Source organism: Ammospiza nelsoni, chromosome 9, assembly GCF_027579445.1.
Source record: "Ammospiza nelsoni isolate bAmmNel1 chromosome 9, bAmmNel1.pri, whole genome shotgun sequence".
Classification (NCBI taxonomy): Eukaryota; Metazoa; Chordata; class Aves; order Passeriformes; family Passerellidae; genus Ammospiza; species Ammospiza nelsoni.
The window spans coordinates 3,423,305-3,495,393 of NC_080641.1; the positions used below are offsets into that span (position 1 = coordinate 3,423,305).

General features: G+C 48.8%; 1 pseudogene; it reads left to right on the forward strand.

Moving 5' to 3' along the window:
• The first annotated feature begins 33,505 nt into the window (after positions 1-33,505).
• LOC132076972 (olfactory receptor 14J1-like) lies at positions 33,506-37,412 on the forward strand (annotated as a pseudogene).
• Positions 37,413-72,089: the final 34,677 nt, after the last annotated feature.

A 72,089-nucleotide genomic window follows, 5' to 3' on the forward strand; every position in this document is an offset into this window, starting at 1 on the left:
CCTGAGGCATCAGCGCTGCCCCAGCAGTGCCCATGGCCTGTCCCTGCTGCAGCCCCGGCACTGCCACCCCCAGGGCTGTGCCCGGCCCCGAGAGCACTCAGGCCCTGCAGCAACACCAGTGCAGCGGGGCAGGGCTATGGCAGCAGCACTGGCAACACCAAGTGCTGCTGCTGCTGGGCACAGCTGCTGTGCCAGCACTGATCTGCCCCCAGCTCTGCACACAGACATTGCTGCTGCAGCTCCAGAGAGGGCAACAAAAGGGCATCTCTGCAGAAAACTCGGCTGGGAGATCCTTTAATTCCTTTAAAGCTACTGAGAGTGCAGCCCCTTATTGACAGTCTTTGAGAACAAGGATGGTGATAGACACAAAATGAGAAAGGGCAGAAGCAATGACATTTTTTGGTTGACAATATTAAAATTCTAAAAAAAAATAAAATGACCTCCAAAATGAAACCAACACGAAGGATCAAAGATGATTTTATTTGAAGTGATTTGCAGAAATTTGCCAACAGTTTAATGCTTCTGAAACCATGCAGTCATCAGTCTCCACACTGCAGCCTTCAGCTCCTGGTTCCTCAGGCTGTAGATGAGGGGGTTGTCGTGGGTTGACAGCCTTTATCCCAATATCGTGTGTTGTGTCTGGCAGCTGTGCCTTTTCTCTCTTCCCCCCCCCCCGGCCGTCTTGCTGCGGCGGGGCGGGGAAGAGAGGGGGGAGTGTTTGACCAGGCCTTTTTGCTGTTGGCTTTTGCTGCTTGGCTTGGCTAGCCGCTTTGCTTGCTTGCTTTCTGCTTTTTGCGCTGTTTTTTTTCCTTTTCTTTTGCTCCCTCTTTCTTACCCTCCCCTGAAGATACTGGACTGGCTCCGGACCTGACCTGAGACGTCCAGGACACCTGGAGCTTGCAACAGAAGCTTGACGCCCTCACAACACAGTCTGTTTTCTTTCTTTTCTTGTGTTGGGGAGTGTTCTTTTGTTACTTGTAAATAAATAGGTTTTGTTTTCCACTTTGCTCCTCCGAGAAATTCCTTCCCGAACCCGGTATTGGGGGAGGGATGGTTGGAGGTTTGTTTTGTTTTGGGGGGCTCCCCTTTGGAGATTTCCCCTAATTTGTCCTAAACCAGGACAGTATATTTTTGGTGCATTGGCCGGGAAACGAGGCCAAAAAAACAAACAGTGGAAAAAAAACCCCATAACAATAATATTTTTGTTTTGGTTATTTTGTGGGCATATTGGTGATTCATAATGTCATTTGGAGGGGAAGTTTGCCGGTATTTCTGGTCTCTAGGGGTTTTTGAAGTTTTGCTACCCTTATGGTCCCTGGGGTTATTTCCTTACTCAAAAATAGCTCTGGTGTTGTCCCTAATAAGTAGCTTTTGTAAGCGGGGGGCACTAACCAGAATAGTCATTGTGCTGGTCTTATGTGGGATGATGTGTCGGTCAGGAATGTATGGACTGTTGTTATGGCTGTGTACTCAGTTTGTTTGGGGAGAAGAAGGGGAAGGGGTTTTTCAGCCTGTGTCTTCCTTCTTCTCCTCCAAACTGTTGACGTCTCTATTAGAAAATACTGAATTTCCCCTGAGTTTGAAAGAAACCATCTTTCTGGCATTTAATTTATTAGGCCTTTTCTATACTGTCTGGAGTGTGTATAAAATGAAAGCTGAAATTTCTAGAGGGGTTAGAGACACTCCTGACTCAGGAGTAAAACAAAGCAGGAAAAATCTTGACTGGAGTGGGAAATGGGAGGATATGGGCCAGACTTTAAAGGGATTTTCTGATCCTATAGACTGGGACTTTCCATCTGATCAAATTCAGAATCCAGTCGAGGTGGCAAAGTATTTGAGGGAGAATTGCCATGGTAATACTAAGGAAGAGAGGATTACTGCAGTGAGCTGGGCCTTGGCGTTTGTTTACCGTACTCTGCTAGATACTGTGGAGCAGCAGATAGCAGAAAGGGAACAGGGAGATAAGTTAGTTACTACCCCAGTTACCCAGGCTGCAGCTAACATCCCAGGCTCCAGGCTAGCAGCTGCATCAGACAGTAGGCCCCAAACCATGGCTGTTGCAGCTAATACAAGAGGTGGAAAGTGTAAAGGCAAGACCGATCGAAAGGTAGAGGATGATGAGGATGATGATGCAGGAGAAGGACCCTCACCAAAATCAGAGGCCACATCAAGAGGCACAGAATCTGGAGCTAATATTGACTCCTTTTCTCTGAAGGACCTCAGAGGCCTAAGAAAGGATTACAGACGACAACCTGACGAATCTATAATTAGTTGGTTAGTCCGCCTTTGGGATGCTGCAGGGGAGGTTACGATTTTGGATGGTACTGAAGCGAGGCATTTGGGATCCCTGTCACATGATTCTGTCATCGATCAAGGTATGATGAGGGGGGCTAACCCTCACAGCCTCTGGGAACGGGTCCTAAGAAGCGTAGCAGAACGATACCTGTGTACGGATGATCTCTATATGCAGCAGACACGGTGGAAGACCATAGAACAGGGGATCCAACGCCTGAGAGAGATGGCGGTGGCAGAGCTCATTTTCTCAGATGATACAACTAGAAATCCGGACCTGGTACCATGCACACCTGTAATGTGGAGGAAACTTGTGCGACTTGGGCCACCTGAATATGCTTCTGCCCTAGCAATAATGAAGCGGGATGATACATATGAGACTGTGCTCGATATGGCAAAGAAGCTTCGAGCGTATGCAGATGCTGTGCATGGCCCAACTCATGCCAGAATTGCAGCAGTGGAAACCCAACTGCAGAAACTAGAGGATAAAATTGAGGAGAATCAAAAGAAACTCCGGGAAGAGATTAAGGAGGACCTTATTCAAATCTCAGCTGTACAAATTAGAGGTCCTGGTGTCCAACGCTGGCGCTCCTTTGATGGGGAGAGAAGGTACACCCCACGGACTGAGTTATGGGCTTTTCTGCGTGAGTCTGGAGAAGACATGAGGAGATGGGATGGAAAACTCACCGCTGCTTTGGCACAACGGGTGCGTGATTTGAAGAAAAGAAAAAGTATCACCAAAAGGATAGCAGCTCCGATCGCTCGTAGCCGAGATGTTAAGTATAATGATGACGATGACATGTCCGATCCCCTTGAAGGAACTTCTAAGGCATATGCCCAAGGAAAGAAGGACAATCTGGCTTAGAGGGGCCCTGCCTCCAGCCAGGAAGAGGCACGGGAGAACCGGGTTTTTTGGAAGGTGTGGATCAGATGGCCTGGCACATCAGAGCCACAAGACTATGAAGCGTTGGTTGACACTGGATCACAGTGTACCTTAATGCCATCGGAACACGTGGGGACAGAACCTGTTTCCATTGCTGGAGTGACGGGAGGATCACAACAGTTGACTTTGTTGGAAGCTGAGGTGAGCTTGACTGGGAAGGAATGGCAGGAACACCCGATTGTGACTGGTCCAGAGGCTCCGTGTATTTTGGGCATAGACTTCCTCCGGAATGGCTATTACAAAGATCCTAAGGGATTCAGGTGGGCTTTTGGAATAGCTGCAGTGGAGATAGAGGGTATTAAACAATTGAACACCTTGTCTGGACTATCAGAGAACCCATCTGCAGTAGGACTCTTGAAGGTAGAGGAGCAGCGAGTGCCAATTGCCACCTCAACAGTGCACCGCAGGCAGTACCGGACGAATCGAGATGCCGTGATCCCCATCCACAAAATGATCCGAGAGCTGGAGAGCCAAGGGGTGGTCAGTAAAACCCACTCACCCTTTAACAGCCCTATCTGGCCTGTGCGAAAATCTGACGGAGAATGGAGACTGACTGTGGACTATCGTGCCTTGAATGAAGTGACTCCACCACTGAGTGCGGCTGTACCGGACATACTGGAAGTGCAGTATGAGCTGGAGTCCAAGGCAGCAAAGTGGTACGCGACCATCGATATTGCTAACGCGTTTTTCTCCATCCCTCTGGCAGCAGAATGCAGGCCTCAGTTTGCTTTTATGTGGAGGGGAGTGCAGTATACCTGGAACCGACTGCCCCAGGGGTGGAAACACAGTCCTACCATCTGTCATGGACTGATCCAGGCTGCACTAGAAGAGGGTGAGGCTCCAGAACATTTACAATATATTGATGATATCATTGTTTGGGGGAGCACGGCAATAGAAGTGTTCGAGAAAGGAGAGAAGATAATTCATATTCTCTTGGAAGCTGGATTTGCCATTAAGAAGAGCAAAGTCAAGGGACCTGCCCGAGAAATTCAGTTCTTGGGGGTGAAGTGGCAAGATGGACGGCGTCAGATTCCTGTGGATGTTATTAATAAAATCACTGCCATGTCCCCACCAACTGATAAAAAGGAAACACAAGCTTTCTTAGGTGCTATAGGTTTCTGGAGGATGCACATCCCTGAGTATAGTCAGATTGTGAGACCCCTTTATCTGGTTACCCGCAAGAAGAACGACTTCCATTGGGGCCCTGAGCAGCAGCAAGCTTTTGTCCAAATCAAGCAGGAGATCGCTCATGCTGTAGCCCTTGGTCCAGTCAGGACGGGACCAGATGTGAAGAACGTGCTCCACTCTGCAGCCGGGAGCCATGGTCTGTCCTGGAGCCTTTGGCAGAAGGTACCTGGCGAGACCCGAGGCCGACCATTGGGATTTTGGAGTCGGAGCTACAGGGGGTCTGAAGATAACTATACTCCAACAGAAAAGGAAATCTTGGCCACCTATGAAGGAGTCCAAGCTGCCTCGGAGGTGATTGGTACAGAGGCACAACTCTTTCTGGCACCCCGACTACCGGTGTTGGGATGGATGTTCAAAGGAAAGGTTCCCTCTACCCACCATGCCACCAATGCTACTTGGAGTAAGTGGATTGCCCTCATTACGCAGCGCGCTCGAATTGGGAAGTTAAATCGCCCTGGGATCCTGGAGATAATTACAAATTGGCCTGAAGGTGAAAGCTTTAGTGTCGCGGATGAGGAACAAGAGCCAGTGACCCGGGTTGAGGAAGCTCCGCCATACAATCAGTTACCAGTAGAAGAAACATATTATGCTCTATTCACTGATGGTTCTTGTCGCGTCATAGGGATGAAACGGAGGTGGAAAGCAGCTGTGTGGAGTCCCACTCGACGGGTTGCAGAGGCTACTGAAGGAGAGGGTGAATCCAGTCAATTTGCTGAAATCAAAGCTATTCAACTGGCCCTAGGTATTGCAGAGAGAGAGAGGTGGCCAAGGCTCTATTTGTATACCGATTCCTGGATGGTAGCCAATGCTCTATGGGGATGGCTGAAGAGATGGAAAGAGGAGAACTGGCAGCGAAGAGGAAAACCAATTTGGGCTGCGGAAGAGTGGAAAGATATTGCTACTCGGGTAGAGAAGTTACCTGTGAAGATTCGCCATGTAGATGCCCATGTCCCCAGAAGTAGAGCTAATGAAGAGCAGCAAAACAACCAGCAAGTCCATCAGGCTGCAAAGATAGGGGAGTTGAAGATAGATCTCGACTGGGAGCATAAGGGAGAGTTATTCTTAGCACGATGGGCCCATGATGCCTCAGGCCAAAAGGGTAGAGATGCCACCTATAAGTGGGCACGAGACCGAGGGGTGGATCTAACCATGGACAGTATCTCTCAGGTTATTCGTGACTGTGAGACGTGTGCTGCCATCAAGCAGGCCAAGCGGGTGAAGCCCCTCTGGTATGGGGGGCGGTGGTCTAAGTACAAATATGGGGAGGCCTGGCAGATTGATTACATCACACTGCCTCAAACCCGCCAGGGCAAGCGCTATGTACTAACCATGGTAGAAGCCACCACGGGATGGTTGGAAACCTACCCTGTGTCTCATGCTACAGCCCGTAACACTATCTTGGGCCTTGAAAAGCAGGTCCTTTGGAGGCACGGTACTCCCGAGAGAATTGAGTCGGATAATGGGACTCATTTTAAAAACAATCTTATTAATACTTGGGCTAGGGAACATGGCATCGAGTGGATATACCATATCCCCTATCATGCACCAGCTGCAGGGAAAGTGGAAAGGTATAATGGATTGTTAAAAACCACCTTAACAGCATTGGGTGGGGGGTCTTTAAAAAACTGGGAGCATCATTTGGCAAAGGCTACCTGGTTAGTTAACACTCGAGGTTCCACCAACCGAGCAGGTCCTGCTCAGTGTGAGCTCCTTAATATAGTAGATGGGGATAAAGCCCCAGTGGCCCACATCAGAGGTTTGTTGGGAAAGACAGTATGGATCAACTCTGCCTCGAGTACAGACAAACCCATCCGTGGGATTGTCTTTGCTCAAGGACCAGGTTATACATGGTGGATAATGCAGAAAGATGGAACAACACGGTGTGTGCCTCAGGGAGACCTGATTGTGGGATGAGACTCATATATGAATGTCATTGTTTGTTGAATGTGAGACAGAAGGAAACTGTAAGTGTCAAAGGTCTGAGCAAGTAAGACGAGAGGAATGCGTAAGTGTCAAAGGTGTGAGTAAGTGAAATGAAAGTTTTTATTGTATATTCACGATATGGGATAAGGGGTGGAGTGTCGTGGGTTGACAGCCTTTATCCCAATATCGTGTGTTGTGTCTGGCAGCTGTGCCTTTTCTCTCTTCCCCCCCCCTGGCCGTCTTGCTGCGGCAGGGCGGGGAAGAGAGGGGGGAGTGTTTGACCAGGCCTTTTTGCTGTTGGCTTTTGCTGCTTGGCTTGGCTAGCCGCTTTGCTTGCTTGCTTTCTGCTTTTTGCGCTGTTTTTTTTTCCTTTTCTTTTGCTCCCTCTTTCTTACCCTCCCCTGAAGATACTGGACTGGCTCCGGACCTGACCTGAGACGTCCAGGACACCTGGAGCTTGCAACAGAAGCTTGACGCCCTCACAACACAGTCTGTTTTCTTTCTTTTCTTGTGTTGGGGAGTGTTCTTTTGTTACTTGTAAATAAATAGGTTTTGTTTTCCACTTTGCTCCTCCGAGACATTCCTTCCCGAACCCGGTATTGGGGGAGGGATGGTTGGAGGTTTGTTTTGTTTTGGGGGGCTCCCTTTTGGAGATTTCCCCTAATTTGTCCTAAACCAGGACAGGGCGTTCAGGGCTGGAGGCACCACCGAGTACAGAACTGACAGGGCCAGATGCAGCAATGGGGAGGACAGGGAGGGGGGCTTCAAGTACAAAGAAGTACCAGTGCTGATGAACACAGTGACCATGGCCAGGTGAGGGAGGCAGGTGGAAAAGGCTTTGTGCCGTCCCTGCTCAGAGGGGATCCTCAGCACGGCCCTGAAGATCTGCACATAGGAGAAAACAATGAACACAAAACCACCAAATGCTAAAAAGGCACTAATAACAATGAGCCCATATTCCCTGAGGAAGGATTGGGAGCTGGAGAGTTTGAGGATCTGAGGGATTTCACAGAAGAACTGGCCAAGGGCATTGCCATGGCACAGGGGCAGGGAAAATGTATTGGCTGTGAGCAGAAGAGCAGTGAAAAAGCCACTGGCCCAGGCAGCTGCTGCCATGTGGGCACAAGCTCTGCTGCCCAGGAGGGTCCCATAGTGCAGGGGTTTGCAGATGGACACGTAGCGGTCGTAGCACATGATGGTCAGCAGATAAAACTCTGCTCCAATGAAGAACATAAAGAAAAAGAGCTGAGCAGTACACGCTGTGTAGGAGATGTCCCTGGTGTCCCAGAGGGAATTATGCATGGCTTTGGGGACAGTGGTGCAGATGGAGCCCAGGTCAGTGAGGGCCAGGTTGAGCAGGAAGAAGAACATGGGTGTGTGCAGGTGGTGGCCGCAGGCTACGGCGCTGATGATGAGGCCGTTGCCCAGGAGGGCAGCCAGGGAGATGCCCAGCAAGAGGCAGAAGTGCAGGAGCTGCAGCTGCCGCGTATCTGCCAATGCTAGCAGGAGGAAGTGCCTGATGGAGCTGCTGTTGGACATTTTCTGTGTCTTGGCATGGGGATCTGTAAGAAAAGTAACCATGGAATAGTTGGGTTTGGAGAGGACTTTAAATATCCCAGCACAGTGTGGGGGAACTTTTCCCCCACTGCCTGCTCAGGGCGCTGCTGCCTGGAGCTGTCCCTGCCAGCAGTTGCTTCCCTGTGCCCAGGGCTGGGACCTGCCAGTGCTGCCAAAGCCCAGCCCAGCCCTGGGGGCTCAGCTCTGCCCTGCAGACCCCTCCCAGGTCAGGCACTGCCCAGGGGCAGCTCTGGCTCTGCAGGCTCTGATGGCAACGTCAGAGCAACGCTGAGGAGGCTGGAGAAGTGATATTGACACTGCCTGTGAGGGGTCCTGTGCTGATTTCTGTCACTGCTTGCTTTATTCAGAGCTGAGATCAAATTATTTATTTTTTCTAAAAATGAACCAAGAGATGAATATCTACATGCAATTTTCCATCCCAGCAACCCAAAGCAGTAGATTAATAAATTTTTCCCTTTTATGCAGCCCCTGCCTTGCTGTGCTCCCTGTATAGTCTACTTGGAAATGTTCTGCAGTTAAATGCTGGGATGGGAGCAGTCCTGAACAATGCAGCAACCTCCACACACAAGGAGAACACTTCCAAGCCTTACCAGCTGTCTCCTCCCACCCAGATCTTGTCCCCCAGTGCTTGGAGCAGCTGCCAGGCCTGGCTGAGAGCTGTCCCTGGCAGGCAGCAGAGTCCCTGCCCCAGCACAGCAGCCTGGGCTGCAGGACCCTGCTCTGCACAACAGCTCTGGGCACCCTGGCTGCTCTGCACAAAAGGCAATCAGAGAATGGACTCACAGAGTCTGCAGGCATTGGGATGTTCCAGCTTTAGGAGATGGCTCCAGGAGCTGCAGCTGCATTGTCCTGCAGCCAGAGGTTCCTGTGCCAAGGGCTGGCAGTGATTCTGCCCCAGGAACCTCTCGGCACCTTCCCAGCCCTGAAAAATTGAAGCTCTCTGTGCCTCTGTGCTGTGCCTGGGGTGGCTGCAGGCAGTGACCCAGCCCTGCTGAGCTGGAGAAAAGCTGCTCATCGAGAGAAATGTGCTTTTGAAGCTATTCTTGGTTAAGAGGAGCTGCCTCTGGGCCAGGAGCCCAGCCCAGCTCATCAGCACAGATACATTACCAGGACTTTAATGAGCCTCTGGGGCTTTGTGCTCAGGCCCTAAACATCAGTCCCTGAGAGGGAGCTGAAGAAACCTCTCCAGAACTCCAAGTCAGAATCCAACTCCAAAGTTTCATGGACTTTTAATGGGTCCCAGTGAGGAACACGACTGAGAAAGTGTCCCCAGGCCCCAGGCAGAGCAGAGAACTGGAGGCAGTGATGACAGGTGGGGACAAAGAGAAGCCAAGTCTTTGTGTCCTGGGAGCACAGCAGGGTCTGTGCCACCAAGGGCTGTGAGGAGACAGCTTGTCCTGAGGCCCTGGGGTCTCCTAGCACAGCCCCAGCCAGGCTGGGCACTGTCAGCCCCTTGTCCTGCCCTCAGCATCCCCCTCTAGCCCACATCCCAGTGGCCTCAAGGATCTGCTGGAAGGAGTCCCTGGGGAGCCTTGCTCAGCAATTGCTCTGGGGGCTCCTTAATGCTCTCTGCAGGGACTGCAGGTTTTTCAAAGGACTTCGGGTTTTGCTTTTGTCTTGCTGTCTCTGAGAGATTTGTGCAATCATGGCCTCCAATTATGTGCTGTAATTAGTCCCTGGAGAGGCTTTATGAGTAACAACACTCAGTGGGGCTCATTAATGCTTCAAGGTACTTCAGTTTTTTTAAGGTACTTGGTGTTTCCCTTTTGATACAGACTCTGTGAGAGGTTTGTGCAATCGTGGTCCCAATTATGGGACCGCTGGACTGCTTTAGCGAGTCCCTTGAGAGCTTTGTACTGACACTAAGAGGGGCTCATTAATACTTTGAATTGCTCAAGATTTTCAAGGTACTTTGGATGTTCCTTTCCACTCTCAATCTCTTAGATATTTTTTGTGCCATCCTGGCCTCCAGTTCTCTCCTCCATGGAGCCCACGAGGAGCTTGTGTTGGGGATGGACCTCAGTGAGACCCATTCATGCTTTGAGACACTTTTCCTTTGACTTTGACTCCTGGAAAGGTTTATGCTATCTCCCCCGGATCCTGAACTTCCAGGGCTCAGCTCCAAATGAACCACAGGGCTCATTAGGATCAAGCAAATCCTGGCTAACCATGGCTCTGCCTTGATTTCCCTCTGGTCTGGTGCAGTTCATTAGGAATATTTCCTTTTACAGTTATGAAGAAATATGTCAATGTGCTTCTAAGAAATATGTATTCCTTTCTTAAAGGGTGGTCTTTATTGCTGTTCTTATTATACAAGAGGTGGTTGCAGCATTCTGTGATTGATATTGATCCAGGGTCTCTCCTAAGGAGGTCTGGCCAGGTCAGAGAAGTTTTACCTTGATAGCTGACCCAGTGTGGACAACACTGCCTCACATTCCCCAACCCCACGTGAGAAACGATTTTCACTTTCTAGAATTTAAATGCTTTATTAAGACCTTATCAAAATACAACAGAAGACTGAATAAAGAAATGAATACAGCACCAGGAGCAAAGGGTTCAGTCACCATGTACTTATCTCTAAAATGGATATTCTGTCTTTTATACCATCAGCCCCTCCCGAAGTCTTGTCAATCAACTTATTCTTTGCTGTCCAGTGGTGGAGATCACTGTCTTACACCTTAATAGGAGGTCAGGTGCTGCCATAGTAACAAGCCCACCCTCCCAAATGCCCCGACTACTGAGGCCATCCTGTGATAACAATGCAAGGAGGAGGGGAAGGATAACTATACATCTACAGAACTTCTCTGAACATATATTCAATATTTGCCCCTTAATTGTGAGAGTCAACTGTAGGATTACTCATCTGTAACACTCCCCCCTTTTCTTTTTCTAGAAGTAATTTTGCTCAAACAAGTAAAAATTTTCTCTTTCTCTTGAATGACTCATACCAGCATCTGTTGATGTGGGCAAGGACAGTGGGAACAGCAGAAAAAGAATCTCAGGTTTTTCTTAGACACACTTATTTGGAATGGACAAAAGGGCATCCCAGAGGTCCAGTATTGCTTTGACTCCCATCTACCATGCCTATGTCGCTGCTACCCATAGTTAGTGTATTTTTGGGGTGAGCACAGAGGCCAACTCGGTCCTACCCTCCAGTCCCTGTTGAATTAAAAGACAATTGAGGAATTATAGAGGTCTGGTATGGCCTTTTGTCCCACCTTACCATGCCTATGGGGTTGCTAGAAACAGCAGGGCTATGGAGCCTTCTTGGTAGCAAACAAAGGGACCAAGTGGTCTTTCCCTCCTTCCTTTGTCTTATTTTCCTAAAGAAGCTGTCCCATTACCTTTTACAGTCCCTTGTGTATTTCCCCTCAACAGATGCTGGTAATTCTCACCCATGAAAACAGGAAAACAGTTCTCGAGCTGGTTTGTGGGAGCTTGACGCTACTTTTTGGGTGTCTTGGTGTTTTTTTCTCATTGTCTTTCAGTCTCTGCTTGAGAGTCAATCTTGTTTCACCCAGCCTGGATGTTACAATCCACTCTTTGGGTTCTTGTACTGGGCCTTTGAATCTGTTGCCATGAGTCCATCCCCGCTCTGCAGTTTGCACGGCCGATTCGGTGGTGAGCAGTACCTGAAAGGGACCTTCCCACTGAGGAGTTAGAGGCTGATGTCTCCATGACTTAATCATCACCCAATCCCCAGGATTAATATTATGGATTCTGAGATCCAGGGTGGTAGTTTGAGGAATTGCCCCTTTATGTCTTAGCCCATCTAAGGTTTGTGCTATAGATATTACTTATTTCTGGCATTGGCTTCCCCTTCCTAATAGGCAGCAACCTTCTAGGGTGAGGTCAGGAAGGGCAACCCAAACATCATTTCATAGGGTGACACCCCCAGATCTGACTGGTGTTGGGTTCTAATTCTTAATAAGGCCAAAGGGAGATATTTTATCCATGACATTTGGGTTTTAATCATTAGCTTAATTTGAGCTCTTTTAAAAGTTTGATTCATTCTCTCAACCTGAAAGAACTCTGTGGATACCATGGAGTGTGTAATTCCCATTTTACTCCCAGGGCCTGAACAATTTTCTGCAATATCTTCAATGTGAAATGAGTTCCCCCCTCTGAATCAATCTTATTTACCATCTCATATCAGGGGAATGATTGATTCTAGAAGTGTTTTACTCCCAACACTGGCATTGGCTTTCACAGTGGGTACCACCTCTCCCTAATGAGTCAAGTGATCTACTATCACTGGCACAAACTTCTACTGTTGTACCTGGGGAAGCTCAGTAAAGTCTATTTGGATGTTTTTAAAGGGCCTTAAGGGTAGTTCTCACCCTCCTCTGGGTGTTTTCCTCACGATTTTCTTATTCACTTGTTGACATATCATACGCTGTTCAATTACTTGCTTAGGTATTCTGAAAATTCCTATGCATCCCAAATCACTTAGAAATTGATCACTTAGCACTTGTGTACCCCAATGTGTTGTTCCATGTATGCCTTCTAACATTTTCCTGGCAAGGGGTTTATTCAAACTTTGCCTCCCATCTGCTAATCTCTACTACCCTTTGTTATCTTTCTTGGCTCCTATTTTGAGTTGTTCTTCCTCTTCTGTCCCACTGAATATCAGGAATTTTTGCATTTCTCTCATGTGTGCTAATGCTGTTATTAGTTTTTCTGTCTCTGACTCAGTTGCATTTTTACCTTCTACATTGGCTAAATTAATCCCTCATGCCTCCTGTGTTGCCCCTTTTTATGTCCTTTAAAATATACCACTGCTACTTCGTCTGGTAGTTGTAAGGTTTCTAACTCTTCTAAAACAAATCTTTCGTGAATCAGTCCCTTTGCCTTTGAATTTAATAGCCTCCTCTCTTCCCAAATGTTTTCAAAGATATGCACTATTCCAAAAGTGTATTTTGAGTCCTGTATATATTGTTCCCTTTTTCCATGCTAATATTTCCAGAGCTCTTTTTAGGGCACACAACTCACACCTTGGGCTGACCAGTTGGAAGGTAACTTTCTCTTTTCTATGGCCTCTAACCCTTCATGCAAGATAGCATACCCCAATACCCTGTGCCCCTTTATTACCCATGAAGATCCATCGATGTACAATCACTTTCCACCTTGGAGTAGTAATCTGTTAGGTCCTCTCTTACTTTTGTTTGATAGTTTATAACCTCTAGGCAATTATGTATTAATTCCTCATCTGGTTCTCCATGCAAGAACTTGGCAGGGTTGAGTTGGTTACTCACAATTAGCTCTAAATCATTATCTATTAAGATCACTTCATAATTTAACATACAGGGATCTTTGAGCCATTTCTCAGCCTTTTGGCTTAGGATATTTCTAACTGACTGTGGGGTATATATTTTCAATTTTCCCCTAAACGTTAATGTCTTGGTTTGTAAAGACAGTGTCTGCTAAGTCAGGAGCCTCCCTTGAAATGGAAAATGTAAATTCCCTCCCTCTGAATTATTATAATTTTGAAATTAAGAGGCTCTCAGGAAAGAAAAATGAATGGTGGCTGCCATGTTCCTGCAGTGACAGATGTGATTCTGTTGGAGCAGGGATTCTCTAGAAGGGTGGAGTTTTCCTCTGAAGACCCAGTGTTGGTATAGATGGGTCTGGTCTTCCTTTGGAAATCCAGTGTGGAAAAGGCTGCTCCTCTGGGAGTCCAGTGAAAAGGCTGTACTGGTGTCCCAAAATCTCAGATTATATCCAGGATGGAATGCTTGGCTCCTCCCTCTGGGTGGAGCATCTCACAATGGGATAATGTGATTTTGATCAGTCATGCAGTGACACTCAATAGCCCACTAACAGCAGATGTCTCCCAAGAGGGAGGATTGGTTTGTGGAAGAGATAAAGAAAACTGCCCAATTAACAGAAGATAACTTCCACACCTCTAACAGATGGGAATAGAACACACACATTGCCTTTCAATCCAGGACATTATCCACCCCTTATTCTATTTCCATCTACATCACAATAAAACCTTACACACAGTTCTCACTTATGACTACGTTTCCCTGTGGTACAAAAGAGCTTTCTCCATCTTTCTGCATTACCCGCCAAGTGTAACCAGGTCCTTGAGCAATAACAATCCCATGGATGGGTTTGTCTTTGCCTGAGGTGGGAGTAATCCAAACAGTCTTTCCTAAAATACCTTTCACATGAACTACAGGGAGTTTATCTTCATCCACTGTATGCAAGGGCTCGGACTGGGCAGGACCAGCTCGACTGATAGGCCCTTGGGTGATGACCATCCAGGTGGCTTTTGCTAAGTTCATTTCCCAATTTCTAAAACTTCCCCCACCAACTGTCTTCAGGGTCATCTTAAGTAATCTGTTCCACCATTCAACTATCCTGGCAGCTGATGCATGGTAAGGGATATGATAAATCCATTCAATACCATGTTCTCTGGACCAGATGTTTCTAAGGCTGTTCTTGAAATGAGTCCCGTTGTCTGACTCAGTTCTCTCAGGGGTGCCATGTCTCCACAGGATTTGCTTTTCTAGGCCCAGGATGGTGTTCCAGGCAGTGGCATGAGGCACAGGGTAGGTTCCCAACCATCCTGTGGCTGCTTCCGCTATGGTCAGTATGTAGTGCTTGCCTTGGTGGGTTCAGGGAAGCGTGATGTAGTCAATTTGCCAGGCTTTTCCATACCTGTACTTTAACCATCGCACACCGTACCACAGAGGCTTCATTCACTTGGCCTGTTTGATTGCAGCACATGTCTTGCAGTCATGGATGACCTGTGAGATGCTATCCATAGTAAGGTCCACTCCTCAGTCAGGGGCCTATCGGTATGTTGCCTCTCTCTCCTGATGACCAGAGGCATCATGGGCCCAACGAGCTAGGAATGATTCTCCCTTGTCCTGCCAGTCTAGATCCACCTGTGATACTTTCACCTTGGCAGCTCGGTCCACCTGCTCATTGTTGTGATGCTCTTCATTAGCCCAACTCTTGGGTATGTGCACAACCACATGTCGAATCTTTACAGTCAGCCTCTCTATTCTGGTGGCAATGTCTTGCCAAGTCTCGGCGGCCCAGATGGGTTTCCCTCTGTGCTGCCAGTTGGTCTTTTTCCAGCGATTCAGCCATCCCCACAGAGCATTAGCTACAATCCATGAGTCGGTGTAGAGATAGAGCCTCGGCCACCTATTTTGTTTGGCGGTATCCAAAGCCAGCTGGACAGCTTTAAGCTCTGCAACATGACTCGATCCTCCTTGTCCCCTACTAGCTTGTGATACTCGTCATGTGGGGCTCCACACTGCAGCTTTCCATTTATGGTCAGTGCTAACAATTTGGCAGGAACCATCAGTGAAGGGGGCATATAGTCTGTCAGGCTCAAGTAGCTCATTATATGATGGAGGTTCCTTGGCACGTGCCACTTGCTCCTCTACTTCTTCAGAAGATATTTCAAAAGATTCCACTTCAGGCCAGTTTGGTATAATTTCCAGAATCCCAGGGTGATCTGGATTTCCAGTATGGGCGTTCTGGGTGATGAGGGCAATCCATTTGCTCCATCTGGCGTTGCTGGCGTGATGTGGGGAAGGAACCTTTCCTTTAAACATCCACCCCAGCACTGGTGGGTGCCAAGGGGCCAGAAGCAGCTGTGTTTTGTGCCAATTACTTCTGAGGCAGCTTGAACTCCTTCATAGGCAGCCAAGAATTCCTTCTCTGTGGGAGTGTTGTTTGCTTCAGAGCCTCTGTAGCTGCGGCTCCAAAATCCCAGTGGTTGACCCCAAGTCTCACCTGGCACCTTCCACCAAAGGCTCCAGGACAAGCCATGGTTCCTGGCTGCAGAGTAGAGCACATTCTTCACCTCTGGTCCCATCCTGACTGGGCCAAGGGCTACTGCATGAGCAATCTCCTGATCTGGGCAAAGGCTTGTTGCTGCTCAGGGCCCCAGTGGAAATCGTTCTTCTTGCAGGTGAGCAGGTAAAGCTCACAATCTGACTGTACTCAGGAATGTGCATTCTCCAAAAGCCTATGGCACCTAGGAAAGCTTGCGTTTCCTTCTTGCTAGTTGGTGGAGACATTGTGGTGATTTTGTTGATTACCTCTGTCAGGATCTGACAACGTTCATCTTGCCACTTGACTCTTAGAAACTGAATTTCTTGAGCTGGTCCCTTAACCTTGCTTCACTTAATGGCAAAACCAGCTTTCAGCAGAATCTGGATAATCTTCTCTCCCTTTTCAAAGATTCCCCTGCTGTGCTCCTTCATACAATGATGTCATCAATATACTGTTGATGTTTGAGAGGCTTGCCTTTTTCCAGTGCAGTCTGGATCAGTCCTTGGCAGATGGTGGGGTTGTGCTTCCACCCCCAGGGCAGTCAGTTTCAGGTGGACTGCATTCCCCTCCGGGTGAAGGAAAACTGAGGCATTCTGCTGCCAAAGGAACGGAGAAGAAGGTATTGGCAATATTGATGGTCATGTACCACTTTGCTGCCTTGGACTCTAGCTCGTACTGAAGCTCCAACATGTCTTGCATGGTAGCACTCAGTGGTGGTGTGACCTCATTCAGGCGACAGTAATCTACTGTCAGTCTCCATTCTCAACTGGACTTACGCACTGGCCGTATAGGGCTGTTGAAAGGTGAATGAGCCTCGCTGACCACCCCTTGGCTCTCCAGTTTACAAATCATCTCATGCATGAGAATCACAGAGTCTCTGTTGGTACAATATTGCCGACAGTGTACTGTTGCTGTTCGTACCTGTTGTTCTTCAACTCTACAGCAGAGGGGTCGTCTGAGAGATCAGGCAAAGTACTCAGTTTTCTGATGTCTTCTGTCTCTACCGCAGCTATCCTGAAAGCCCAACAATGTCCTTTTGGATCTTTGAAATAAGCATTTCTGAGACAGTCTATGCCAAGGATGCATGGGGCCTCTGGGCCAGTCACAATGGGGTGTTTCTGCCACCCATTACCAGTTAAAATCACTTTGGCCTCCAATACAGTCAGCTGCTGGGATCCTTCTGTTACCCCAGAAATAGAAATGGATTCTACTCCTATGTACCTTGATGGCATCAGGGTACATTGGGCACCAGAGTCAACAAAAGCCATATATTTTTGTGGGTCAGATGTGCCAGGCCATCAAATCCACACAGTCCAATAGATTCGATTGTCCCTTTCCTCTACCTGGCTAGAGGCAGGGCCCCTCTACTCCTGGTCGTGGCACACTTTTCTCTCTTCCTGTCAATAGGTTCTTGAGGTTCCTTCAAGAGGATCAGTCATATCGCCATTCACAGATTGTCTGGAATTCTGTGTGCGAGAGACTGGAGCAGCATTGACTCTAGATGAGCTTCTTGTGTTAGGTGTTCACCTTGAAAAGGTGAACTCTTTTCAGTTCATGTACCCAGGCTGCTAAGGAGGAGGTGGGTTTTCCATTCCACTTCCTCATGTCTTCTCCATGTTCCTGAAGAAAAAACCAGAGGTTACCTCATGGAGTGTATCCTCTCTCCTTGGCTGAGGGATGCTGGCTTCTAATGGCAGAGACTGTGGTTGGTTCTGTCCAGATGTAGTAGACTTCTTCCTTAAGTTCCTTTTTTAGTTTCTGATGGCCCTCTTCAACCAAGCTCTGGACTCGCTCAGCCTGCCTTGTTTCCACAGGCGAGACATGGGTACGAAATGGGGTGGTGACAGTGTCCTCGTAAATTCTTAGCTTATTGGCCAAGACACCCACCCTATCCTTGCCTTCCCACCATTGTAGTGGTGCTAGGTAATGGGAGTACATCTCTGGTCCAAGCCATGTAAATCTCAATCACATTTGCCATGTGCACTGTACACAATCTGGGCTTTTAGGAAATCTCTCATCTTCTGAGAAAATTATCTCCAGCACAACCATTTCCCTCAGGCATCAGACACCTTGTTCCATTGTGCTCTGTCGACGGAAGGAGACCCAGACATCAATTTGATCATCACAGGCCCAATTTTATTGATCAGTACGGCGGGTTAAATACAGTTCATAATGAGCTTCATACATATTGCAAAAGTTGAGCTCAGGATTGGTCAGTTACATATCAGCAGCTACGCCTACTTCTGCATTCCTATGGTTCTACTTTTGATACTTTTCACATATTCTCAGGATATATTCAGGACTAATCTCTACTCCCTTTCCTCATGTTGCAGCAAGGTCACTGCTGACCTTTCCTTTTAGCTTGCTGACTTCTGACTTTTCTCCTTCAGCTTAACCAGCGGCATTATTTCAGCGTGGCCTTTCTCAGCTAACCAATTATTAATAATACTCTCCACATTTCCCCCGTTTTCTTCTTGCGCAAGGAGATTAGTTTGCCATGTTTTTGCTATTGTACGGCTGACCATGTTTTGAATACAGTTAAAGATACAAGGCAAAATAAGCAAAAACAGTAAGATTACACCCAGCAGGCCTATAGCATAGATCACAAGGTTCCTCAGCCACGGTCCAAGTCCTAAGCCTTTAAGCCATTCGTCAATTCCTAAACCGTCTTCTTCCTTAAGTTTGTGAAGTCCCTGTTGCAATTCTTTTATCTTAGTGTGAATGGACACCGAATGATCAGACAGATTCATGCAACACATTCCCTCAAACTCTTCACATCCATGCCCTTGTGCTAAGAGCAAAAAATCTACAGCAGCTCTATTCTGCAAAACAGCATGGTTAACACTTGCACATCTGCAGTTAACATGTCTAGAATTTGTGATGTCTTGTTCAGCTCATCCCTTGCCCAGCATCCTAATTGTTTTGCTAAATTCATGGCTTTATTGGCAGATCCTCCTGGCAAGATAGTTGAAACCACCACTTGTTTGAATGTGCCCCAAAACCGTGGATCTCCTATCTGGCTGCAGTCTAAGTCATGTATGCTACGTTTTTTCCTGTTTGGATTTTGACTCAGCTGCATTAGCAAGGACACATTAGGGTGAAACAGTGACAATTTTCCCAAAAAACAGGGTCCACCCTGTGGTCTAGCTGGTATACCATTCCACGCCCGTCTCCACAAATCAAAAATATTCCTGTGGGTAATTTCATTGGTGCTGTGATATTTGTGCTGTTACATTGACTGTAATGCTGTGGAGAGAATTCACTCACATTCAGGGATGAATCTAGGGTGGCCCATGTTTCTTTAGGTTGGTTTAAATTCTGAGCACCTAAAAATTTGAAGCTAAACCATCCACCAGCTGTAGTGTTAGACATGCTGGCATTTGTACTTCCAAAAAGATCCAATTCCTCAGGAGGAGAATGCAAAGAGGTGTTAAGTGATTGGATTAGTAAGCATTGACGATAGCCATCACTCTGACCTGCAGTATACCCTTGTTGTACTGGCAATGTGATGTTTGACATGTTAGACATACATAAGGTTTGATTGTTTATCAAACTGCAAAATTCTCCAGGAGACCACACCGGAAGTCCCATCAGGCATGTTCGAAATGGGTTAGTGACTCCTCCAAGACTAAGACAAAGTGATGATTGGTTAGTTTGATTAGCAAGTGTCACCCATAAATTTTCCCTTGGTTGACTAAAGTGTGTTATTCCTACTGCTTCACTTGCTACAGCATTGAGCAGTATAACAAGAACAAACCTCATTTTTCTTTCTGCTTGCTTTGCTTCTCCCTTTCTTCCTTCTGCTTGTTTTGTTTTTCCTTTCTTCGCTGTCTTTTCCCTGGTTTGCTAGATTGTCTATTGTAAGGCTGAGTCAATTTTTGAATATACTGATCTAATTCTAAATCAGCATCCTTGCTCACAGGTATAGCATGAGGTAAGTTTGAAGGCAAATCAGCTTTACAGCGAGCTGCTATGATGCGTGAGACTTTAGTAATTTCAAATATTCTAAGGTTTTCCTGCAACTTTCACCTAAGATATGCTATAACCACTTGTTCTGCACTCTCAAAAAGCTGTAATCCTGTCCGTCCTGGCAGGCCAGTACTTTGTCCAAGAGCTCTAACCCAGAAATAATTTCGAATCCACCTTCCAGAACAAGGGTTACACCATAAATAATCTACTGACCTCTGTGAATACCAATAAACCTGATTACAATCTGCACAATGCAAAGCTACCCATGCATAGCATTTATCATTATCCCTTTTGCAAACATAACAAGGAAGTGAATATAAGTAAGGACTAGTATAAAATTGTGGTTCTTCAATCCAAAGCAACCAATTCAATGGTGGTGATCGCAAAGCCTCTTCAGCCTTTTTACTATACAAGGCTAACAGCTCAAGGTCTTTCTTTAATACAAGGCGTATCTTATTTTGTAATCGTAGTTCTTGTTCGTTATCCTCCTCAACAACTATATCCTCCTGAGGGTCCCACAACTGTAAAATTGTTCTAATCATAGAAAATTAATTAGCAACCACTGATACCCTTATTCAAATGAGATTGTTCCCTTTTTGCCTTCTTTTTCTTATCTGTCTTTAATCTTGCTGTTCCTGATTTCACTGGTCCTGCCACTTGCAAATTCAATTTTTGCAACTTGTCAATGCAGCAATCTAATGCTCTATCAGATCCCCTTTGAAGGGTCCTACAATTGAATGCTGTGTTAAAGGCACTAATTTCCTACACCTTATAGAAACTATACGTGATTTACTTTGAACCTTAATTCTATTTACAATACATTGTACTTCCCATCGATAATAAGCAAGAATTTTCTGTTCAGGAGACTCATAAAGATTTAAAGCTATATATGCGTTTTGCCCTGTTTGTCTCCTTAATTCATCTTGCCAACTTTTACCCCACGTGTGCTCGTGTTCACAAGTATGACACCACAAATCCCACAATAATGATTGTTCTATCCAAAAAGTTCTTTCACAAGCCCTACAACGTAGAGCTATCCAGGCAGCACAATGTGGATTGTGACAGTCAAGACAATGTAGTTTTGCTGGATTCGTTAAGCGAAAAGTGGATAATGAGTCAATAAAACCAATCAGCTCCTGGGCTGTCCGATAGTGACGTGTCAGTGCTCTGTCCACCGCTTCCGAGTACCCCTTCAATTGTAACAGTAGTGGTTGTAGGACTAGAAGCAGTTTCTTCCCCAGTCGCTCCCTGTCCTCCTCCATGAGGCGATCCACCAGAGGCCGCATCAAAAACAGGTTTAGTCCACTTAGCAGGCACCCACAAAGGCCCTGTAGGTGAGGAAACACAAAGATACCCCCGACCCCAATATAATACTTTTGCAGGTTTTTCCCATAATCCTGTACTCGGGTTCTTATACTTAACCCAGACCTGTTTCCTTAGTATTTTCCTGACCTGACCTCGGATGATGTTTCATTGCAGGGGGGGTATCATCTTCCCCAAAAATGCATAAATGGTTAATCACATACAAAACCTTAGCCAAACATGCTTGTGGATCTGACAAATCTTGATGTTATTCAATATACTGCTTAAGGGTACCGTTTGCTCTTTCCACTATTGCTTGTCCAGTAGGAGAGTGTGGAATACCTGTCACGTACTTAACAGACAACTGATTCAAAAATTTCTGAACCCTAGCACTTACATAAGCTGGACCATTATCGGTTTTAATACTCTTTGGAACTCCCATAACAGCGAAACAATCTTAACAGGTGTCTGATAACATGTGTAGCTTTCTCTCCTGCCTGAGCCGTAGCCCATATGTAATGACTATATGTATCTATGGTGACGTGCACATGCTTGACTTTACCAAATCTGGCTATGTGTGTAACATCCATTTGCCATTTCTCATTTATTTCTAAACCTCGAGGATTAACCCCGATGCCTAGACCTATCCCACCATTATGATAACTACATGTTGGACATGCTCTGACAATGGCCTTGGCTTCTGATAAACTCAGCTCAAAGTGTTTTGCTAAACCTCTTGCATTTTGATGATATCTACTATGTGCTTCTCTGGCCAATGTGTGCTTGTCAATAGGACAAGAATTATCAATGGGTAGGGTAACCAATTTATCTGCACGTTCATTCCCTTCTCCTAAACCTTCAGACCACTTATGACTCCTAATATGAATCACAGAATATGCTGCATTTCTTTCTCGTAAAGCCTTCCTTAACTGTATCAGTAACTCATACAATCGTTTATTATTCACTTCCTTAATTGCTGCTTCCTCTATTCGTTTGGCTACTCCTGCAACATACATAGAGTCTGTGACCACATTTAAAGGCTCCTGTAAGTTGGACACCGCCCATACTACTGCTAGCAATTCCAAAGTTTGTAAGCTATCTGCAGGGTCTGCTGTGAGGAGTTGATGCTTCCATTGTCCCTTTTCTTGCCAGGTAACAGCAGCACGCCTTGATTTCTTTCCTGCATCTGTAAAACCTGTAATAGCTCCTTCTATGGGGTTTTCTTCTCTCAAAGGTTGAGTGATCCAGTTCCATTCTGTCATCCATTGCAAAACTCTAGGCACTAATTTACTAGTCTCTACTTTAACAGGTGACATCAATAATGCTTCTTGTAAATTCTTTGAATTAATCAAGTACCAGTCCAAGGTTTCTTTTTCCATAGGCAATCTAATAGTAGCAGGTTCTCTACCATCCACTTCAAGAATTCTGAGATGCCCCTTTTTGAATAATGCAGCCAATTGTTCAATTTTTGAAGATATTGTTTTCTTATGCTGTAGTGGTGGTGATAACCATTCCAACACCCATATCTCCCCCGTTTTCTTTTGCAACTGAGAGAGAGCACCAAGCAAGTGGCAAGGGCTATTCCAGATAGTAAGGTCAATGGGGTGGTCGACTTGTCGACGAGACACATACCCTTGCTGTACACAGTTACTAATTTGCTGCAAGGCAAGATGATGCTCCTTTGTCAGGTGTACAGGAGTAGTAGGGTCCACGCCTTTTAACAAAGGCCGTAGGGTTTCTAACAAATGATTTGATATTCCCACAATAGGCTTCAGCCACTGTAAGTCTCCCTGCAACTTCTGTGCATCATGTAGAGTTTTAATGTCCAATTGTAATTCCAATTTTTGTGGTATTACTATTTGATCCATCAGAGTCCATCCCAAATATTTCCAGGGCTTTGTAGTCTGAATTTTCTCTGCAGCAATAACAAGTGAATATGCAAGGGCTTGTGGATAAACGTAGCTGTCCCTTTTGTATATTGTTCCTGTACCAATTCATGGGCGTGCATAAGACTCTCCCCTTTTAATGGCCATTGCTTAACCATCACCGGTGTATCCGTTTTCCAGGTGAGTGGAATGGGGAAAGTCCAAGCAGTGGCAATTACCCCAAAGGGTGCTGATTAGTCAACACCACTCCCAATTGTGTTAAAATGTCCCTTCCAATTAAGCAGGAAACTGTAGGAGGCAGTTGAACAATTGAAAACACAGCAGATATTTGTTGATTCTCAATACACACAGACAAAGACGGCGATCTGCTTGCCAATGTAAATCCTCCCACTCCTGTGAGCATGTTTGATGAAGGAAATAGAGGCCAATGTTGTGGCCATGCTTCTGGAGAAATGATGCTAGTATCTGCTCCTTTATCCAATAATCCATAAAGGGTTATGCTTTGATGCCCATAAGTAATTTCAACCTTTTGCTTTGGTCTATTTTGTAAATCCACAGTTAAAAGTGTAACACCAGGAGAGCCAAAACCTTTTTCATCCCGTGTTTGTCCAGTAAATGATTGTAGTCCTGATGTCATTTGTGACAGTGGTACTAATTGTGCAATGCGTTGTCCTTTTGTAATTTTAATCGGAGGATAAAGGGTGTAAGCCATGATTTGTATTTCCCCTGTAAAGTCTGCATCGATAACACCAAGCAAAACAAATAATCCCAACATAGTTATAGAGGAACGTCCCAGTAATAATGCTCCACATGTCTGTCCATTTAATATAAGAGGGCCCTTTACTCTAGTGGGTATCCTCTCAGGCCGGTTCGTCCTTAGTGCGACGTCTACTGCTGCTGATAAATCCAAGCCGAGGCTCCCGGTTGTTGCGGGTTGCAGACAGGAGGTAGCAGCGATGTTACGGCAGCAGCTGGTGTCTCCTATGACACGGCGGAAACTTGTGTCTGTCCCTCATTGCCGCATCAGTAACACTTGATGAATGGTCTCGAGCCTCCTTGCGTGAATGCCAGTGAGCCGCTTCGGAGAGGAGCAAGAGCAGCTAACACCTGACTCTGAGAAAACTCTGCTTGCTTTTGTAACCCTAATCCTAATTCCTTTAAGGCTTCTACTATAAATGCCTGTGAAGCTGTTGGCATTAATGCCATTCGCTCTAATGCTTCCTCAATAGTCCAATTTGCCCCTAAAGTAGCTAACACTCTTTGGGTTGCTGGATTGCTATTTTGCAAGGCACACTACTTCAATAGCGCCCTGCAACACCAGCCCGATCTATAGCAGTAGCTGTTCTATCGATAAAATTCCCAAATGATTCTTCTCTACCTTGTTTAATGCCCATATAAGCCGGTAACCCTCCTGGCTCTTTAACCATGTCTATTGCAGCACGCACTAACCACATAGACTCTCTAAGTTTATCTTCTCCCAATATCATCTGTGCCTCTGTACGTAAAAATGCCTCTAAGCCCATCAGCTCCTTTACTGTTACTCCATGTAATGGGTCATGTGCATTAAACAATAACTGCTGATGCTGAGTGAATATCAACTGAACTATTCCTCTTAAATCATTAGGACATAAAACCTGAGTATTAAAAAGATAATCTAGCATTTGCCTAACAGGTTCACTTTTTACTCCAAACTGACTAACCGTAGAACGTAGCTGAGTTAACAGCTTCCAATCTAAGGGAGTATATTCTGCTATATTATGAGTAAGGTTCCCCTGTGCATCATACTGTGGTGTGTATGTGACTGGACATGCAAGACTAGAAGCTATTTCCACCGCTTCACCATCCCCCATTTGCATTACTTCTTTCGCCAAAGCAGCCCAAGCTTCCCTCCTCTGTTTAGCCATCTCCCCCCATGGATCACGGTGTGCCCCTGGGATGGGATCTGACTCTTTAAGGGTGCTATGCTGCTGGCGCTTCGGTGCAGACACCGAGGTTTCGCACGGGGAAGGCAGTGAAGCAGAGTCTGGCTCGCGCGGGGGAATCAGGGGCCCCCCCGCTGGAGCTGACAGTGAAACCGGAGCCGGCTCAAGCGGAGCCGGCCTGCGGGGGGCAATCAGCCCCCCTGCTGGAGCCGGCTCGGGCGGGGGAATGGCCCCCCCCCCGCCGAAGCTGTAACCGGAGCCGGCTCACTGAGGGGAAGCGGCGGAGGCAAGGCTGGCGGCGGAGGCGAAGCTGGCTTGCTCCCACCCCCACCATCCGACCCGCCTGAAGCTGGTGGCGGAGGCAAAGCTGGTTTGCTCTTACCCCCACCATCCGACTCGCCCTCCCCCTCTGACAGGAAAAGTGCAGACGGTTCCACTGCGCCTATAGGAAAATCCTCCACACCACTTTGCTGGGGACCCTTAGGTATAAGTACCTTAGTTACAGAAGGTGCCAGGGGATCATCCTCACGACCATACCCTATATTCCTCTTATGAGCTTCTGTCGCCCTTTCTGCTGCCTTTCTCTCAGAGACCTGCTGAAGTAACGTGTTATACACCACCCGCCATAACTTTCCTAATTTCTTTGCTGACTTATCATCGTCTAACACTGTATCCCACAATATTTCCCCAAACTTCTTCCACTCTGCTAGCTCATGAACTGTATGAGGATTAGAAAAGATACCCTTAGCATGGCCATAGGCTAATAACCCTGGTAACTCCTTTTTTAATCTATCCCTTTTATATCTCGCCTCTCTAAATATGGGGTGAATAAATCATATGCCGCTTGCCTATCCATACCTATTAATCAGCGCGCGCTGTTGCAGCTCTCCAGGCTCCAGCGGACACGTATTGGCTTAAGTCACCGTTGTGAACCTCAAGGGTGCTTCAAATTCCGGCACCGTCCCGGCTGCAAGGACCCAAACCCAACTTCCTTGACTGTGGCGTAATCCCTTTTCCTTTTAATCCGAGAAAAAGGGCAGAGATTCGGTTATGCCCGCATTCTCCACCATTTGTCGACGGAAGGAGACCCAGACATCAATTTGATCATCACAGGCCCAATTTTATTGATCAGTACGGCGGGTTAAATACAGTTCATAATGAGCTTCATACATATTGCAAAAGTTGAGCTCAGGATTGGTCAGTTACATATCAGCAGCTACGCCTACTTCTGCATTCCTATGGTTCTACTTTTGATACTTTTCACATATTCTCAGGATATATTCAGGACTAATCTCTACTCCCTTTCCTCATGTTGCAGCAAGGTCACTGCTGACCTTTCCTTTTAGCTTGCTGACTTCTGACTTTTCTCCTTCAGCTTAACCAGCGGCATTATTTCAGCGTGGCCTTTCTCAGCTAACCAATTATTAGTAATACTCTCCACAGTGGTCCATTTTCCATGGTGCACCTAGAGGTCTTCTTTACAAAGGCATCTGTCCCTCACACTTGTCAGCAGTTGCTGCCAGAGGCTGAGAGTTTCTTGGGTTCTCCCGATCCCTTGGTCAATGATCACATCCCGGGACAGCAATCCCAGTTGCCTGGTCTCACTTCCATCCAGAATGGTGTCATTAGCTGCAGCATCCCAGATGTGGAGCAGCCAAGTCAGGATGGACTTATCCGTCTGGCGGGTGAATTCCCTCTGCAGGTCGCGCAGCTCACCCAGGGATAGAGAGCGAGTGATGATTTCTGGCTCTGTCTCTTCCACTGGGTGCGAGGGTCTTGCCACATCCTCATCAGTCACTATGCGGACTGATTTGCTCTTTGATCTCTTCTTCTGAATGGGGGCAACTGCTACTGGTTCAGGCTGTTCTGGTTCAGTGATGGTGTGTGTGGCGATGCTGATGGCACTTTTGGTTCCTTCCTCCTCAGTGACAGTCTGTGTAGACATGGATGCCGTTGCTTGGCATTTGGTTCTTTCCTCCTCTGTGGCATTCTGTGCAGACACAGACGCCGTTGCTTTGCTTCTCCTTTCCTCTTCCTCAAGAAAATGTTGCACCACCCCATGTAGTGCTTTGTTTCTAAGCATGTTGCAGGCTGTGCAGAGAAGACAAAGTAGAACAACAAGACTATGCTCTCCTAGGCATCCCAAGGAATTCAATATTTTCAGAAAGTGCTGTGTCAAACCTGAAAGGCTTGAAAAAATAATTATTTACACCTCCCCCCAGGAGCTGGGTGTGATTGATGAGGCCCCAGGCGTAGCAGCCTAGATTAGGACAATCAAACAAAATTGAGTACATATTCTAAATTACATTCATTGCCTTGGAGGTTATCATGCAATAGACATAATAGACTAATAAAGCAGGTTCTTGCTGTGTAAACCATACCCTACCACAATCCTTTGCGTCCCTAAGTAAATCCTTCATTTCCCTGTGGGGAATAGATTCCCATTGAGGTTTTGGCCCCTGTTTATACTGCACATGTGCCACCTGAATCTTGGATACCACCTCCCAGTCCTCCTCCTTTGTGGCTTTTCTCTGCATCCTCTGCCAAGAATCCTTTGGGCTCATTCTCACTCTTGGATAAGCTATCGCTCTCTTCCTCTGTAGAGGAAGCAGGTTTTCTGGCAGAGGCACAGGGCTTTGGCCAACTGGCAACACTCTGTGTTGAAGGCCTTTGGTAGCAAAAATGGCTTCCTTCCAGTTGGCCCCATTTCCAGTTCTGGGGGTGGAACTCAATGTCAAAGTGGGACGTGTCACAGGGGAGGTACCTGGAGCAAAGGCAGGAAATGGGGATGAAGGCCAGAGGGAATCTAAAATGGCCGTCTCTCTAACAGGAGCATTGCCATCTTGTGATTTATAGGAAGGGGGATTAGGATCAGGGGATGAAGGAATGTGGGTGAGGGAATATCTCAGGGCAGCATGGCCACTACCACCCTGAGAAGAGGACAGAAAAGGAGGGGAGATAGATGGCAGATGGCTTGTCTGTGCTGAAAACAGACATCTCCCATCCTGTTCTCAGGGAACATGGGTTCAGGAACCTGGGGGGAGGATTGAATAAACCAGGATAATGGGTTGGAACCATGAACTCGTTACATGATCCCATAAATTGAATGAAACAACAGCAAAAACTTCCCAACTTTTAAAACCCCTTGTGTTTGTAAAATATAAAGCTTTTTCCCAACAGCATCCCAAAATGGTAACTGATAGATAGAATCAACAGAGATATCAGGAAGCTTCTCAAATAACCATGAACAATACTTTTTAAACTCCCCTCAGAAAAAGAACTCCCCTCTAAATTTAAAACTCTCCAAAACTTAACAAAAACATCCTTTGCAGCTTGGGACTGATTATTTCCCATAGCTGTACCCAATAGAAGAGAGAATGCTCACCCACAGGAACAGAAAATCAAAAGCCCAAACCCCTTGGAGCTCTCTGCCACTCAGTCACTCACTCTCAGTCTCACAGGCACAATCTTCAGCCTAAGTGGGGCCTGTGGGGCTGTCAGCAAAGCTGGTCCCACAGATGTTGAGGGGATTGTTGACTTCTTCAGTGAGATTCAATAAAACTCAAGTCTCATTTCAGCGTTGTGGTTGACCTGAAGGGGTACAGCTTCCAGTGACATCTGGCTGGCAGGATCACTGCTGGAGACACTACCGGGGACCTTAACAAATCATGTCCCTGTTTGGGTGCCATGTGTAGCATTATTGCTCTGCTGAGGCCCTTGTTGCATCCAGCACTCATGAGCCCAAAGCTCACTGCTACCTTAGAAAGCTGACAGAAAAGGCAGGATGGGTTTTCATATGATCTCCTGCAAACTGGGTTTATTGGTACAGGAACAGGGTACACAGCTGAACAGGCCCGAGGCATGAAGACAGGTTGTAGGCTGAGAGCACAGGGTCTTATATGGGGTAGTGAGGGTGGAGCTGAGGGTCAGGGTCCAATGGATATGGGGGAAAATGGTGCAGAGGAGGGGTCAGAGATCAGGTCAGCCAATAAGGAAACAAGGGTGGAGGAATGCAGCAAACTAGGGCCAGTGGAGGGACAGAGGGAGAACATTCTAGGGCTAAACAAACGTGGGCAATAGGAGTTGAACTAGGATAATTAGGCTAATGGGCCAATGGGGTAACATAAGGTGACATAAATCATGTGCCTGCAAAGATCAATGGGAGAAGAAAGCATCTCATCCTAACCTGAAAGCCTATTCCTCTTATCTGGAACGAGTCCTCCATGTCTAGGGGATTGAGACTCTGATGGCAGGGCTCTGGGCCTCCACACATCCTCACAGCTGGCCCAGGGCAGGTCTGGAGTGGTCTTGGTGGCAGCTTGGGCTTGGCACACATGTGAGGAGGGTGTCTGTATTCAACCGGGAGCTTAGGAGTTTTAGATTACTAAAATAAAAGAAGAAAAACTGGCTGAGTGCAGCAAGTTCTCCAAGATAAGGTGACCCCAGGTGAGTGAGGAGAGATAGGATGGGGTTCAGAAATGTGGAGCAAGGCTCTCCACACTGAGTCAGATCTCAAGACACAGCTTCTCAGAGCAGGCCAGACCTCCTTAGGAAAGCCCCTCGGTCTATCAGTCACAGAATGCTGCTATCATTTCTTCTCTAAAGAGAACCATACACCCTTAAAACAGGAATATGGATTTATTGGAAGCTATTTGAAATATTTATCTGTAACAATAGAAAAAGAACTTCCTAGTGAACTGCACTACAGTAGAGGGAAATCAAAGCAAAACCATGGTTTGTCAGCATGTACTTGATCATAATGAGCCCCATGGTGCATTTGGACCTGAGCCCTGAAACCTCAGGGCCTGAGAGGAGATTGCACAAACCTTTCCAGGAGTGAAAGACGGACAAAAAACCCAAAGTGTCTTGAGGCATGAATGTGTCTCTCTGAGGTCCATCCCCAACACAGGCTCCTCATGACTCCTTGGAGGAGAGTATTTGACGCCAGGATGGCATGAAATCCTCTCAGAGACTCAATGTAGAAAGGAAAATCCAAAGTACCTCAAAAACCTTGAGTATCTCAAAGTATTAATGAGCACTACTGAGTGTCAGTACAAAGCTCTCAAGGGACTCGTTAAAGCAGAAAACTGGGGCCATGATTGTACAAAGCTCTCACAGAGCCTGTATCAAAAGGGAAGCACCAAATACCTTGAAAAAACTGAAGTACCCTGAAGTATTAATGAGCCCCAATGAGTGTTGTTACTGACAAAGCCTCTCCAGGGACTAATTACAGCGGATAGTTGGAGGCCATGATTGCAGAAACCTCCCAGAGACTCCAAATTAAAAGCCAAATCAAAGTCCTTTGAAAAACCTGCAGAGAGGCTCCCGGTACGGAGGCAGCTCCTGGCAAGGGCAGTGCTGTAGAGAGACAGCTGTGGCCAGGAGCAGCTCCTGTGCACAGCCCAGCAGGGCTGGGGCACTGCCTGCAGCCACCCCGGGCACAGCCCAGGGGCACAGAGAGGTTAAACTCAGCCTGGGCTGGGAGCACAGAGCAGAGCTCACTCAGGGCTCACTAGAGAACAAATCAGCCCAGGTTTGAAACAGTCATTCCCTGGCTTTGGGAAGAGGAGCTGCCATTCCTGCAGGAATCTCCTGGAGCTGGCACATCCCACAGCTTTGAGGGCCTTTGAGGAGGACTCTCAGAGCTGCTCCAGGGCAGGGCTGTGGCCCTAGGGCAGGGCTGGCTTTCCCTGCTGCCCCAGCCCAGGCACAGCCCAAAGCAGCTCCTGTTGCCAGGCTCTGCTGCAGGGCTGAGCAGCCGGGGCTGCAGCCAGGGGTGCCCAGGGCTGTCCTGCAGAGCAGGGTCCTGCAGCCCAGGGCGCTGTGCTGGGGCAGGGACTCTGCTGCCTGCCAGGGACAGCTCTCAGCTGGCTCGGGAAGCTGCTCCCAGTGCTGGGGAGAAGCTGTGGGGGGAAGGAGCCACCCTGAGCAGGGCAGGGGCTGCTGCTGAGAGGGGCTGGGTGGGGAAGGGCTTCTCCCAGCTCCAGACCTGCCTGGGCACAGCTCCGGAGGACACTTCCCAAAGAAGGTAAGCCTGGGATTGCTGGAAAGATCAGGAGCTTTCCTGAGAGTGTTTCAATTTCCTACTAAGAGAAAGATGGGAATGTTGGGGTGGTGACAAGAAGTTTTTTGTACTTTTTACATTTTTATATATTCGTAGCTCTCTAAATTACTATTATATAGTTACAATACTATAATCCTTACTTAACTCTATTAAACTCCTAACTGTATTAAACCACTATTATATTCTTATATAGCTTTAATCCTGAATTAAATCTAGTATGTTTCCTTACCTTTCTCTTAATAACCTGACTGTCTAAATATATTCCTAAAATGCTGTATAGTCCTATTCTTTTATATAGTCCTGAAATACTATATAGTCTTCTAGGAACTGGACATATAGGAGCATTTTGGGATTTGAGAATGAGCAGAATATGAGCAGTCATTATAAAATGAAGGCAAAGAAGCCTTTGGACCTACTCCAATGGGTTGACCCAGGGGTGTGTAACTAGGGAAACTAAATCTCCTTTTGGATGCTCCTGTTAAATATCCTATTTATCAACCTTAATAAATTGTTGAAATCGGGAGGTGGGTGTGCCCTTTCCCACTGGGACACCTGGAAGCTTCCAATAAGTGTCTGGCTTTTATTTTACTTTACTGTTCTAACACTGCTGCAAGGGTTTTTTTTTTTTTTTCTCTTTGGATTATAGACAACAGGGGGATGAGAGAAGCAGAACAGGAATTGTAATCCCAGAATCACAGAGTATTCTGAGTTGAAAGGGACACAGAGGATCATCAAAGGAATGTTTGAACATTTACACAGACTCCAGAACTGTGACTTAAGCTGGTCAGTATCTCTGCTGGGAGCCTCCCAAAGGCCCTCAGCCACTCCTCAGCCCTGGGCAGCAGCAGCATCACCTCTGCAGGGCCCAGCAGGGCTCTCCTGAGCTGCCCTTGCCCAGCTGCACACAGGGCCTGCCCCAGCCGGGGCCCTGCACACAGGCAGGTTTCTGTAGGGCCCCGGCCAGGGCACACAGGCAGGGATGGGCTCTGTGAGCGCTGGCAGGGACAAGGCTCCTCTCAGGAGGGAATGTGCAGGCCCAGGGAGATGCATAGGGAAGGAGAGGGGGCTGAAGAGAGCAGTGCTGGGGCAGGATGAGGGCACTGTTGGTGTGTGGGAGGTGCCAGGCACAGGTGGGCACGGGAACACTGTCCTGAGTGCCCGGCTGTCTCTGCCCTGCCCTCTCAGGCACAGCACCACAACATCTTCTCTTGGTTCTGCCCTGCCCTGATATTGTCACTGTTATCTGCTGCTCTCAGGGAGGCTCTGGCATTTGCAGCAGCTGACTCAGGCACTGCCCTTGGCATTCCTGCCAGGCAGGGCTGTCCATGAGAATGGATAGTCCAAACTTCACTGGCACCTGTGGGGCTGTGGGCAAAGCAGTCCATGGGAAAGGGGAATGAGCTGAGCCCCTCCCTGAGATCCTATCATGGGCACAGCCAGGGATCTCCTTGCTGTGCCCTTCCAAGCTCTGAGCTGCCCTCCTGGGTGCAAATCTGTGCCAGAGCCTCTGGGAGTTCCCTGAATGTCCCCCGGGGAAGGGCAGAGCTGCCTCAGCTGAGGAAATGCTGTTGGGTTTGCCAAGGGAGCCGTGAGTGTCCTTGGCACAAGGGGCTGCTGAGACCTTTCCCAGAGACCTTGAGAGAGGGTGAGACATTCAGGGATCCCTCTGCTCTGGGCAGGGTCAGGTTTATCCCAGGCTGACCCAGGAATGTGACTGTGCTCTGATTGCAGCCAAAGGTGCAAAGCCAGGGCAGCTGGGAACAAGCCCATACAGCCCCTCACCTTCCCTCAGCCACAGGGAATCCTTTGCCTCTCTCATCTCTCAAATGCAAACTCTGAGTGCAGCAGGAATGCTGGGGATTTCTGACCTCAGAGAGCCAGGAATGATCTGTGTGTAGGAAAAAAGTCCTTAAAACAGCTCCTGTAATCCATGTCCTAAAAACCTAGGAGTACAGATGCTACAAAGCCTATCTCCATTCTGAGTGATTCCTCTGAACAATCCTGACTATCCAGGCTTGTCCCTCTGCCACATGGCCACAAACCCAGGGCAGTGGGGCAGGGATGGCTCCTTGAGGGCCCCCATGCACACGCCTGGCTGCTCCTGGCACACTCAGCCAGCACAACTGGAGCCCAGGCAGGGACCTGGGTGAAGGTTTTCCCAGAGCAGGAACAAGGGTGGGTGAGTCCCAGCGGGACAGGATACAGGGAATGGCCAGGTTTGGCTCAAAGCAGCTTCTCCTGACTTGTCACTGTCCTTTCTCCATGAACAGGTCCCCATGTTCAGCCCCAACAAATGTCCAATAGCAGCTCCAACAGGCACTTCCTCCTGCTGGCATTGGCAGACACACAGCAGCTGCAGCTCCTGCACTTCTGCCTCTTGCTGGGCATCTCCCTGGCTGCCCTCCTGGGCAATGGCCTCATCATCAGCGCCGTAGCCTGCAGCCACCACCTGCACATGCCCATGTTCTTCTTCCTGCTCAACCTGGCCCTCAGTGACCTGGGCATGATCTGCACCACTGTCCCCAAAGCCATGCATAATTCCCTCTGGGACACCAGGAACATCTCCTACTCAGGATGTGCTGCTCAGCTCTTTTTCTTTATGTTCTTCATGTCAGCAGAGTATTTCCTTCTGACCATCATGTGCTATGACCGCTACATGTCCATCTGCAAACCCCTGCACTATGGGACCCTCCTGGGCAGCAGAGCTTGTGCCCACATGGCAGCAGCTGCCTGGGCCAGTGGCTTTCTCAATGCTCTCATGCACACAGCCAATACATTTTCCCTGCCCCTGTGCCATGGCAATGCCCTGGGCCAGTTCTTCTGTGAAATCCCACAGATCCTCAAGCTCTCTTGCTCACAGTCCAACTTCAGGGAACTTGGGCTAATTGCTGTTAGTGTGTGTTTAGCATTTGGCTGTTTTTTGTTCACTGTTTTCTCCTATGTGCAGATCTTCAGGGCCGTGCTGAGGATCCCCTCTGAGCAGGACGGCACAAAGCCTTTTCCACCTGCCTCCCTCACCTGGCTGTGGTCTCCCTGTTTGTCAGCACTGGCATTTTTGCCTACCTGAAGGCCCCCTCCATGTCCTCCCCATCCCTGGATGTGGCACTGTCAGTTCTGTACTCGGTGGTGCCTCCAGCCCTGAACCCTCTCATCTACAGCCTGAGGAACCAGGAGCTGAAGGCTGCAGTCTGGAGATTGATGACTAGACAATGTAAGAAACATTAGACTACTGGACAGTTTCTGAAAATAATTTGTTATAAAAGTTGTCTTTGATACTTCTTGTTGGTTTCATTATGGAGCTACTTTTTCGTTGTTTACCTTTTTTAATGTTGTCCCTAAATGAAAGCAATCAATTTTGCCAAATCTCATTTTGTTTCTCCACACGTCCACTGTGACCTGTAAACTGTGTCAGTGAGTAGCTGTGCTCTGGATACCTTTAAATAAAATAAAGGATTTATGTCATATGAAGCTATCAAGAACATAGCTCCTCACTGCCACAGTCCAGCAAAGTTTTCCCTGGAGATCCCCCTTTTGTTGCCTTCTCTGCACAGTTCAGCAATGTCTGTGTGCAGAGCTGGGGGCAGATCAGTGCTGGCAGAGCAGCTGTGCCCAGCAGCAGCAGCACTTGGTGTTGCCAGTGCTGCTGCCGTGGCCCTGCCCCGCTGCCCTGGTGGCCCTGGTGTTGCTGCAGGGCCTGAGTGCTCTCGGGGCCTGGCACAGTCCTGGGGGTGGCAGAGCCAGGGCTGCAGCAGGGGCAGGCCATGGGCACTGCTGGGGCAGCACTGACGCCTCAGGCCAGGGCCTGGGGGCTCCAGGCTCCTTGCCCAGGCTCTCTCAAAAACATGGTCAGGCCAATGCTCAGCACAGAAACCCCCGTGAGCAGTCCCAGGCTGTTGGTGTGGGGACATGATCGAGAGGCACAAATGCCATCAGGCCCTGGGGCCAGCAAGGGCTGGGGACACCAGGGAAACCACTCAGCTTTGTCTTGGCCTCTGCAGTCAGCCAGAAAGTTTGTTCCCATCAGCTGGGAGTTTCCTGTCCCACTGCAGATGCTGTTACTGAGAGCCAGGGCTGCCTGGCAGCCACCCCCAGACTGCCCTGAGCATTTCCTTTGCTTCACCTTGGCTTTCTTTACTCTGTCTGGCACAAATTTCTTCCTGTTGCCCAGCCCTGTTCCCTGCCCTGCAAACAGCCCATCCCTGTTTGCCCTTTCCTCTCTGGCCCCACTCCCCATTGCAGTTCCTGACTTGGCACCATGGAAACATCCCTTCGGGAGAAGGATCATCCTGCAAAGGCTGCAGGAATTGTCTGCAGGCTCCTGCAGTGTCTGGTGCTGCTCCCTTGCCAGAGGCACCCCAGGCCAAGGGGGCACATCTGGGCTGCTGTGTCTGGCTCTGGGGCTCCCTGTTCTGGGCAGTGAGGAGGAGCTGCAGAGGCTCTGCAGGACTGACAGGATGGGCTTTGGGGCTGGCAGGAGAAGCTGAGGGACCTGGGCTGCTGGAGCTTCTGAAGAGGAGGCCCAGGACTCATCCTGCAACTGCTCCAAGGGTGGTTTCAGAGAACCCCAGAGTCAGCAAGGCCAGATAAGGCCACGGAGATCATCAAGTCCAACCTGTGCCCTGGCACCGCCTTGTCTCCCCTGAGCTTCCTCTTCTCCAGGACAAACAACCCCAGCTCCCTCAGCCACTCCTCACAGCACTTCTGCTGCAGGCCCCTCCCCAGCCTTGTTGCCCTTCTCTGGACACGCTCCAGCCCCTCCATGTCCTTCCTAAATTGGGGGGCCACAACTGGACACAGCACTCAGGGAGCTGCCCAAGCAGTGCTGAGCAGGGGAAGAATCCCTGCCCTGCTCCTGCTGGCCACACCATTCCTGAGCCAGGCCAGGAGCCATTGGTATTCTTGCCCACCTGGACACACTGCTGGCTCATGTCCAGCCTGCTGTCCATCAGTCCCTGCAGGTCCCTTTCTGCCTGGCTGCTCTCCAGCCGCTCTGTCCCCAGCCTGTAGCGCTGCAGGGGTTCTTGTGGCCAAAGTGCAGGACCCAGCACTTGGACTTGTTAAACCTCACTTTGCTGGATTTGGGCCCTGGATCCAGCCTGTCCAGGTCCCTGTGCAGAGCCCTCCTACCCTCCAGCAGATCCACACTCACACCCAGCTTGGTGTCATCTGCAAATTTGCTGATGCTGGACTCAGTACCTTCATGCAGATCATCAGTACAGATATTGAAATCTGCGCTGGCTGGCTCTGATCCCTCGGCCATCCTGTGGGTGCCCTGGGATGGCACTCAAGGTGATCTGTTCCATAACCTTGCTGGGCACCCAGGTCAGGCTGACAGGCCTGGAGTTCCCCAGCTCCTCCTTCCAGCCCTTCTTGGGGATGGGCTCACATTGGCATCTCCAGTCCTCTGGGCCCTCCCTGCTGAGCCAGCACTGATGGTAAATGATGGAGAGCAGCTTGGGGAGCTCATCCATCAACGCCCTCATCCCCCTGGGATGGATCCCATCTGCTCCTAGAGACACCTGTGAGCATCTGAGGGGCTCAGCAGGTCACCAGCTGCTTCCTCCTGGATTACAGGGGCTGTTCTGCTCCCTGTGCCCAACTACCAGCTCAGGAGAACACTTTTCTTGAGGTAAACCTGTCCTAATATTGAAAATTGAGACAAAGAAGGAGTTAAGTAGGTCAGCCTTTTCCTTATCTTTAGTTACTATATTCTCCACTGCATCCAATTAAGAGTAGAGGTTCTCCTTATCCCTCCCTTTGGTTTAATTTTTTGTTATAAAAATATTTTGCATTTATTTACAGAAGCTGCCAGGTTAAGTTCTCATTGAGCTTTCATGTCTCAGCTTTTCTTTCTGCATAACCTAGCAAGATCCTTAAACATTTCTTAAGTTGCCTGACCTTCTGTCCAAAGTTGATGCTCTCTCTTTTTTCCCCTGAGTTCCCACAAAAGCTCCATGGGCAGCCAGGCCAGTCATTTTCCTCAATCGCTCATCTTTACCACACTAGGACAGGCTGCTCCTTCCCCCTTAAAATTACTATCTTGAAATGTGTCCATCCTTCCTGGACCCCTTTGTTTTTAAGGGTTGTTTCTCTTTAAAAAAATCAGTACCTGATTTGGTACTCCCCAAATCGGCATCCTAAACAGGCCAAAGTCTGCCCTTCCGAATTCCAGTGTAGAGGTTTTTTTGCTGCCCCTTTCCCTTCCCTTTAGGAGAAAGCTGAGAGCAGCCCTGGCCATGCAGCACCATCTCCAGAGCAGGAGGAATCTGCCCTGATGGGGGGCCCCTTGGTTCCATGAGTCTAAGCAATGTCACAGTGCTCTCCATGATTCCATGAGGCCCCACAGTGTCACAATGGTCCTTTGGTCTCACAAGACCCCACAGTGTCACAATCGTCCCTTGGTCTCACAGGGCCCCACAGTGTCACAATGATCCCTTGTTTCCATGGCCCTGAACTGCTGCATTCCTCCCTCCCCTTCTCAGGCTGCCCTGCCAGCTGAAAAATGCTCCTTGGGGCTCGGCCTTGGCCAGCAGCCCCTGGGCTAAGCCCCTCTACAGCTTATCACAAACACTGTCTGTTCCAGGCACTGCTGCTGCCCAACCAGCTCCTGCTTTCTGTAGGAGCAGCCCTGGAACTGATTTTGTTCCCTCAGTAACACAACATCCCTGTTCTCACAGTGTCAAAGAAAGCTTTTGGTGCCAAGTGCAGCCAGGATGAACCATTGCTGGGACTGAAGCCCCTCTTTTGGGGCCCTGCACACAGCGCTCCAAAAGGAGCCCTTGGAGCTCTCCTGGGCCAGCGACTCCCTCTGAGTGGGGCTTGACCCAGCCGGGAACTCTCCCGTTTGCTGCACTCGGGGATCCCGAACAACGACGGAGCCTGGGCCAATCCCCCCACTCCTCCAGGCTCAACCCTTCACCCACTGGTGAGAAGGCAAAGGATCCACAGGGAGCATTGCCTGCCCTCAGGGGAATTGCTCACAGGTGCCTTGCACTGACTCTTTGTGTCTGTGTGCACACAGGAGTGCCTGTGCTGGGGAAATGTGGCAGAAATGCTGCTCTCTGAGGGGTTGGAGTGCCTTGGATAGCTGAGTCAGTCAGATATCCAGATATCAGTAAGTATGGTTTAGTCAGAAGGTCTAAACTAAGTTAAATGCTCCTAGAAGTTGTTCTTTTGCTAAGTTGTTGGGTTTAATTTAAGTTATTAGGTAAGTTAAATATTGTTAAGTGTTATTCCTCTGTTAAATTGCTATGTCATGGGTTATAAGTTAGGTCAAATACTGTTAAGTGCTGCTCTTTTAAGGTATCAGTTAAGGTTAATGATAAGTTAAGTCCCGTTAGGTTTGACCTCTGTAAGCTTTTGGGCCATATTCCTTTTATCCTTACCCTCATTATCCTTATGTCATACACACAGAAGGGCAGTTCTCAGGTAATTTCTGGTTTGATTGACTGGATTTTGTTTGGTTTTGTTGTTTTTTATTTTCCTTCGTGTGCCTGAAGTGTTCAGTCAGGAGCAGAGTGACTTCTTCCAAGGAACTTTGTGCTGCTGTCCCTTAATATTAAATCTGGTTTTTGTGGTTCCCTTGCTGGGGATTTTTTCAGCGCTCTCAAGGCCTTGTTGGTAGCCCTGGCCCAGGCTCTGGCCCTGGGGGACACAGGGACACTGCCGGGGGTCCCTGTTCCCCTGTGCCACCCCCAGGGCCCCGGCCCCCTGTCCCAGTGTCAGGCTCTGGGGTCGATCTCGTGGAACATCCTCTGGGGGAGGCTGCGGGGCCAGGGGCAGGGGGACCCGGGGGTACAGGGGACCCTGCTGTGGACGAGCAGGGTTGGACTGCTCTGGGGGGAACTGTGAGGGGGGCCGGGGCAGAGTGACCTCCCCATGGACCTCACACAGCCCCTGTGACCTCACACTGCCCCTGTGATGTCACACAGGCCCTGTGATGTCACACAGTCCCCTGTGATGTCACACAACCCCTTATGATGTCACACAGGTACCTGTGATGTCACAGCCCTCTCTGGGATGTCACAAAGCACCCTTGTGATGCCACAGAACCAAATCTGGGATGTCAGCCTGGAATGTCATGCAGCTGCACTGTGATGTCACAGAGGGTGCTGTGATGTCACAAAGTCACCATGTGATGTCACAGTCTTTTCTGTGATATCACAGCCTCCTCTATGATGGTACACAGCCACCAAGTGATGTCACAACCCACTCTGTGATGCCACAGAACCACCCTCTATGATTGCAGGATCTGGTCTATGGCCTCACACCTTACACACCCTCAGGGATGTCACAAAACCCTCCCTGTGATGTCATACTGCCACTCTGTAATTTCACAGCACACACTTTGACCTCACAGCTGGCTCTATGATGACATCCAGCCATGCCATGATGTCACAGCCTGCTCTGTTATTTCATAGAATCCCCTGTGTGATGCTGTAGCTGCTCAATGACCTCACACAACCCACTCTGTGCTGTCACATAGCCCCTTGCTGACATCACAGCTGCTCTGTGCCTCTATGACACAGCCACAGAGGTGCTGCTTTGACACAGCCCCCTCTGGGATATCCCACAGCCCCTGCCAGTGCTGAGCCCCTGTGAGCTCTGTCTGTGCCCTGCTGGTGTCCCTGAGGGGCCCTGGCAGTGCCCCAGCCCTGCTGGGCTGTGCACAGGAGCTGCTCCTGGCCAGAGCTGTCTCTGCAGCGCTGCCCTTGCCAGGAGCTGCCTGTGGGCCAGGAGCCTGGCCCAGCTCAGCAGCACAGACACTGCACAGGGACTTCAATTGCTCTCTGGGGCATTGGTGCTCTTTGCATTGGACTCCGTCCCTCAGAGCATGCACAAAAACCTTCTCAAAAACTCAAAATGTGATTGAAACACTGAAGTTTTCTGGAAGGGGTAATGGGTCCTATTGAAGGACAAGACTGAGAAAGTGTCCCCAGGTTCCAGGTATATTACAGCGACCTGCGTGGGGTAATGCTGGTGAGAGAGAGACGGTGAATCTTGTATCTTGATCAGAAGGCTGAATTTATTAAGATATTATATATAATACATTATTACTATACTAAATAGAATATAGAGAGAGGTTTTGCAGAGCTGCTAGCTAAGCTAAGAATAGATAGAAAAGAATCCACAACAAAGTTGTGGCCAAGGACTCAGTCCCCTGGCTTGAACTGGTGATTGGCTCTTAATTATAAACATAGAAAATGAGCCAATCAAGGTGTTCCTATTGCATTCCCCAGCAGCTGATAATAATTGTTTACCTTCTCTTCGGGGGCCTCTGGCCTCCTGAAGACGCAGAAATCTGAAAGAAAGGATTTCTGTGAAGAAATGTCTGCGACACAGGTAGAGTAGAACACTACATCACTATGGTGGCAATGATGACAGGACACAGGGACAAGCAAGGGAAAGGTGCCTCTGATGCTGAGCATGCCTGCGCCTCTGTCCCTGCAGGCTGTCGGCATCCCCCAGCTGCCCCACCTGGCTGGGGCCTTCCTTTGCTTACGGCTCTGCCTCTTGCCTGCCTCTGCCTGCCCACACAAAGCCTTGGCATTAATACCAAAAGGGTTAATTCAATTTTTACTGTGCCTGTGAACTTTCAGCACAGAAACAAGGCATTCAGGGCCTGCTTTCCCAGCAGGAATGGGTGGAAAAGAAGATGAAGACATCTGGCTCAAGAATGCAGTGATAGAAAAAGCAAGGACTGAATCTTGGAACTTGGAGTGGGTTTTATGGAAATGGATAAATATTAATATGCACATAGTGGCTGTATATAAGTGATACACTGATAGAATCACGTGTCCATGTAAGTAGTTATCACCCACTGCACCTCAGGCCTGAATAAATGCTGCTCTTTTAGACACCAAATTAGTGTTAAGGAGACTTATTCTGATATTTTGGCCATTTGGTGGCAGCAGAGGCTCACAGAACCAAGGATCCAGCTGTGACACTTGGAACCTCATAGAACAAAGGGTCCATTGTGATGCAGTGGAACCCCATGGAAACAGAAGTCCATTGTATCAGAGCAAGGCCTTGTGGAACCCAGGAGACCATTGATGACAGTATGGAAGCTCCTGAAACCATGAGGTCATTGTGAGAGTTTGGGGCTGCATGGAACAAAGGGTCCACTGTGACACTGCAGAACCTTCTGGAATCAAGATAATCATGTTATGCTATAGAACCTCATGAAACAAAGGATCCATGGTGACACTGTAGAACTCAGACCATTGTTGACAGAGTAGAAACTTATGGAACCAAATGTTGATTGTGACACAGTAGGGCTTCATGGAACCAAGGGTCCATTGTGGCTCTGTAGGGTTACACAGAAGCAAGGAGACCATTTGGACATGTGGAGCCTCATGGAACCACCGACCACTGTGACACAGCAGGGCCAAGGGGCCATTGAGACACTGAGGAACCTCATGGAACCAAAGTCTATTGAGATGAAGTGGAACCTCACGGAACCAAAGGTCCATTGTTACACTGTGGTGCTCCATGGAACCAATGGGACCATTCTGATTCTGCTTTGCCTCATGGAACCAGGGGGCCACTACAGCACTGCAGGGCCTTGTCGCACTCAGGCAGCCTTGTGACGCTGTGGGCCACCTTGGAATCGAGGGTCCATTGGGATACTGCAGGGCCTCAAGGAACCACAGAGACCATTATGAGCCTTTGGAACCCATTGTAACAAAGGGGCCATTGTTGCACAGCAGGACCTCATGGAACCAAGGGGACCATATTAACACTGTGGGGCTCCATGGGACAAAGGGGCCATTCTGGCACTGTGGAATTGGTGTGCTATGGGGTATCATGGAACCAAGGAGATCATTGTGACACATGGGGCCACGTGGAACCAAAGGACCATTGTGCCACTGCAGGGCCTCATGGAACCAAGGGCACAATAGTGTAACTGTGGGGCTCCAAAGGACCAAGGGGGCATTCTTAAAGAGCAGAACCAAGGAGCATGTTGTGACATTCTGCGGCATCATGGAGTCATAGGTCCATTGTGAAAGAGCACGGCCTTGGGAAACCATGGAGTCCATTTTTACACTTTGAGACTTTGTGAAGCCAAAGGGCCATTGTGGCATTTTGCATCCCCATGGAACCAAGGAGCCCATTGTGACACTACAAGACCTCATGGAACCAAGGAGTCCATTGTGATACTATGTGGCCCCAAAGTCACATAGTGACCTTGGGTTAAAGGGCAATTGTGGCACTTTGTGGCACTCTGAAACCAAGGAGACTATTTTGACACTACAGGGCCCCATGGAACTAAGGATTCATAAAACAATGGGGGACTCATGGAACCAAAAGTTCATTGTGACATTGCAGGACAGCCAGGGAGCCTCCTTTGGGCTTGGCCAAGCTCCTTCCCCCATGGCTGGGGCTGAGTCCTGTGGCAGCTGCAGCTGCTGCTGTGTCCTTGCCAGGGGCTGAGGCCATGGGGCCAATGCCCAGAGCAGCCTGGCCTGAGCAGAGCTGTGGGGCCAGAGCCGGCTGGGCTGGGCTGGGGAGAGGCCCTTGGTGCTGCGCAGAGCTCAGGGCAGCTGGCAGAGCTTGCAGGGAGCTGGGCTGGGCTCAGAGAGCCCGGCCCAGAAACCATCAGTGTCCATCTGAGCCTGGCTGAGCGTGCAGGGGCCAAGAAAAGCACCTCCAGGTCTGCAAGTTCTCTGTGTGGGAGCTGAGCTTTTGACCTTCTGAGCCCTCCCAAGTGCAGGGGCTGCACCTCCAGCTCCAGAGGAGATGTGACAGATGGGAACAGGGACAAATATTTCCTGCTGGATTATTTCTTGTATTTGCTTATACAGGTGACCAGGATCCATATGCAGAGGGGTTGTTTTGTGTCAGATAACACTGGTAAAATAGTAAGAATAATTTTTAGCTGAAAATAATATTTCTGGCATAATACACAATGAGAAATAAAAGACACATATGATAAAAAGAGCATCTAAGAGTGTGAAACTCATTGATGTTCCGGCAGTCAAGCCTGTTCAAATACTTTCCTCAGGGCATCCTTGAGATGAGAGGTGAGCTAAGACCAAGGCCAGCCAGAACTCTCTGTCCTGGCAGCTTTTGTCTGGGACAACCCTTGCATATAGGGAATTTTTCAGGGGGAGTATCAGTTTTGGCTTTGGGCACCTGGAAAGAGGGATGGTTCTTTTCCATAGGAAGGAAAGCATGGGGCCTCAGTTCTCCAGGGGCTGATGAGAGGCAGCCCTCAAAATTCCAAGATCAGCTGGGCCTGTCAGGTGGCCCCTGGGAGGCCAATCCAGCCAGATGTATTCCATGTTGCCTTGGTTACATGGCACTCTCCAGTGTCACAATGCTCTCCTTTTTTCTGCAGTGTCACAATGTCCCTGTGCTTCCAAGATGCCCTGCAGGGTCACAGTGGCCCTTCGGTTCTGTGGGGCCCCACAGTGTCACAATGGTCTCCATGATTCCATGGGGCCTTGCAATGCCACAATGCTCTCCATGCATCCACAGTGCCCTGCAGGATCACAACGGCCCTTTGGCTCCACAAGGCCTTGAAATGCAGCAATGGCCTCTTGGTTCCACAAAGCCCTGCTGCTTCACACTGGCCTCTTGGGACCATGTGGCCATACAAGGCCACAAAGATGTTGTTCGTTCCACGAGACCCCACAGTGTCACCAATGTCTCCATAGAAAGGAAAGCACAGAGACCCTGTGTTTGGAAGGCAGGTGAGAGCCAGCCCTCAGGAGGCCAAGGCCAGCCAGACCCGTCTGTAATGGCAGCTTTTGTGTAGGAGCAATCATTGGATATAGGACTTCTGGAGGTGGAACCCCAAATTTGGCCATGGGCACCTGGAGAAGAAGGATGGCTCTTTTCCATGGGAAGGAAAGGGCCCCAGTGTTTCAGGGCAGAACAGCGGTGACCATCAGAGGCCAAGGCCAGACAGAGCAGTCTGTCCTAGATGCTTTTGTCTGGGAGAAGCCCTTGCATATAGGGAATTTTGGAGGAAAAGTGCCAGTTTTGGCCATGGGTGCCTGTGCAGGAGGGAGAGTCCTTTTCCATAGGAAGGAAAGCACAGAGCCCCAATGTTTGAAGGCAGGTGAGAGCCAGTTCTCAGGAAATCAAGGTTGGCCAGGCTTGTTGGTAATGGCAGTTTTTTGTCTGGGAGCAATCCCTGGATATTGGGAATTGTGGATGGGGAATCCTATTTTGGCCATGGATGCTCAAACAAGAAGGGCAGTTCTTTATCATTTGAAGGAAAGCCCAGAGCCCTAGAGTTTCAGGGGTACATGAGAAGAGACCCTTGACATGCCAAGGGCACTTGGACCAGTCAGGCCAAGCACACCAGACCTGTTCCCTGTTCCCTTGGGTTTATGGGGCCCTGCAGTGTCATAGTGGTGGTGTCATATTGGATCCTTGTTTCCATGAGGCCCAGATATGTCACATTGGCCCCTTGTTTCCATGGGACCCCATAGTGTCACAATGGCTCCATGCTTCCATGAGGCCTGGCAGTGTCACAGGAGTCTCCTGGGTGCCGAAGTATCGCAATGGCCCCTTGGTTCCATGGAGACGCACAGTGTCAGAAGGGTCCCCTTGGTTCCACAAGGTCCTGCAATGCCACAATAGACTTTTGGTTCCATAGGGTCCAGCACTGTTCCATGAATCCTTAATTTTATGCGGCCCTATACTGTCACAATAGACTCCTTGGTTCCATGGTGCCACACAATGTGACAATTGCCCCTTGGCCTGCCAACATTTCATAGTGTCACAATGGTTCCTTGCTTCCATGAGGCCTTCTAGTGTCACAATGTCCCTTGGCTCCATGTGGCTATGCTCTGTCACAATGGAGTTCTGGATCCATGAATGTTCACACTGCCAACAGCAGTCTCCTTGCTTCTGCAGTGTCACCATGGACCCTTTGTTCGATGAGGTTCCACAGTAGAACATGGTCACCTTTGTTCCATGAGGTTCTGCAGTGTCACAATGGATGCATGGTTCCACAGGGCCTTGTGTGTCAGAATGGCCCCTTGGTTCGAAGAGGTTTCTCAGAGTCACAATGGTCTCCTTGGATCCGCAGTATCACAATGAAACATTGGTTCAATGTGGCCCAAATGTGCCAATATGGATTTTGGTTCCATGGGGTTCCGCTGGGTCATGATCTTCCATGAGGTTTCTCAGTGTCACAGCTGGATCCTTGGTTCTGTGAGGCCTTGCTGTCACCAAATCTCCAGAATATCAGAATAAGACTCATAAACACTAAATTGCTATTTAAGAGGGTATCATTTATTCAGGCCTGAGGTCTAGCGAGGGATAACTCCTAACATTATGTGGGCATGTATTCTACCAGTGTCACTAAATGTGTATTACTATTTACCCATTACCACAAAACCCACCCCAAGTTCCTAGTTTCAGTCCTTCGTTTTACTGCAACTGCAACCTTGAGCCAGAGGTCTTCTTGTCTTCCAACCATTCCTGCTGGGAAAGCAGCCCCGGCATGCCTTGTTCCTGTGCTAAAAGTTCACAAGCACAGTAAAAATGTAATGAACGCTTTTGGTATCAAGGCCAAGGCTTTGTGTGGGCAGGCAGAGGCAGGCAGGAGGCAGAGCTGTCAGCAAAGGAAGGGCCTAGCCAGGTGGGGCAGCCGGGGGATGACGACAGCCTGCAGGGACGGAGGCACAGGGCAGGGACACCGTGGGAAAGCCTGGGCTGCACAGGGCACAGGGATGGGCAGCAGCTGCAAGGCCCTGACAGAGCCAACTTGGGCAGCACTTTGGCCATGGCTGGCAAAGAGCACCAAAGCCCCAGAGAGTAATTGAAGTCCCTGTGCTGTGTCTGTGCTGCTGAGCTGGGCCAGGCTCCTGGCCCACAGGCAGCTCCTGGCAAGGGCAGCGCTGCAGAGAGACAGCTCTGGCCAGGAGCAGCTCCTGTGCACAGCCCAGCAGGGCTGGGGCACTGCCAGGGCCCCTCAGGGACACCAGCAGGGCACAGACAGAGCTCACAGGGGCTCAGCACTGGCAGGGGCTGTGGAATGGCCCAGAGGGGGCTGTGTCACAGCAGCACCTCTGTGGGTATGTCACAGAGCCCCAGAGCAGCTGGGATGTCAGCAAGAGGCTGTGTGACTGCACAGAGTGTGCTGTGTGAGGTCACAGATTGGGCTATGACATCACAGAGTTTGTTGTGAGAGGTCATTGAGCAGCTACAGCATCATAGAGGGGATTCTGTGACATCACAGAGCAGGTTGTGACATTGTGGCATGACTGTGTGACATCATAGAGCAGGCTGTGAGGTCAAAGCGTGTGCTGTGACATTACAGAGTGGCAGTATGACATTGCAGAGAGGGTTTTGTGACATCACACAGCTGTCTGTGACATCATAGAGTAGGGTGTCTGGCCATAGAGCAGATCCTGCAATCATACAGGGTGGTTCTGTGTCATCAGACAGTGGATTGTGACATCAGTGGCTGGGTGTGAAATATCATAGGAGCGGCTGTGACATCACAGAACAGGTAGTGACATCACAGGGTGACTTTCTGACATCACCAAGTCTTCTGTGACATCACAGGGACTGTGCGACATCACAGGGGCTGTGTGAGGTCACAGAGATGGCTGTGCTACATCCCAGGGGGTGTGTGACATCACAGGGGGCTGTGTGACATCAGAGGAGCTGTGTGAGGTCCCTGGGGAGGTCTCTCTTCCCTGGCCCCCCTCACAGTTCCCCCCAGAGCAGTCCAACACTGCTCCTGCACAGCGGGGTCCCCTGTCTCCTGGGTTCCCCCTGGCCACGCAGCCTCCCCTAGAGGATGTTCCATGAGATCGACCCCAGAGCCTGACATGGGGACGGGGGGACGGGGCCCTAGGGGTGGCACAGGGGGACAGGGACCCCCAGCAGCGTCTCTGTGTCCCCCAGGGCCAGACCCTGGGCCAGGGCTCCTTCACCCTGGTACGAACGAGGGCTTGAGAGCGTTGAAAAAATCCCCGGCAAGGGAGCAGCAAAAACCAGATTTAATATTAAGGGACAGCAGTACAAAGTTCCTTGGCAAGAGTCACTCTACTCCTGACTGGGCCCTTCACGCACACCAAGGAAACCAAGCATCAACAAAACCAAACCAAAACAATTTCCAGGGCTGCTCCTACAGAAAGCAGGAGCTGGTTGGGTAGCAGCAGTGCCTGGAGCAGACAGTGTTTGTGATGAGCTGCAGAGGAGCTGAGCCCAGGAGCTGTTGGCCAAGGCCGAGCCCAAAGGAGCATTTCTCAGCTGGCAGGGCAGCCTGAGAAGGGGAGGGAGGAATGCAGCAGCACAGGTCCCATGGAATCAAGGCACCATTGTGACACTGTGGGGCCCTGTGAGACCAAGGGACCATTGTGACACTGTGGGGCCTGATGGAATCATGGAGAGAGCTCTGACATTGCTGGGCCTCATGGAACCAAGGGAACTGACCCTGTGTGACTCCATGGAATGTAGGGGTCATTGTGATACTGAAAGAACCCATCAAACCAAGGGTCCATTGTGACACCATGGGACCTCATGGAACTGTGGAGATCATTGTGACACTTTGGGGTGTCATGGAACCAAGGGGCCATTGTGACACTGTGAGACCCCATGGATCCAAAGGTCCATTGTGATGTTGCAAGGCCTCATGGAACCATCGAGACACCATGAAGAGACTTTATGGCTTCATGGAACCAAGGGGCCATTGTGACACTGAGGGTACTCATGGAATCGTGGAGACCGTTGTGACACTATGAAGCCTCATGGAATAAGCAAAGCATTGTGACACTGTGAGGCCCCATGGAACCAGTGAGACCATTGTGACCCTGGGGGTCCCCACAGAACCAAGAGCACTATTGTGATGCTGTGGGGCCTAGTGAAACCAAGAGGCCTTTGTGACACTGCAGGGCTGCATAGAACCAAAGGTTCATTGTGACACTGCAAGGCCTTGTGTCATCAGTGGTCCATTGTGACACTAGGCAACCAAAGGAGGCCATTGTGGCACTGCAGGGATGCATGGAACCTTGGGGCCATGGTGACATTATGGTACCCCATTGAACCAAGGGTTCATTGTGACACTGCAGGCCTGCATGGAACCAAAGCTCCAGGGTGACACAGAGATGCCTTCTGTCATCAATGGTCCATTGTGGCACTGTGGAGCCAAAGAAGACCATTGTGACACCGCAAACCCCCTAAGGTCCAAAAGTCCATTGTGACATTCCAGGCTTATGGAACAGAGGAGTCCCGTGACACTGTGGGGCCCGTGGAACCACAAAGATCATTGTGACACTGCAAGGCCTCATGGAATCACTGGGAACATTGTGACACTGCTTGACCCCATCGAACCAAGGGTCCTATGTGACACAGCAGATCTTGTAATCAAGGAGCCACTGTGGCCCTGTTGGGCCCCATAGAACCAAGGCACCATAGTGACATTTCAGGGCCCCATAAAAGCAAGGGAAGACAGAACAGATCCATCTGGTTTGGCCTCCCATGAGCCAGCTGACTGGTCCAGCTGACCTTGGCATGTTGAGGGTCACTTCTCATCTGCTGCTGAAACAATGGGGCTCCATCCTTTCCTTCCTATGGAAAAGAACTGGCCTTTTCCTCCAGGCACCCATGGCCAGAATTGGGATTTCACCACCAAATTTCCTTATATCCAAGGATTGTTCCCACAGGAATTTTGCCAGGACAAGTCTGGCTGACATTGTTTTCACAAGGGTCACCTCCCATCTGTCCCCAAACACTGATGAAGTCTCCAAGCTTTCCTTCCTATGGCAAAGAACTGTCCTTCTCAGCCAGGCACCCATGGCCAGAATTGGTATTTCACCTCCAACATTCCCTTACTGTGACGGACTGGAGGAGATTGTTGGCTCAAAACGTTTCATGTGTGGGGGAGGAAGGGGCAGGTCCAGCCTTGCCCTGCCCTGGAACCCCAGTCCCCCCAGAGCCTGTATCCCAGCCCAGCAGTGTCTGCCAGTCCCTGGCACAGCACAGGCAATGCTCCACAGCCACCTCTGCAGCCCCCAGCCCAGCTCCTGAGGCACCAAATGAGCCCAAGCCCCACTTGGGGGAAGGGCCCAGCAAGACCAAGGGGTATTGAAGGCTGACCACAAGGCAAGCACATATCTTGACCCTGCCTCCTCTTAGAATTTCCATCTGAACACTGCTGGAATCCAGGAGTTGATAGTTGTGTGTGTGCCTCTCTGTATCTTTTTTGTCTTTCTTGCTTTCTATGTATTTTTCTTCAGTTTTTGTGCTCCTGCAAATTTTGATTAACAATCCATTGAACAGGCTGAGAGTTTGTGAAGTTGAATGGTCCAATTTCAATGCTTTGAGAAGTGTTTTTTGTTGATTGAATGGCTGTCGTAGTTTGACATGAGAAGAATTTTAAAAAGCAATAAAAAACATTCTGTGTAACTGGCAATCTGCTAAACCACTAAGATACTGAACACGCCTCTGTTAAACACATATGTTAAAGATGAAAAACCCAGGAACCTCCTCTTTCTTTCCAACAAAGAAGCAGTGGGCCCTGGCCCCAGCCCCCATCTCAACCAAACCAAACCAAACCAAACCAAACCAAACCAAACCAAACCAAACCAAACCAAACCAAACCAAACCAAACCACCTGCCCTGGGCTGAGCCCCTTTCCCTCTCCCCAGACTGCCCCCCCCCCATCGGCCCCACTTTAACCAAACCAAACCCCAACAACTACCAAACAGGAAAACAAAAGAAGGTACAAAACCCAACCAGAACAAAGCCAGCCACAGCTATTAAAATCTTACCATGAAGTCCTGTCCCCCCAACACAACTCAAACCAAAAACTCCAAAACCAACCTACAACACACAAAAAAAAACCCCTCCAACTAAAATTAAACACAAAAAACCCCAAAATCAACCAAAAAGCAATCCTAACACAACCCAACCGCAACTTCTGCCACAAGTTACTGGCAGGTCAGGCGTTAATCCTTTCAATACTTCAATCCTCCCTCAAGTAAAAAAAAAAAAAAAAAAAACAAATACAAGCATATATAAAAATTAAAAAACATCAAAGTCACTAAAGAAAAAATTATAGCCCAAATAAAAAAAAGAAGAAAAATACCTTAATCTTAAAAGTAAAATCTTTTACAAACTATAAAAAAACCCTTTTTTCTTTATAGCACAAAAAATATTTTAAAAAATTTAAAATTAATATAAAAAACCCCTGCATACGAAAATTTAACAAATATTAAAAGGGCAATAATTTCATAAAAAGGGGCAAAAAAAATTAGTCCAGCATCCCCAAGAGAAGATCTCTATTCCCAGAGATAAAAATAATTTTGAAAGTAAAAAAATAAAAACTTTTACCCTTAAAGAACTCACCTTTAACACAATACCCCATAACTTGTCATGGCCCATCAACAAGCGGTAAAAAAGTTTGTAGCAATAAAAACAACTTCACAATAACAGAGTTCCCCGGAAACCTGTTATCCATGACAGAATTAAGAATCACAAAAAAGCTGTTTTTTCCACTTGTAAAAAAATCTTCATAACATTAACAAGAAAATCTTCTCTCCCTAAGTTAAATAAAAAAGACTATTCCAGAAATAATAGACAAACAAGAAATTTTAAGTTTACTTTCTTTACAGTGTCAGTAAAAAGAAAAAGTTATAAAGAAAAAAAGTGTTCAAAAAGGGTTTATTTTAAGTCTTACTAGTTTTTATTCTTTAATTTACTTTTAATAAAAATTTCTTTATACCCTTTTAAAATGTTAGGCCTACTTTACCTTTCCCGTAATCCTATCTCATAACGAAATAAATACATAAATAATTAACCGACACTAAAAACCACCACACTCATCAATACATTAATTAAGAAATCTCAAGATTAGAAAAATCTTAAATTAACAAACCAAAATCACTACTATATCATAATAAACCATTTGCCAAAGTTTCTTTGATTTTCTTAAGTTGCCAGTAAAGGCTGTTTGGTTCTTTTGAGCGCCTGAGGATCTCCTGTTGGTATTTCTCCTGTGAGTCCAATTCAGAGTACACAAAGAATTGTAATTTCTTTTAAATTTATTGAGAGAGTTGTTTGGGAGATGGGGTTTCAGGGCTTGTTGGTCCTGCTTGGCACAGCCCAGGCAGGGCTTTCCCAGCCACATTCCACACTCCATTTCCCAGCTGGAGCCACTGGTGCCTCTGAGTTGTGCTGCCCCAGCCCCAGGGACACTCTCCTTGTATGTCCATTCCCCCACAGTCTCTGGGCAGGGATGGCCTCAGTGGGGGCTGCTGACATCCTCAGCACCTTGGAGGCTGCTGCTGAATTTTCCTGCTCCAGAGGCTTGTTCAGCCTTCAGCTCTTCAGTGCAGGAATTCAGTGTCCCAGGGCTCATTAACATCCAGAACACCTTAACCAGCCAAGCCTCTGGGAATAATTTGATTTTAATTATCAAATCTTTTGTTGTTAATTAGACAGATTTCAGCAGTGTATTCAAATGGAATAGATTCTATTTAAAAAGACAGTGAGAGTAGACTTTTAGGTCCTGTTTATTTTTTTTTCCCTGTTCATAAATTGATATGTGCAATGGTGCAATTTCCAGTTGACACTTAATCCAAGGACCTCTTCATGCAGTTTGAATGGATATGAAAATCAAGACCCTCCACAGCTGACAATCAATCAGACTCTGTCCCTACCCCCACCCCACCATTTCCCCCATCCAAGCCCTGGCACTCAGAGCAGCCTCGTGCAAATGTGAGCTTCCTCCAGCCCAGGCTGCACCTGCAGCTTTCAGCTCCTTGGCTCCAACTCCCACCTGCTTTCCTTGGAGAAGGAGCTGCTCGAGACACAGAGGGAAATTCATTTCTTGTCAGCCATCAAAGCCAAGGGATAGCACAGCTCCATCAAATGCAAAAGTCATTCTTCTCCCTGGTTTTGCCCTGCCCCTGATCCCCACAGCCTGTCCTGTCTCCTTCATCCCTGCATTGCCAGGGACTTTCTGGGACAAGGGAGCTCTGCTCTGGCTATGGTGGGTAGTGCCAGTGCAGCCCCTGCAGTGGGAATCACAACTCATCAGGTTTGTGTTCTTTGAGGGACCAGGAACTGGTGAGACTCAGAGGCACACAAAGTTTTTTTTCATGGCCAACAGACCAGAGTTGAACAGGACACAATTTAATAACAATCACACTTTTCCCTGAGCCACGTGCAACATCCCAGCAGCATCTGATGAGTCCATCATACACAAATGATTTCCATAATAAAATTACTTTCAGACAAATGTGGTTCTGTGATAGATGTAAACACAATTAAGTTCTTGTATCAGGATGATTGTCCTGGAGTTGGGGAAAAACAGCTCAAACAATTCCTGATTTGCAAAGCTGTCAGTGGTGGATGGAGAAGGGAGGTCAGGCTGCTCTTGGTGTTGAGGAAATGCTGAAAGCAGCCTGACTCATTTTATCTCCCCATGCACTGGCTGATCTCCCCTCCTTCCCCTTCCACCCATTGGCTTTTGTCTCCCACCAGCCCCCCTGTGAAGAGCCTGGCTCTGTGTTCTCCATCCCCTCCTCGCTGGCACTGCATGGCTGGGATGAGGAGCCCCTCAGCCTTCCCTGTTCTGGGCTGGACAAGCCCAGCTCCCTCAGCCTCTGCTCACAGCCCAAGGGCTCCAGCCCCACCTTGGAGACCCTTTCCCAGACCCTGCTCCAGCTGCCAGACATCTTTCCTGCCCTGGGCAACCCAATCCAGGCCACAGTGACCTGGATAATCCCTGTCCTTGATGTCCTGGTCACACAGCCCTGGCCCCTTGTCCCCCTGTCAGGCTCTGGGGTGGATCCTGTGGAACATCCTTTGGTGGAGGCTGTGGCTCCAGGTGGGCCGGGGGGATCCCGCGGGACAGGGACCCTGCTGGGCATGAACAGCATTGGACTTGTTGGGAGAAATTGTGAGGGGGAGCTGGGGCGGAGTGACCAACCCAGTGACCTGACACAGCCCTGCTGGGATGTCACACAGCCCCTCTGAGATGTCACAGCCTGCTCTGTGATGTCACAGCCCATTCTCCAATGTCACACAGCTGATCTCTGATGGTTGGTCACAGCTGGTCACAGCCAACTCTGTGATGTCACAGTCTGCTCTGTGATGCCAGACCTCTGCCCTCTGATGTCACAGATGGCTCCGTGATGTCACAGAGGCAGTATATGATGTCATAGCTGCTCAAACACCTCACATAACCCGCTCTGTGATGTCAAAGCCCACTCTGTGTCCTCATGTTACCAGATGATAAATTGTCTCCACCAGCTGAGCTGACACCTGGAGCTTGTTCTCCAAAACCCCAGGCCTCTGGAAACCACACAATGCCCATTGTGTGAGAAGGGGAACTGGAAGCTCACCAGCCTCAGTGTCCTCCCAGCTCAGCCAGACCTACTTGAACACTGGGGTCCACGACCACCAGAGACTCCCAGGGAGACCCCAAGGAGAGAAGAACGCATGCAAAAAGGGGAGAAGAAATGTGATAATGATTTTGGGGAAATGATTATCATACGTGTGTTCAGTCATGGAAAATCAACGAATATGTGTGGAATATACAGAAAATAAAAAGAAACTTTCCTGTGCTCAGCCTGCACAGCTTTAGAAGGAGCTATCCCCCATGCATCCAGCTGAATAAAGAATGCTGCTCCTTAATGTTGCATTGGGGTTAAGGAGTTTTCTTTTTTACAGAATTTTTGGTGACACCCTCACTGCCAAGGAAAGCTCTGTCTGCTGCTGTTCACAAACAGAGAAGGGTTGGTGGCAGATGTGGGGCTTGGAGGCAGCCTGGGGTACAGTGACCATGACATAATGAAGTTTTCATAGTTCTGTGGAAGAAGGAGGGGCAGCAAAAAAACTTCTGCACTGGAATTAGGAAGGGCAGACTTTGGCCTATTTAAGATGTAGTTTTGGGGAGTACCAAATCACGTACTGATTCTTTTAAGGGAAACAGGCCCTAAAAACAAAGGGGTCCAGGAAGGATGGACACATTTCAAGATAGTATTCTTAAGTATTCTTAAGGGGGAAGGAGAAGCCCTTCCCAGTGTGCCAAAAGATTAGCTATAGAGGAAAATGACTGTCCTGGCTGCCCATGGAACTTTTGCAAGGATTCAAGGGAAAGAAGAGGATGCATCAACTTTAGAGAGAAGGTCGGTCAACTTAGGAAGTATTTAAGAATGTTGTTAGGTCATGCAGAAAGAAAAGTTAAAGTGTTAAAGCTAAAATTGAGCTTAAGCTGACCACTTCTGTGAAAAATAATAGAAAATATTTCTACAAATAACTTTACAGCAAAACATGAGATAAGAATCTCTACTCTTCATTGGATGCAGTGGAGAATATAGAAACTAAAGATAAGGAAAAGACTGAGCTGCTTAACACAATGTTTGTTACAATTTTTAATATTAAGACAGGTTGCCCTCAGGACAGGTGTTCTCCACCAGGCGCTGATGGCATTTGTGCTCCCTCAGGTTCATGAACCCACACCAACAGCATGGGGGTGCTCCCCCTGCTCTGTGCAATGCAAACAGGGGCTGCTGAGCCAGTGCTGCCGTGTCTGTGCCTGCAAGGATGGGGCACCTGTGTGAGCTGGGGGAGAGGCCAGGGCTGCAGAGGGGGGATGTTGTTGGCAGCTCCATGAGGATGCTCTGGGACGCTGCCCTGGGCCATGCAGCGCACTGGGGATGCATCAGCCCCTGCTCTGTTGCTCCTTCCCATCTGCCCCAGGGTCCTTGCAGAGCCCCAGCAATGCTGTTTGCCCCCAGCCTGCCCACGGCCAGCCTGGGGCTGCTCACGGGGGTTTTCTGTGCTGAGCATTGGCCTGGCTGTGCTCTTGAGAGAGCCTGGGCAAGGAGCCTGGAGCCCCCAGGCCCTGGCCTGAGGCGTCAGCGCTGCCCCAGCAGTGCCCAAGGCCTGTCCCTGCTGCAGCCCCGGCACTGCCACCCCCAGGGCTGTGCCCGGCCCCGAGAGCACTCCGGCCCTGCAGCAACACCAGGGCCACCAGGGCAGCGGGGCAGGGCGATGGCAGCAGCACTGGCAACACAAAATGCTGCTGCTGCTGGGCACAGCTGCTGGGCCAGCACTGATCTGCCCCCAGCTCTGCACACAGACACTGCTGCTGCAGCTCCACAGAAGGAACAAATGGGCATGTCTTCAGAAAACTTGTCTGGGAGTTCCTTTAGTTCCTTTAAAGCCACCAAGATTGCAGCCCCTCCTTGACACAGTCTGTGGCCACAGGAACTCCTGAAATATGCAAAATGTAAAATGGAACAAACTATGACTTTTCTTTTGGAAAATATGAAAAAAATATAATCAAGGGAAAAAAACACCAGCAAGAAAACCAACAAGAGCTATCTAAGATGACTTTTATTACACGTGCTTTGGAAAAACTGTCATCTAATTTAGTCTTTCTGAATGCATCCAGCCATCAGTCTCCACACGGCAGCCTTGAGCTCCTGGTTCCTCAGGCTGTAGATGAGGGGGTTCAGGGCTGGAGTCACTACCGAATACAGAACTGACAGAGTCAGATCCAGGGATGGAGAGGACATGGAGGGGGGCTTTAGGTAAGAAAATATACCCGTGCTGATAAACAGGGAGACCACAACCAGGTGAGAGAGGCAAGGAAAAGGCTTTGTGCCGTCCCTGCTCAGAGGGGATCCTCAGCACAGCCCTGAAGATCTGCACATAGGAGAAAACAATGAACACAAAACAACCAAAAGCTAAGGAGGCAGTGAAAACAGAAACTCCAAGTTCCCTGAGGTAGGGTTTGGAGCAGGAGAGTTTGAGGATCTGTGGGATTTCACAGAAGGACTGGCCCAGGGCATTGCCATGGCACAGGGGCAGGGAAAATGTATTGGCTGTGTGCATGAGAGCATTGAGAAAGCCACTGGCCCAGGCAGCTGCTGCCATGTGGGCACAAGCTCTGCTGCCCAGGAGGGTCCCGTAGTGCAGGGGTTTGCAGATAGACACGTAGCGGTCGTAGCACATGATGGTCAGGAGGAAATGCTCTGCTGAGATGAAGAACACAAAGAAAAAGACCTGTGCAGCACATCCTGTGTAGGAGATGTTCCTGGTGTCCCAGAGGGAATTGTGCATGGCTTTGGGGACAGTGGTAAAGATGGAGCCCAGGTCGCTGAGGGCCAGGTTGAGCAGGAAGAAGAACATGGGCGTGTGCAGGTGGTGGCTGCAGGCTACGGCGCTGATGATGAGGCCGTTGCCCAGGAGGGCAGCCAGGGAGATGCCCAGTAAGAGGCAGAAGTGCAGGAGCTGCGGCTGCCGTGTGTCTGCCAATGCCAGCAGGAGAAAGAACCTGATGGAGCTGTTGGATATTTGCTGTGCCTTGGCATGGGGATCTGTAAAAAAGTAATCATGGAACAGTTTGGTTTAGGAGAGGACTTGAAATATCCCAGCACAGCCTCGGGGCACTTTCCCCCCACTGCCTGCTCAGGGCGCTGCTGCCTGGAGCTGTCCCTGCCAGCAGCTGCTTCCCTGTGCCCAGGGCTGGGCCCTGCCAGTGCTGCCAGAGCCCAGCCCTGCCCTGGGGGCTCAGCTCTGCCCTGCAGACCCCTCCTAGCTCTGGCACTGCCCAGGGGCAGCTCTGGCTCTGCAGGCTCTGATGGCAGCATCACAGGAACCCTGAGGAGACTGGGAAAGCAACACTAATGCTGCCTCTAAGGGGCCCTGCAAGGATTTCTGTCACTGCCTGGTTTATTAACATGTGAGAGAATTTTGGGGGTTTTTGGGGGCTTATTTTCTCAACCTGAACTGAGAGATGAATATCTATGTGCACTTTCCTATCCAGGCAACCCAGAAGAGCATATTCAAAAAGCAGGAAATTCCCTTTCATGCAGCCCCTGCCTTGCTGTGCTCCCTGTATAATCTATTTGTTCTGACATTAAATGCCATCCTGGAAGCAGTCCTGAACAATGCAGCATCCTCCCCACACCAGGAGAACTCTTCCAAGCCTGACCAGCTGTCTCCTCCCACCCAGATCTTGTCCCCCCGTGCTGGGAGCAGCTGCCAGGCCTGGCTGAGAGCTGTCCCTGGCAGGCAGCAGAGTCCCTGCCCCAGCACAGCGCCCTGGGCTGCAGGACCCTGCTCTGCAGGACAGCTCTGGGCACCCCTGGCTGCTCTGCACAAGAGACAATCAGAGAATGTACTCACAGGGTCTGTAGGCATTGGGATGTTCCAGCTTGAGGAGACGGCTCCAGGAGCTGCCGCTGCATTGTCCTGCAGCCAGAGGTTCCTGTGCCAAGGGCTGGCAGTGATTGTGTCCCAGGCACTTCTCAGCACCTTCCCAGCCCTGACTGATTGAAGCTCTCTGTGCCTCTGTGCTGTGCCCAGGGTGGCTGCAGGCAGTGCCCCAGCCCTGCTGGGCTGATAGAAGAGCTGCTCATCAAGAGAAATGTGCTTTTGAAGCTCTTCTTGGTTACCAGGAGCTGCCTCTGTGCCAGGAACCCAGCCCAGCTCAGCAGCACAGACACAGCAAAAGGACGTTAATGAGCCTCTGGGGCTTTGTGCTAAAGCCCTGAACATCAGTCCCTGAGAGGGAGCTGAAGAAACCTCTCCAGAACTCCAAGGCAGAATCCAACTCCAAAGTTTCTTGGACTTTTAATGGGTCCCACTGAGGGACACGACTGCGAAAGTGTCCCCAGGCCCCAGGCAGAGCAGAGAACTGGAGGCAGTGATGACAGGTGGGGACAAAGAGAAGCCAAGTCTTGGTGCCCTGGGGCACAGCAGGGTCTGTGCCACCAAGGGCTGTGAGGAGACACCTTGTCCTGAGGCCCTGGGGCCTCCTGGCACAGCCCCAGCCAGGCTGGGCACTGTCAGCCCCTTGTCCTGCCCTCAGCATCCCCCCCTAGCCCACATCCCAGAGGCCTCAAGGATCTGCTGGAAGGAGTCCCTGGGGAGCCTTCCTCAGGAATGGCCCTGGGGGCTCCTGAATGCTTCCTGCAATGACTGCAGGTTTTTCAAAGGACTTTGGGTTTGGCTTTTGCCTTTGAGTCTCTGAGAGGTTTGTGCAATCATGGCCTCCAATTATCTGCTTTAATTATTCCCTGGAGAGGCTTTGTCAGTAACAACACTCAGTGGGGCTCATTAGTACTTCAGCCTACTTCAGCTATTTTAAGGTACTTGGTTTTTCCCTTTTGATACAGACTCTGTGAGAGGTTTCTGCAATCATGGCCCCAATTATCTGCTTTAACAAGTCCCTTGAGAGCTTTGTGCTGACACTCAGTGGGGCTCATTAATGGCTTTAGATACTTAAGGTTTTTAATGTACTTTATGGATTTAAGAATACTTTTAGGTAATTTTAAGGATTTTCCTTTCCTCACTGAGTCTCTGAGAGGTTTTTGTGCCATCCTGGCCTCCAATTCTCTCCTCCAAGGAGTCCATGAGGAGCCTGTGTTGGGTATCTTCCCCCTTTTCTGTTTCACTACCAAGATGGAACTGAAAGAATTTTGTAAGGCTTTCTCGAAGCATCTAAACAAACATGAGACAATTTACAATACAACAACAGCTAAGAAAATAAATGTCCTTTTTTAGACAGACATCATCCAACCCTTTAGTCCCTTGGATTGGAAGAGTTCATTGACCCTGTCGTTGTTTTCCACTTAAAGCTTCTTGAACTCTTCATTCAGTACTTGAATGCTCTTGTGGATTGACTCGCTGTGGCTGGAGAGGTTCATTCAACACGCCCTCAGAGTCTACACAGCCATGCCCATGTGCCCAGAATAAAAGTTCTATCGCTGTTCTGCAAGGTGGCATGTTTGATGGTCTCTGTGTCTGAGAGCAGCCCACACAGTGTGAGGGAGTAGCATTGGTTTGCTTACTTAACAGGCACCCAAGATGGTCTGATTGTCCTAAATCTTTAGCTGCAGCCACCCAAGCTAGTCCAAATTGGGGGTGCTACCATCCAATACCTGGATTAAAGCTTGCAAAGCCATCTCTTTGATATCATCCAATACTTCTCTGGGGATACCTGCTGCTTGATCATCTGGTAGGCTGTGTTGTCCTTCTCCAGCTAGATGGTTGATTGTCAATTCTACCCTTTCCTCATTATTAGCATACTCATTGCTATTAGCATAATGAACACTTCCATCCCTCTTCCCACAGGGTGTATTCTGTAAATGAAAACAACATAATATATTTTAAATCATAGGTGCCAGAATTTTGAAGCACTCTCGGGGTTCACATCGGTGACCTGAGCCATACATGCTGCCGGAAGCCTGGAAAGCTGCAAGAGCGCTCACGAAAGTGGTATGAAAAGGCAAGCAGCATATAAGTTATTCGCCGCGTATCTAGAATGGTGAGGGATAAAGGGGATAGATTTGTTATTAGCCTATGGATACGCTGAAGGAACTTTGCTTAACCCACGTGAACTTTCGGAATGGAGAAAATCTGGGGATATACTGTGGGAAGCAGTGTTAGAAGATGATAAGTCAGCAAAGAAACAGAGCAAGCCATGGCGGGTGATATACAATACACTTCAGCATGTCTCTGAGTGCAAAGCAGCAGCTGCGGCTCGGGATGCCTGCGAGGCTGTGCTGCTCCGAACTCTGCATTGGCGCTCCGCCATGGGGAGCAGCCGCAGCGAGCGGCCGCCTGAAATGCTGCGCTGCAGCGGCAGCAGCGGCGGCAGCCACGGGGGGGTTTGCCCCCTCCGACACAAGCGCCGCGGGACCGGAGCGTTTCTTCCAGCAGGAGCGCTCTCCCTCCGCCCCGCAGCCGGCAAAAGCTTCAGTGTGAGACCTAACAGCTTAATAACTGTGACTCTTGTCAACAAAAGAAAGATTTCTACTGCAATTAAGAAGCCAGTGATAATAAACAAAGGACACCAAGGACCATTACGGTCAAGACGTTTTTCACCTAAGTTAAAAGGACTTTTTGTTTTTCCTAGCAGAGACTGTAAAAGAGACTTTAAATATCAGAAGCCCAACTAACTCAGTCAGTAGAACATTAAACTCTGAAATTATATTTTGAAAAAATTTAAAAATGTTAAAAATGTGTTAAAGTGGTTGTAGAAGTAAGATGTAATGAGTGTGGTTTTTGTATTTTTTAAGCTTTGTTTAGATGTGATAAAAGTAAAGGCAAGCACTGAATTTAAAAGAATTTTTCCACAGGTATACCTTGAACAAACTTCTTATGTCTAAGTGCATTCAAGTATAAAAATGCTGCAGCAAATACGTGAAGAAACTTGTTTTAGTTTAGTATTTTAGAATCTGGCCTGTAAGTAAGTTATAGTAAATGCTATATTTTATTTCTATAGTAAGTATTATCCGTTGTTAAGTAGTTTAAGTTAAATTATCTATTAAGTGCCATTAAATGTTAAATACTGTTAAGGTTTAGTTTTGTTAAATTTATCTCCTGTTGAGTTTAAGTGTTATTAAGTTTAAGTGAAGCTAAATTCTGTTTAAATTATATTAGGTTTAAGTTATGTAGAATTTAAAGTCAGTTAAGTTTTGTTAAAGTTTTGTTAGATTTAAGTGATTTTACATGTAAGTTCTGTTGATTTAAAAATCTGTTAAGTTTATGTAAAGATAAGTTTAAGTAATGTTAACTTCTATTAAGTTTAAATGTTTTAAGTATTTTAAGTCTAGGTACTATTAAGTTTAAGTGATGTTAGATAGATTTATCCTTTTATGATAGGCGTTTATTTATATGACTTGTGTGTGAAGTGTTGTTGTGAACATCAGAGAAACTTCAGTTAAAAGAGACAATCAGAAGCATTTGTAAGTAGAGCCATTCCTGTTTGAAGTATATCTGCTGTTTGAGAATAGAAAGCAAACTGACCAGACAATTGACACGGGTGACACCTGCGCACATGTTACTCCTTTAGCTTATTTTTGTAGGTTGTATTAGCACACCTGAGTTCTGTTTGAGCCTTGTAGCACATAGAATCCTTTTTGTATCTGTTATATAGCATATCCTATAAAAAGTGACAGCCTTTTTGGTTTGTTTCCCTGGCTTAGATCCCTTGTAAGGGAGAAACCTTGCTAGCTGAGAATATTGTTTAGTTGTTAGAATTGCCTATTTTTGTGTTGCAAAGAGTGTGACACAGTTAGCCCATAGAATTTTGCTTTTCTAAAAAAATAAAAACAGGGGAGATGTTGGGAATTTAGCTGCTAGATATTAAAAAATTAACAAAGCCGTGGCTAATTCCAAGTCCTGCACCTGTGAGATAGTGTGTCCTTGGGCCTAGCTGTAGTAGGATAACAAATAGTAAAAGAGACATGGGAAAAGAGAGATGTAACGCCTAAGGAATGAGGAAGAGTTCATGGTATAGTTTAACCAATAGATTGCTTGGCTTACAGAATATTCATAAGCTTATTATTTGCTGTATAAGTGTTTGATGCTTTCTTCAATAAACTGGACCTGTGATGAACCATCTGGTGTGCTGGTCCCCTTCCTATAACACCCCCAGACAGAAGAAGATCCCTCCCCCAGAGGTTGGGAGGAGCTGAAGTAACATGAGGCCTAACCCAGGCTGTCTGTCCCTCTGGGTTCGCCACCAGCATGGGCCGCAGGCTCACGTAGCATTGCGCTGTCCCTCCCAGACCCACAACAGATGTCCCCACCGGATCCAGGGGCCACTCTGGAGGCCAGGCTGAAAGGGAGAGAACCATGACATCAGCACCGCTGTTGAGAAGCCGGCGGAGGTGGATTTCCGATGGCATCGCACCAGGAAAAGACAGGGTACACAGCATCTTGGGACGGTCCTTTGTCAGGACAGCAGTCCAGCGAAATTGAGGCGGCCCAGTGTATCCAAAGCCACCAGCTACACGCAACCGGTCAGCTCTCCTGCCAACAGAGGACTTAAAAGGAACAAGTTGAGCAAGTTGCGGCCCTTTCGGGATCATGACGGGAGGGGGTGGGTGTGGAGACCATGGCACAAATCTGCCCTGTGAAATCTGCATCAATGAGCCCCAGGGGCACAATGATGCCCTGAAGGGTGGCACTAGACCTCCCCATCAGGAGAGCACTCATGCCCCCACCCAAGGGATCAAAGGAATCCAGGGGAACCTTGTGTATTTTACAAGATTCTAAGACAACTGTTGCTGTGGTGCAGACATCCACACCTGCTGATCCGCGGGTGCTGGCTACAAGCCAGCAAAGGAGACCTCCATCGTCTCCGGGGTCTGGAGAGAAGCTTGTGTCTGGGCACGTCCCTGCTGCGCTCTCCGCTTCACATTTGCCAAGCACGGTAAAGCCTGGCCATTAACATGAACAGTCCCCTTGCAGATATTGGACATGTGATTTGACCTTCCACACTGACCACATAAGAACATGGGAAATCTGAACTTCTGTGCTTTCTTCCCCCGCTTCTTGCCAGCCTGCACAGTCCCCTGCTGTGGCCGCCCGCCCTGCAGTGCTGCCCAGACTGGATGCACAGCGGCAGCCACAGCAGCCAACTTCTGACCCGAGGGGATGATGTCCACACAGGTCTCCGCCATCTGAGAGAGAGTAGGAAAACCAGGCAGAGCCACTATGACCCTACTACAAGCATCATTCCAATTACACCTCACATGGTTTGCAATCACAATCCTCTTTGCCACAGGATCAGAAACCTGCCTCTCCACAGACGCAGTCAGCCTTGCTGCAAATGCCATGAAAGGCTCATCATCCCCCCGGCCAATGGTCATAAATGGCTGCCTTGGAGCAGCCATTTTCTGGGTCTGAACAATCGCTGCAAAGCCCAGTGTGGGGCACTGGTCAAGCACAAGGGGATCGAAGCCAATGTGCCCCTGAGCATTTTCATAAAGCCCTGTGCCCAGCAGCATGTCAGTGACATCCACATGCCTGGGGTCCTGCGGCGCCAGCACAGCATTCAGCACCACCGCTTGGGCCGCCAAACAAGCCCACTTGGTTTCAAAAACATCAAACTGCACAAAGTCAAAAAGCGAATGTGCTACACGACAGAGGTCATGAGGTGTCAGCACATCCATAACAACCCTCCAGAGAGTCTGCATAACCTCAGGAGACTCCAAACCATGCTGAGCAACCACATCATGGACTTCCCTCTCCAGCTTATACAAAAGCAGTTCATGGGTGTTATGAGCAACACTCCTGAGCATAGGGAAAGCCTGGGGACCGTCCGACAAAGCCACAGCACCTGCTGTGTCCTGGTACATGGGCCCCACAGGGACAAGAGGAGATGATTGACTGGGAGCCAGGTCAACACCACTGGCCCCTGCACCCCTTGCAGCCAGAGGAGCCCCCTCCATGACCCTGCAGATGCCGTGAGGAGGCAGGCTCAGACATCGCATCGGATTTAGTTTTGGCTTCTTGCCAAAAACGCTCGGGCTTCCTTGGACGCACGGTCAGCTGGCACAAGGAAAGTGTCCACAAATTCGGTGAGGAAGCACCACAGCCCCGGGCACCCACCGGCCTCCCGCCAGCTGTGTTGGTATTCACACTAAAGGTAAATACCTAAGCGCCCTGTTGTGCCACAGCCCTGGCAGGGGGCGCCCTGGTGGACACAGGTGCCAGCACGGCCTGCAAGCCCAGTGTGGCCTGGGACGATGTGATGGTGGTCACAAGGGTTTTCAAGATGAGAGAGAGACAAGAATGTTGACTATATGATCAGAAGGTTTGATTTATTATTTTATTATATATATATACTACATTATAACTGAACTAAAAAGTAATAGAAAGGAAAAGGTTTCTGGGAAGGCTAGGCTAAAAATAGAATCGAAAAGAATGAATAACAAAGATCTGTGTCTCGTCAGAGAGCAAGAGCAGCTCTGCCGTGAGTGGTCAGTAAATCCAAACATCCACAGGAGACCAATCACGGATCCACCTGTTGCATTGCACAGCGGCAGAAAACCATTGTTTATACTTTGTTACTGAAAGGTCTCAGCTTCAGCAGGAAAAATCCTAATGAAAGGATTTTAATGAAAAGATGCCTGAGACAGGACGAGACCGGCGCGGGGCCCTGTCCCCGACATGGAGGAAGGGAGGGGCGCCGAGAGAGGTGCAGCCCGTGGAGCCGCATCACTGCAGGGCGGCACAAGGGAGCCTGGCACAGCCAAAACCAGCCCAGGGGAACTATCGCCATCCCCCGTGTTGGAACCGTCCCACAGCACACCATCCCAGGGTGGGGAGAGAGCTCCACATTGCACAGAAACTCAAACTTCCCCTCGTCCATGTCCGAGACAGAAGGGCTCCCCTGGGAACTCCGAGGGGTACAAGAACCAGACCCCCGCCAAAGATCCTCACACTTTTTCCACTGCACCAGCAGTGATCCCACATCTACGGTGCAATCATCAAAGAGGGCCTCCATGAGGTGTACCCCCACAAGAGACCACTCCTCCTTGGAGAACGGCTTTGCAGAGTCCGAAAAGAGCCCTCTCTCTCGGGCCCACAGAAGCAATCGCTCAAAATCATTCCAGGAAATAGAAACCTGTTTCCACTCCAGGACCCCCCCTCCAGAGATCCAAAATGAGAGAATCCTCCTTGAAACCCACAGCGGTTGCCATTACTCCAAGAACAGCAGGCAAAGCACCAAAGAGGGGAGACAATAAAACCTCACCGTCAATCCGGACTCTAAGCCTAGGCTGCAGTACACTTTGGCAGTCAACAGATGTCACTAGAGGACAGGAAAGAACAGAAGCACACATCGCTGTTCTCACATATCGCCACCTCTCCAATGATACTGGTCAAACCAACAGCCCTTCAACTCTCTCCTCCTCCATAAAAGGAATGCGAAACAATGAGTTATTTACAGAAATTGTGTGAGAAAGTTCACTACAAGAATGTCAACATCAGAAGGCTTAAAGAATGTTAAAAAACCAGGATGACACAAGCTGGGCTAAACTTGACCTCTGCTGACTGCTTCTCTGGTGACTGCCCCTGCACCACTGGGGCTCCCTTGTTTCCTTCCTATGGAGACCATTGTGACACTGCGGAGCATTGTGGAACCAATGGGCCATGGTGACACTTAGGGACTTGTGGAACCAAGAGGAACATTGTGACCCCGCAGGGTACCATGGATCCCAGGGGCCACTGTGACACTCCACGGCCTCGTGGAACCAAGAACATCTTTCTGTTCTCTTTGAACCAAGACCATGTGTCCCAATTGGGCCTCACGGTCCCAAGGGGCCAGTGTGAAGCAGCAGGGCTTTGTGGAACCAAGAGGCCATTGCTGCATTTCAGGGCCCTGTGGAGCCAAAGGGCCACTGTGATCCTGGAGGGCACTGTGGATCCATGGAGAACATTGAGGCATTGCAAGGCCCCGTGGAATCAGGGAGACAATTGTGACCCTGCCGGGGCTCATGGAAGGAAGGGACCCTTATGACACTATGGGAAGTTGTGGAAGCAAGGGAATCACTGTTGCACTACTGGGCCCCAATGGAACCAAGGGGCCATTGGACACAGCGGGACTTCATGGAACCAATAGACCATTATGGCACTGTGGGGCCTTGTGGAACCATGGAGACCATTAAGATCCTTCAGGACTTGTGTAATCAAGTGACCGTTATGACACCTGAGGGCACCATGGAAGCAAGGAGCCATTGTGACACTGCAGGGCCCTGTGGAACGAAGGGAACATGAAATAGGCGTGGCTGCCTTGGCTTCCACGGGGTCACCTGACAGGTCTGCCTGACCTTGGAATGCTGAAGGCCATTCCCATCTGCCCCTGAAACATTGGGGCTCTGGGCTTTTCTTTTTATGGAAAAGAACTGTCCATTTTTTCCAGGCATCCATGGCCAAAATTCCGATTCCACCTCCAAATATCTGTGTATGTAAGGATTGATGCCAGACTAAAGTTGCCAGGACAGACAGGTCTGGCTGGTCATTGATTCCTGAGTGCCAGCACTCATCTATTTTCCAAACACTGGAAAGGGCTTTTTGCTTTTCTTTGTATGGAAAAAAAAAATCCCTCTTTTCCAGGCACAAATGTTCTAAATTAGGACTCCACATTCGTAATTTCAAATATCCAAGGGTTGCTCCAAGCAAACCTGCCAGGACAGACAGGTCAGGTTTGCCTTGGCTGCTGATGGCTGCCGTTCATCAGCTCCTGAAACATTGGGGCTCTGTGGTTTCCTTCCTATGTAGACCAATGTGACATTTGAGAGCCTTGTGAAATGAAGGGGCCATTGTGACACTGCAGGTCCTTGTGTAACCAAGGATAGCACTGTGGCTCTGTTTGGCCGCATGGTCCCAAGGGGCCAGTGCAAAGCAGCAGTGTGGGAGTTAGCCCAGCTGTAATTCAGAGTCAGACAGATTTTACCCTGGAAGAACTGGGCGTGAGTTTCAAGTTCTAGGAATCATTCGATTTACTTAGAGTGAGCTTGAGACTTTTCCCATAAGCCTTTAGTGTTGTTATGCTAAGTTGTCCAAGTTCTACTCCTGTATTGGTTTATTGGTTACTTGTTTCTTCTATATGGTTATTGTTCTAGTTTTCTAGCCCCAAGCATCTATGTTGTGTCTTCCTCTTTGTCTCAGGTTTTAGGATACTGCCCCTCCCACCGTGCTCGACTTCTCCATGTTTATTATTTTTCACCCTGTAATTAAAGTTCTTTTTGGGAAACTCCATCGAACCCACTTCTTTTCGTTTTTGCCACCCTCGCCCTGCTGAAGTCAGGGACTCAGAGAGGTTTGTCGCAGCCACCCTCATTGTGACATTTGGCACCCGAACAGGGACCATGACATTCAGGGCTCCCTGTGTCAGTCACGTCAGCTGGGGTTAGCTGATGGATAGGCCAGTGCTCCCCAGGATTTTGGATTGTGCAGGCCTGTCGGATTCATTGTTGCTTCGAGGGACCTCTGCCCAGGATCGGCAGGGGCAAAAACGGTTTCACCTGCATAGGATTGCAGGAGGGTTTGGGGAAATGCAAGACATTTATTGCCCATTTTGCCACTGTGTTTTTACAATATGCACCCAAGTCCCATTATTGATTTGGTGTGCTCTGGTGGCTGTTGCCCTTAAGGCGGAGAAGGAGAAAAATGGGCAGCCAGATGTCCAGAGTAGAAAGGAGCATATATGGATGCTTTAAGTTAATTCTAAGAGATCGTGACAAAATATTTTCAAAGAACAAATTAAAATCAATCATGAGGTGGATCATTAAAAATTTTCCAGATGCCTCTGCTGATGAAATCCATACCACTGAATTTTAGGACTAAGTGGGACTTAAACTGTTCAAGCTTTCGATCAAAAGGGAGCCCATTGCAGCCCACATGCTCCCCATCTTCCATACCATCCTTGAGACCCTTCACCAGCAAGCAATGTCTCAAAAACTCAATCCGTTGGTCATTCCTAACACAGAGCCTCCCCTCAAACATGCCTTTCTCAGACCTTCCACAATGGTCCAAGATGGCAACAGCCTCGTGGTCTTGAAATATCATGCCCTGGAGACTCAAGATGGAAGGAGCCTGAATGTGGCTTGGGAGCCTGTTATGGTTTGGGCCTGGCAAAGCCAGAGCCCCCATGAGTCTACCCTCTACCTGATATCTGCTGTGAGATGTGAGCAGGAATAAGCAAAGCAGGCTCCAACTTAAACATAAAGAAAAGTTTATTAACTGAACTACACACAATTACTAAACTACACACAATTACTAAACTACACACACACAAAAGAAAAAGAAATCACAAGGAGAATTAAAACTACACAGAAACACTTCCCCCTCCTCCTCCAGATCCCAGTACAATTCATCTCCCAAAATTATCCACACTCGGTCTGGCACCACCCTTTAGAAAATCAAATCTTCAGCTTATGAAGAGTAGACGGAGTCCTTCCTTGTACCGCGGACTTCTTGTCACAATTAGCACCGCCCGGAGTCCTGCTATCTTGTGACATCTCCATTCCATGCCAAGGTGCTCTCACCACCAGGCATGGGATGAGGCAGAGGCCTGCTTTCAGGGTGGACCGTTTTAAGGATGCCTCGTCTCGTTCCAAGCAGAGCACACTCTCATCTCTGGGACCTTTGTCTCCCCCATTTCTTCTATACCCCCTGGGGCCGAGGGGTCTCAACACCAAACTCTCCTGGCTCCGAGCCTCCGCTTCCCCCTGCAATGCAGCCTCTGTATCACCAGGAAACAGTCCATGGATCTACAACAAAAGAGTTCAGCAAAGTTGCCACTCCATCTTCCCCCATTCCTTCAACATCTCTCTTTCTCTTTGCCAGACCCCCTTACTGGCCTGTTTCTTCCTTCATCTTCCACCCTTATCCCTTTCCTAGGAAAGGTAATGTTCCGTGAAGTTCTCACTATCCACAAGGGTTAAAGGCTCTCTCAGGCTGCTGGGCTGCTCACTGCCCCCCCCTTTCTCCTCCCAGCCGTGCTGCCAGCACATGATATCAAGTTTCAAGATAACAGTTCCAGCACAGGCTGCATTCTCTCAGTCTCCAAAAGGGGGGGGATAAACAGGTCGCTCGATGCTTCCCCACCCTTCCACCGAATCCAGGTCTACCGTAAATGGGCCACGTGGCTTTCCCCTCCCCCAGCCCAGCCAGCAACTGGGCCGGGGCAGGGAGGCCCAACCCTTCACGCCGGAAATCCCAAGAGGGCTCTGAAGGACAAGAGCCCTGCTTTTAACTCCTTGGGTTTGTAGTCTCAAGAGGCGGATACAATACCCCACTGGTCAAACCAGGTGCTCATCTTAAAATCCGAACACCCATTGGTAACCACAACAAAACAACATATCCCAGATGTCCCATTTCCGGTCAAACCACAACACGTCACAGTCGATGACTCCTGGCTGACAGGGACAAGCTGTAGTGTCTGACTGCTTTGTTCTGTTTGACTTGAGGTGCAAGTGTTGACATCTTACCGGGCAGCCTGCGAAGACTTGCAGGGAATGTGTGGCAATGAAGGACCCCAAGTTTGGAGTGAGGCACAGGAACAGTGTCCGCCAGAAATGCTCCAGGTCCAGCACATCATGGGCTCTGAACCTGCTGCCGCAGCAGCATCACCTCGAGGAAGCCCTTCTGTGAAACCTGGGAACTCAAGCTTGGGCAGTTCCTGGGAGCAGGAGATTGAGGAGGAGTACCTGGAGCTGCTGGGTGCGTCTGGGGTGTTTCTTATCTGAGGGACAGTGTGTTGTGTGCAGGTGTCAGCAGAGCTGTACCAAATGCTCCTCCTGAGCTCGGTGTCACAGGGCCATTTAGGACTCCCCAGAGGCAGTGCTGTGCTCTGAGGCAGCGAGAGAGCTCTGGGTGTTTCTGCTGCCTCTGAGGGCACCTGGGACTGGCTTGGGTTTGCCTGAGCTTCCCTCTCTGCTAAAGGCTGAAGCAGGGATTGTTCTTGGATCAGCAGAGGGCTGTGACCTAGCAAATGATCCAGGCAAGTCCTGTGTGCTAGTGGCCAAACTGAACAGAATTTTTAGCTTCCTAAATTCTCTTTAGACTTCCAACCAGTCATCAGAGCAAAAAAACTTCTCAGAAATGTGTCGCAGACATTTCTCCACAGAAATCCTTCCTTTTGGATTTCTGTGTCTTCGGGAGGCCAGAGGCCTCTGAAGACAAGGTAAACAATTATTATCAGCTGCTGTGGAATGCAATAGGATTCACCTTGATTGGCTCATTTTCTATGTTTATAATTAAGAGCCAATCATCAGTTCAAGCCAGGGGACTGAGTCCTTGGCCACAACTTTGTTGTGGGTTCTTTTCTATCTCTTCTTAGCTAGCTAGCAGCTCTGCAAACCTCTCTTTATATTCTTTTTAGTATAACTATAATGTATTATATCATATATTAATAAATAAGCCTTCTGATCAAGATACAAGATTCACCGTCTCTCTATCACCAACTGCGACCCACACAGGTCGCAGTAATAGAAATGGACTGGCTTTGGAGTTTTGTCTTTTTGGTTGGGGATTTGTTTTTCTTTTTTTGGCGAGGGGGGTATTGCTTTTGAGTTGTTTATTTTTGGTGGGGGTTTTTTGTTGTGTTTTTCTCCATCCTGAAGGAGCCCTTCTACCCCACGTCTTACTGATGTCATTTTTATGACTGTTCCTGTTACCACTACTACATCTGCAGTTTATTTTCATGAGAATGCTATCTTTTTGTCAATAAAAGAATGCTATCTTTTTGTCAATAAGAACTACTTTGAAAGAACAACAGGTTACAGGACAAATAGAGAACACGGGGTGTTTTCCATGTGCCCCCAAAGAAAAAACAGAGACTTTGATAACAACCTTTATTTAATCTTCTAGTTTTATGCTTATCAAGATGTGTCCAAGAGACACATCCAAGTGGCGTGATCAGATAAAACTGTACTGCAGGCATTTCTCAGGAGAGAGCCTCCAGCCCAGCCATGGTATATTCCTCAGATCCATGGCACTTTTCCGTACCCAATTCCCACTCTTTCCCATGACTGTTAGAATCCTACCCATTGGCCCAGGCCCTGCTCAGATCAGTCTCTAGGAGAACACGTCAAGTCCTTTGTGATTCTGCAGCACAACCCAATGAATCTGCTTCTTGCCCTTAACAGCTGCCAGAGCTGTGCTCTCAGATAAGATCTGGTAGGGTTGAGATGAGATCCCAGGGGATTCTGTGTCTACCATCACCAGTTGGGACAATAAGGGCACTGATCTGTGCCTCGGTGTGGCTGATCTCAAAGCCCATCCTGTTGTGTCCTCAATGGGGGCAACAGCTTGTCTGGGGCTCAGGCTCACTCTGGCTTCTTCCCATCAGTGCCTGTCAGTGCTCATGCTTGGGCTTTGCCAGCCTTGTTGTGGTCGCTGCCCTGTCCCTGAGGGCTGGAGGGACTGCAGAGGCTGGAGCCTTCCTTAGCTGGAAGAGGGGCATTTTTGAGCTCAGCCTGCTCACAAACAGGTCAGGGTCCTGATGCTGAAAGCCCTGTTGGGATCGCTTACAGCTTGAGCTGCTCTGATTTACAAATGGGAAGGCATTCCTTTGGCAAACTGCTGGAAGGTGGGGAAGATGTCCTCCTCTCCTGGGATTGCATGTCCCTGTGCCTTGTTTCCTGTCAAGAGAACTCTTCAAAGGACTGTACAAATCAGTCTCTGTGCTGGCCACCTGTGCTGCAGGGCTGTCTGCCTGGTTGTGGTTGTTGTTACCCAGCCGACCACAAAGGGCTCAGAGCTCCAGGCGCTGGGGCTGCCTTTTGTATCTCCTGGAAGCTGGGATCTCTGCTTTAAAGTCAGCATCTTGCATTTTGTTCCCCTCAGGGAGAACGGTGAACACCACTGAAAATCCCCTGATGAAATACATGCATCTGAATTATATTGGCAGCGGGCGAGTCCAACAACAGTTACTCCTGCACAGCCATGGGACAGGTGTTTTTCTGGTGGAATGTCTATCCAGCGTGAAGTCAGGCCAGCTGCAAAGATGTTCACACAGTAAGGATAGATTGTCCCATCTCTCAATGCTGCTCAGAATTTGTGAGTGGGCTCAGAAGGCATTGTCAGAGATGCCTTGCTACTGTTCCCACTTGTTAATTTCTTTAGCATTTTTTGTATGTCTCAAAATCATACTGGCACACTAATGAAAAGAGAAGAAACTTACTTGCCTGAAAGAGCAACCTATGCCCTATCAAAGCTGTGAGATAACAGTTCCCAGGAACAATTCTTTCCCCTGGTTTGAAGAAGAAAACACTCTGTGGTCAGGATAGGAACCACACCATTTAGACAGTGAAACCCAGAGGAAAGACTAAACTCCCTTTAGAAATTGAACCCCAGTGCTTCAGGAACAGGCCCAGTGCCCATGCACTTGAGAGGAAAATGCATCATCTCCCTTCTGGCAGAGCCCTCCTGCATCCCGCAGGTTTTGACACTTCCAGCAGAGATCTCCTGTGTGGGCTGGCTTTCACTGCAAGATCTAAATGGCTTCTCCTCTCTCTGCTTCTGTTTTGTTTCTAGGACTTTTGGAGATGTTTACAGAGCACTCGACAGTGCCACAGGAAGAGAGGTAAATGTCAACAGCCCCTGCAGGCTCTGCTGCTCTCAAGGGCTTTCCCCTCTGGTGTGAGCTGTGGCTGGAGCTTTGGGCAGAGCTGTGCTGAAAAGGCACAAGAAGCACAGACTGGTGCCAGCCCACAGAACACATTTGGGACTTTGTCCTCCTCAGCTGCCGGAAGGAAGGCACGGAGGGCAGCGGTTCCTTTCAGAGAAGGACGCGCTCACTCGCTCTCCATTGCTAAAACAAAGGTGGTGCCTGCGAGCACCTCACTGCTCTTTGGGGCTACAGCTTCAGAGTCCTGAATTCTCATTTCTGGCTGCCAGCAAATCCATCTGAAAGTTACTGGTAGTTCCTTAGCCACCTGCAGTGCTGCACTTGGGAACTGCACATAGGGAGAGATCTGCAAGGCGTC